A 72,089-nucleotide genomic window follows, 5' to 3' on the forward strand; every position below is an offset into this window, starting at 1 on the left:
TAATGGTATGTGGGTGCCATGTGGACCAAAGCAGCAAGGTGCTGTCCAAATTACCATTCAGGAGCTGGAGGCACAAGGACTGGCTTCACAGGTACTGCAGCTAGTTTTGATATGCTTAATTGTTATTATTACCCTTTTTCTTGCTGTCTGTTAATATTTGGTCTCCTATTTATCTGTTGGATCTGTAGGATACCGATAAAAAAGTTGGATCTGTAGGATGACAATCACATTATAGATTATTTTTCAAACTCCTAATGGGTCAATCTAAAACTAATAAAAGATAGGAAAATAATATAGATTGAGCTGACTTCAAATTCTACTCAATTCATTGTGATGAAATGTTTTAATCCAAACTCATTTTTCAACACATTAATGAAATGACTCAAATTGGTTTTGCACTTCAATTTGTTTTTGTTTCATGTGGACTTGCAGGTTTGTTTGTTTCAATGTAAACAATTTTTTTACAGAATATTTTTGATCAATTTATTTTACAGGAGAATAAACAGTTTTCTGGTATTTGGTTATGGCTTGAAATTTTTTTTCTAAAAGTACTTTCTGTTGTTTGGTGAACCTAATATTTTAGGTAAACATAATTTTTTTATAATAAAAATGGTACACTGTATCACATTAAACTTTATTCTTATTAAATACCATACACTATTTTTCATAATTACCAATGAAATATATAAAAAATTTGGAATGTCATCTATCTTTTCGTTCCCCTGAAAAATTTTCCTTTCCCCACATCTACAGTGACAAAAAATGTATTTGTGCAAATTCAATATAACATGAGTTCAATAAGCATAGATGATATAGTAATAAATTGCCTCAACGTAATCTAAAAAATCAAATTTAACATAACATAATCATCTCAACCATAGTGAAAATACGTTTCATGATTTCAGCAAAACCTGACTCTAATTTCTAAGTTCAAAATGAAAGTAAAACATAAAAATCGTGATAATAAAAGTAGAGTAATGATATAGACCGCACTTCCATTCCATTTTCACCCCACTATGTAAAATGTGGCAGTTTTATCACCCTTGGATGATCCTTTAATTCTTTTTAAAGAAGAAATTCAAAGGTTAATGGGCAACGCCACCTCATCATAGTGGGATGAAAGTGAGAGGGTGTGAGTGTCCACCTCATTATAGAATTTTATAGAATTCCTTTACCTTTTAACATGTGAGTGTCCAATATATACTTACAAAAAAAATGTGAATGTCCAATGTAAGATGACTCTTATATATATAGTTTTTGAGTAATTTATGACTGGCCATGCATGGTTCCAGCTGAATAGCCATGCACTAAATTAACAGTGTGCACGAATAAGGATGATTGGATAGCTTAAGTATAATTATGAACACATGTACTTATAAAAAAATAATAATAATTATGAACACGTGTGAGAATGAGTAGTGTTAACAAAAGAACAAAAAAGGGGTAATGAAACCTCTCCCTTCTGCTAAATAATTGCAATTGAAACGTGCTTATAAATGGGGAGTAGCAGTTGTTTGATCAAACTCTTTAACAATCAATTTACGATTGTAAACTCTAAACAAAAATTCCAAATCTTGTAAGGAATCCAAATTTGAAGAATTTGACTATCATAGGGCATACAAGTTAGGTTGAGGTGCATGATTTTGTCGGATTCGTTGATAAGCTCCCTTATTTGAGTATTATAGGATGCTCTCCTCCTTCGAAGTTTTCTAAGAAGCCTCAAGTTGAGATCTCTATGCTGTCTTAGGGATCGTTTGGACACTTAGGGCAGGTTTGGGGGGTGAGATGAGAATTTTGTATTTTGTTTGAGAGTTTAAAATATTGTGTTTTAATATTATTATTGTATTGGGATTTGAAAAAGGTGAATTGAGATTTGAAAAAGTTGAATTGTTTATTATATTTTGTATGGGGATTTGAAAAAAGTGTAATGATGAGATGAGATGAGAATTTTGTCTCTCATCCCATCCCATCCCCCAAACTTGCCCTTAGAATATATCATAATTCTGTGAGTAGTAATGAAATGATTTGTGAATAGTAGTGAAATTGTTTGAGTTAAGACATTTTATTGGGTTTGGGGAAAGTAGAGAGAAAAAAGTTGAATAAAAATATTATAAAGTTAAAAAATTATTTGAATATTTTTTTTAATATTATTTTTGTTTTGAAATTTGAAAAGCTTGTATTGTTTTTTGTGTTTTGTTTAGAAGTTTGGGAAAGTTTTATTGGTGTTTTTCGATAATGATTAGGTAATGATTAGATGAAAAAGTTGAAGACTTGAAATTGAAAAGTGTTTTGTGTTTGAGTGATGTTTGGGAAGGAAATAATGAAAAGTTTTGAGAATATATGAGAATCCCTCGTTACCCAAACGAGCCCTTAGACTTGGTGGTTGCACAAGCCTTTATAATTTTTTTTTTTTTGATAAGTAAACGGTAGTATAAATAAGAATAGGCCAAGCCTAGATGTACAAGGTGGAATACAAGAGATAGGACCTATCTGGTTGCTAAAAAAGAAAGAAGAAAATCATGTACAGTTAGGCCATTAAAATCTACAGCACTAGCCCACAGAAGTAAGGTGCGGTAAAAGAAAATTCTAAGACCCTCTAATGTCAGCTCCTTATCCTCAAATGTCCGCTCATTACGCTCCCGCCATATGCACCACATAATACAAATAGGAACCATCTTCCACACAGCTTTGATTTGTGGAGCACCATCCGGCATTACCCAACAAGCTAATAACTCTACCACTATAGCAGGCATGACCCAAATCAACCCTATACGTATGAACACATCGCTCCACAATGCTCTAGCTATCTCACAATGTAGCATAAGATGATCCACTGTCTCGCCAGCTTTCTTGCACATACAACACCATTCTAGAATAATAACCTGGCGCTTCCGCAGATTATCAGTGGTCAAAATCTTACCCAGAGCCACTGTCCAAGTGAAAAGTAGTGCTTTTGGAGGTGCCTTATTCCTCCACACACCTTTCCAAGGAAAATGCGTGTTTGGAAGCTTAGTAAGGGACTTATAGAAGGAGCGAACCGAAAAGATACCCTTACCTGCCGGATTCCACCACAGCTTATCTTCTCTCAAACCAGACATCCTCGTAGAATACACTCGACTGAAAAAGGCCTCAACACTGTTAAGTTCCCAATCATGTATTGCTTTACTAAAGATGACATTCCAATGGAGTTGATCCCCTGAACGAATCATGAGATCCGCCACAGAAGCCTCTTGATCACATGCCACATGAAAAACAGAAGGGAATGCAACTGCTAGAGCCTCCTCGCCACACCAAATGTCTCTCCAAAATTTTATACGAGTTCCTTCACCCACCAAAAATTTAGTATGACGAGAAAACACCCCCCAACCACGTCGTATATGCTTCCAAACCCCCACCCCATAGGACCCATTCCCCTCTCTAGTACACCACTCCCCTCCCATCTTACCATGTTTGCAATCAACCACTAATTTCCATAGAGCTTCTGGTTCCACATTGTATCTCCAAAGCCATTTCCTAAGCAATGCCCGATTAAAAGTTCTCAAATTCTTTATCCCCAATCCACCTGAAGGAATTGGTCTGCATACCTTATCCCAACTGACTAGATGAAACTTGAATTCATCTCCCATCCCACTCCATAAGAAATCCTGATAAAGTTTTTCGATTCGCGCCGCCACACTAGCTGGAATTGGAAATAAAGATAGAAAGTAAGTTGGTAGGTTAGAGAGAGTACTCTTGATAAGCATCACCCGGCCTCCTTTCGATAAATACAGTCTCTTCCACCCAGCCAATCTTCGTTCTATTTTCTCAATAACTGTGTTCCAAATAGACAAAGCCCATGAAGCGGCCCCCAATGGTAACCCCAAATACGTCATAGGAAGAGAAGCGACCTTGCACCCAAGAGTGTTAGCCAACTGTCGAGAAATGTTGACGTTTCCAACAGGCACTAATTCTGATTTATCGAAGTTAACTCTTAAACTTGACGCTGCTTCGAAACAAAAAAGAAGCGCCTTCAGTGCCCTAAGTTGATCTTGCTCTGCATCATAGAAAATTAAAGTGTCATCTGCGAATAATAAATGGGAGACCGAGATAAGGCCCCTTTGTGGATCACCCACAGAAAAACCAGCTATAAAACCATGACTAACCACAGCCGATAACATCCTACTCAAAGCCTCAGTGACGATAACGAAAAGTAGAGGGGACAAGGGATCACCTTGTCTTAAGCCTCGAGAGCTATAGAAAAAACCCTCTAAGTTACCATTGATCAAGACTGAAAATCTTGCCGTAGAAATGCACCATCTGATCCACATACACCACCTCTCCCCAAAGCCACATCTCTTTAGTAAGTACAAGAGGAATTCCCAGTTAACATGATCATATGCTTTTTCTATATCTAGTTTACAAATAATGCCTGGAGTGCTGGACTTTAATCTACTATTCAGACATTCATTTGCAATTAAGGCCGAGTCCAGAATCTAACGACCCCTTACAAAAGCATTTTGTGGTTTTGAGATTACTTTATCAATTGCCACCCCTAACCTGTAGCAAGCACCTTTGTAATGATTTTGTATATCCCATTAATGAGGCTAATGGGCCTAAAATCCTTCAACTCCACCGCTCCAGATTTCTTCAGAATCAAAGCAATAAAAGTAGCATTCAGACTTTTCTTGAATTTCCCTGCCGAGAAAAGCTCATGAAACACACTCATAATGTCATCTTTCACGACCTCCCAACATGTTTGAAAAAACCCCATTGTAAAACCATTGGGACCTGGTACTTTATCCTTTACCATCTTATGAACCACGTCCAAAAACTCCACCTCCTCAAAAGATCTTTCCAACCAGGATGCTGTCTATGGTTCTATGGACTCAAAACCAAGTCCATCTAGTTTGGGCCTCCAACCCTCATTTTCTGTAAATAGACGATCATAGAAATTCACCACATGTTCTCGGATCGTAGGGGCCTCTGTGCAATCACTACTGTTGATTTTCAGCATCTCAATAGAGTTAGTTCTCCGATGAGAGTTAGCCACTTTATGGAAAAATTTAGTGCTTCGATCCCCTTCCTTTAACCAAAGAGCTCTTGACTTCTGTCGCCAAGAGATCTCTTCTAAAGTTAAAACCCTTTCCAACTCTGATGCCAGCCCTGTCTTGCTTGAAGTTTCCTTTGGGGTAAGAGCCCTATCCTCAATAGTCCTTTCAAGATTCTGTAACTCCTCCATTAAAGTTTTCTTTTGCTCCCCTATATTTCCAAACGATTGGGAATTCCAAAGTTTTAAATCTTCCTTTAATGCTTTCAGTTTGCCTGCAAGAATATAAGAGGGGGGTACCATAAAACTGATAAGAAGACCACCAAAGCCTTACCATCTCCACGAAGCCATCGCTTTTAAGCCACATGTTTTCGAACTTGAAATAACGACGACCTCCTTGAATACCACCTCCATCTAATAGTATTGGAAAATGATCCGAGCATAGACACGGCAGTCGCTTCTGACATACCTCCGGATAATGGCTTTCCCAGTCCGGCGATATTAAAAATCTATCCAGCCGGGACCAAGTTTGACTGTTAGACCATGTGAAGAGACCGCCAACTAGAGGGAGTTCAACCAAATTCAGGTAAAAAATGCACTCTGAAAATTCAGCCATGGCTGGATGTAATTGGGTGCTTCCAGATCTTTCACTAGGGAACCTTAGTACATTAAAATCTCCTCCAATGCAACAAGGAAGTCCCCACCCACTATAGATAGCAACCATTTCATCCCACAAACGGCTTCTAATATTGTCAATGTTCGGTCCATAAACACCTGCAAAAGCCTACAAGAAATTATCCTCTACCATCTTAAAAGAGCAAGCCACTGTAAATTCCGCTACAAACTCCTTCATATTCTCCACAACCCTTTTATCCCACATCACAAAAACACCGCCCGATGCCCCCTCAGAAGCTAGATAGGCCCAATCTGCATACGGGCAACCCCATACATTTCTCACGAGCTTTCTGTTTACCAATTTCAATTTGGTTTCTTGTAAACATACGATATCCGCCTTCCAATCCTGAAGTAGATTTCTTATGCGTAGCCGTTTATTAGCCTCGTTCAACCTGCGAACGTTCCAAGACACAATTTTTGGCTTCATAAAGACACAGTCAACCCCTTCCCTTTGGACCTAACGCGGCTTGAGCTACCCTCATTCAACGACCAATTAAGCCTATTAAGCTCCCTTTTCTTCTTAGAATCAGCTTTTGTGGACTGAATATGACTCGCCTCAATGGACGTGAGGAGGGCCATAAACTGTTCTTCATATCCCACACATTTCATACCCACAACCTGTTGTATGTCCTTTACCGTTTGGAATACCTACTCAGAGAATTCAAAGTCATTCGGTAATGAACAATATAATGGAAAAGGCTCCCTTACTACTTCGTCTCCCTCCCCCCCGAACAGATTATTTCCTTTCCATTCTACTACAGTGCTCACTTTGTCCACTGCAAGAGAATTCGAGAAGTCCATATTAACCTCCAAGCGTCCCTGCGATAACCCCCCAGCTTTATCTTCCAAGAAAACCCCCCTCCTTATTTCTCCTTCTTCCGATAGTACCTCCAGATGTTCGTCGTAGGTAGAACAAAGACCCAACTGAAGAGATGAGGGCTCTACGGTATGGATTGGCATTTTCTGGGTGTCAAGTTCTTGAAAACTACTGAACGGAGATGGAATCTGCGATTTCTCCTCCTCGCGCGACGGTAGAACTTGGTCCACCACCCTCGCCGGCGTAACCTGAGTCGAGGCCGAGTCGTCGACCACCGTCGGACAAGTCTGTGAATGTCCCGCAGCCAAAGGAGGAGGAGATCCCTCGATTTGGCTTTGAACCAGACCCTCATGCTCTGGAAAAGGACCCTTCGACGGCGTAGATGCCTTCACCGATGGAGCGATGGCTTGCGGCGAGACCATCGGCGCGGTCACCTGCGGCGAGCCCACCTGAAGCCTCATCGTCGATGTTGATATGGGCCCATGGACCAATGGGTCAGCAGCGGCCTTTGGAGTCCCGACAGACTCTGCTGGGTCGAGAGTAACCTTGGGCTGAGTCCCATCTACTGCTCCCAAAGCCTGTCCCTTTCCTAAGCCCCCGTAAGGTTCCAACTCCTGCCCCAAAACGTTGCGTTTCAGCTAACCAACTATATCATTTAGTTCTCCCAAGCGTGTTTCGATGACAGCTAAGGCCTCTACCAATGTTTCCTTATTCGGACCAACATCCCCCCTGCCATTAACGTCGCTGGACTGACCCCTCTCCAAAGCTGGAACACCACCAAGCTTGAGCAATCCTGACGTCTCTGACCCCTTTGCAACCCAAGGCCCCTCCTGTCGACCAACTAATGCCTCCTTGAATGACGACGGAAGAGCTCCATGCAAGGGTTTCACAGGTGCAACACCATCTTTAATAGCATCTTGCAACACCACCATGAGGTTCCTCCAGCCCACACCACTTCTGCCTTCAAGGATAAAGATGAAGCTCCTTCTTCCACCACCTTCATACTCTGCCAGAACCATATACGTACCTCTAGCATTGGAAGAACTTTGAGCAATATAGCCACTGTCCCCATCCCTATGAGCAGAGTAGAAACCCCTAGCTCTACAAAACCACCTAGCAGTCCCCACCCCTACTCTCATGTTTTTCACCCCTTTCCTTCCTTTCTCACTCAAAAATACGTAACGCCCATCCCTGCTCACCTCAAAAAGCTTAGCCTCAATCACAACACGTTTCATGACTGGCACTATCCAATGTAATAGAACACTAACCAACACCCACAACCACCAACACCTATGCCATTAACAGAAAACTAATGAAGAGAAAACTAACTGTGTGAATATTTCGCATGTGTACGGAGAGAATTCCAAAAGGAGACCTATGCTCTCAGAAAATCATTTTTCCAAGGACTCCTTTATAATTTTCCTGAAATCAAGTGTAAAATGGAACATTCTAGACAATTATATGTAGCGGACACTGAAATAATCAATTTAGCAAACTCTGTTTTTTTTATTGCGTATAAAAAATAATTCACTGTCTCACCAATTCCACCGCGAGACAACCTTTTTTGCCCTCCCACCTCAAAACCCAACAAACCAAACATTACAAATAAAACATATTATAGCTGAGATGATTGTAAGAGGAAACATTCAGGTCAAACCAAATATAGATATCATATCAAATTATACAAAATAAGTAAATAGAGTCAATCACAGAGAAACAAATATAAAATCAAGATACCGAAGTCTCATTGCCAATTATAGATATCTTGATATAGAAGTCTCAAGATAAATATAAATCTAACCCTGGATCCCTCCCCAATGGCAGTCTCATTATATAGGGTTCCGGGGTTAGATTTATGCATGATGTTTGCCAATTATAGATATCTTGATATATAAGTCTCATTGCCAATTGTAGATATCAAGATATAGAAGTCTCAGTAAATTAACTTCTTAAACTCACATGTTCTCGGTGTTTTAAGAAGTTAATTTACTGATGCTTGTTAATTTAAACAGAGAACTTATCCGAAAAAGTTACTGTGGTAGGCACCTTACTCCTCCAAATGCACTTCCAGTGAAAAGAAATCTGGCTCTGACAATCCAAAACCTTGTATGATGATTGAACAGTGAACTTATTATTCACTGTGTGGATTCATAACATCCTATCCACCTCAACACGTTGAATTGGTATTGTGTTTTTTATTTATAATTACTTATAAAAAAAGAAAAACAATACCAACTCGAAGTGTATAACAAGTTGAAAAGGGTGGAGATATCTCCTATTTCCCAATCCTTGGCTGCTCTAATAAAGTGAACATTCCATTGCAAGGAGCCATTAGAGCTGTCCAATAGATCCAACACTGAGGCCTCCTGATTAAGAGCAATGCAGAATAGGAAAGGGAACAGGATCTTGAGGGTGGAATTGCCACACCAAACATCATGCATAAATCTAACCCTGTATCCCTCCCCAATGGCAAATCTAGTTTGACTAGCAAAGATATCCCACCCATTCTTAATAGTTTTGCACTAACCCACTCCATCCACAACCATCACTTTATTAGACACCAACCCCCCAAGCACTCACATACTTGGAATCAATTATGGCCTTTCACAAAGAGTCCCCTTCTTGCTGATCCCGCCATAACCATTTTCCAAGACAAGCCTTATTGAAGATCCTCAAATTACCAACCCCCAACCCTCCACTAGAAATCGGAGAGCAAACCTTGTCCCAACTAACCAGGGGGGACTTGGCCTCCAAGCAAATTGTTCTGTGAGGAGTCTCTCATAGTAGTGGACATTGTGATCCTTGATCTTGAAATGGTCATGAAGGACACGACCATCAATGTGGAGCTTCTCTATGGTATTTTTCCTCCAATGAGAGCTGGCCACCCAATGAAAGAACTTTGTGCATTTGTCTCAGCCGCAGACCCCAAGATTTTTGCCTCAACAAGATCTCCTCCAACAAGAGCATCTTTTTAATTTCAGTAGCCCCAATACTTTTCCTCGCCAAGTCCTCATTCAAAAGAGCCCCAATCTCCTCTTGACCCTCTAGGCCTTGCAACTCCTCAAGAAGGGTCTTCTTCACACTTCTACATTTCGAAAAACTTCCACGTTCCACTTCTTCAAGTCATTCTTCAAGGTTTTGAGTTTACCAGCCAATATAAAGCTTGGAGTGCCACTAAACTCATAAGATGACCACCATTGCCTCTCCTTATCCACAAATCCATAAGCTTTTAACCACATATTTGAAACTTAATAATCCTGCGCCCCCCCATGTATACCCTTGCAATCCATCATGATGGGGGAAGTGGTCCGAACATAGCTGAGGCAATCACTTCTGACACAACTCTGGAAATTTGCCTCCCAAGGAGATACGAGAAATCTATTCAATCTTGACCAAACCTGATTGTTATACCACATAAAGGTACCCCCAACAAGAGGCAAATCAAGGAGATCCTAATAAAAAATAAGGTCTGAGAACTCTTCCATGGCCGGACATAGCCAAGACTCTCACTCGCTCTCACTTGGAAACTGAGTGACGTTGAAATCCCCTCCAATACACCAAGGACATCCCACCAACTACATAAATCAGCAATCTCATACCACAACAATTTCCTATTTCTATCAAAATTTGGCCCATAGATACCCACAAAAAAACCCACTCAAAACCATCATCCACATTCTTGAAGAAGCAAGCCACCGAGTAGTCCCCAATATACTCCTCAACTAGTCCTCTATCCTTTTATCCCACATCACGAGTAGAATGTTCATCTGGGCTGGGTTTTTTCCTGGCCAGTCCGGAACCTGGGCTACTAAACCCGGGTACACCCGGTCCGGGTACCGGGTTACGCATTTTTTTTTTCATCCAAAGAACTCTTCTGGTTGACTCTGAGAGAATTTCTGCACAGACCTATTGATGACCCCAACTCAAAACAGTCAAACAAATTGAACAATTCGAAAAAGAAAAATTAAAAATGAAACATCTACGAAAAATTGAAAAGCAGGAGTGGAAGATATGTCTGAAACGGGCTTAGCGTAGCACCTAATGTTTTCTGGTTAGATAGAGAGGGCGCTTTGAGTTTGTATATAAAGGGTTTAGGTAATGTAAGAAAATTAGACGCCATGGATAAAATACTCAGAGAGAAACAGAATGGAGGCAGGTGGCCGGCTGACAGCTTTGAGCCCCTGAAGCGAGTGTGCCCTTTAAGGTGATCATAAGAAAAATTAAGAGACTTGAGTTGTAAATTCGGGTTCCAGCCGGGGTCTGACCTGGGCTAACTTGGCCTAGGTTCCGGCCAGGGTTCTTGGGCCGGAACCTGGATGAACAATCCTAATCTCGAGGATACTACCCAAAGCCCCCATGGAAGCAAGAAAATGCATCTGACATAAGAACGACCCCACAAGCTTCTAATAATGCTTCTATCAATAAATTTAAGATTTGTTTCCTGCAAGCAAATGACATTCACCTTCCATTGACGTAATGAATTCCTAACACAAATCCGCTTGTTAAGATCATTCAGCCTCCTAATGTTCCAAGAGAGAATATTAGGCTACATAAAAGAATGTTTGACGCCCACCCCCTTATCCTCCCTCGACTTGCATTCCCGTCTTTCACATCATAGTTTATTGTACTAATGAGTCTCTTCAATTGATCTTCATAACCCTCACATGAAATCCCCACACAGTCTTAAATCTCTTTTACCTTCTGAAGCACCCATTTCGAAGAGAATTCAGGCATATTTATACTCAGGGCAAGGTATGTAAGGGAACAGGTTCAACTTCAGCCTCGTCCCTCCCAAATACCAAAATCAGCACCCTCCAATTCCTTAGTAACGAACTACATATCCACATTCATCTGATCATCCCCCAATTGCCTCTGTTTTTTCCTCAAACTGAAAACATGTAGATACAAGAGCACTCAGCTCCAGAACGCTTCCCTCAGAAGACAATGGCAACGAAACATCATACCCAATATCACAAAGTGGAGATTGAACGAGAGGTAGTCAGAATCTTCTGAGCATCTTCGGCAACAGTGGGCCGAGGCACGACATTGACAACAACACTAGTATGAACTTCCTGAGGCAAAATGACATTCTTCTCCTATGCTGGTGAAACCACCGACGATGGGACATTGTTCAGAGGCTTGGTAACAATCCTAAAGCAAAACTGACCCATAATTTACACCCAAAATAATTTAAAAATGAAACAAAATTATACTAAAATTGGTGATGATGAAAGCATACCTGCTAACAAAGCACAAAATTAACAAAAACAAGAATAAAAAAACATGGTTTTTGAATAACACCCATTTACGAGTGATTGTTTGGCTTTTGAATAACAAAGCAAAAATATGAAACGCAAACCATAAATTGGATATCCAGATGACATAAACATGAATGGCGAGAATGGTTCGGGATTGTTTGGCACCAAATGAGATGGTGAAGGATAGGTGACATGAGAGAGGGTTAAGATGGAGAGAGTGGTAGTACAAGCTAGAGAGAGACAGAAGAGACTGTAGATTTGTAGTGTTTTATAAATATTTGAGCCACCGGTAATCTGTCTGAAACCATCGGGATTGTTTTAAAAGTTGGTTTCAAAAATTTTTGAGCGCAAGTCATTTTCTTGAAAATAAGAACTAAGTTTTCCCTTGGCTGAAATCATTTTCCGTTGACCATATTTTTCAAACCTTCCCTACACTCAAAAATGTGGAAAACTATTTACAGAAACTATTTTACTGGGAAACAAATAGAGCCTAAATTGAATTAGAACTACAGATATTGTTTGTGAATAAAATCTGGATATTTTTTTTGGGATTATGTTGGAAGGCTCCTAAATGATTTTTCATTTGAATTTGAAATCGAAGAAAATTTGATTAGTTTTGGTCCTTTGTCTGCCAACTCATAGAATTATAATCCAAATACATGAATTTGGAATCAGTTCATTTTTGTTCCAGATCATTAATTGGATTTCAAATCACTTGGGTCATTGCGAAGGTTATCAAACTTTAGAAATGAATTCTAAAATAGGTTGGTGAACTAAGAGAAATGTTAATGTTCTCAGACAACTCATTAAAACAGACTTGAATATGTTCCTTAGAAACTTTAATCCAATGGTTGTTGCTAATGAACTCCCTTGCAGATCCTTCCACCCCCAATCTCGAGAACAGATTTTGACAAGGTGCTTGCAAGGCAGAAGCCTACAGTGAGTAAAACTGACCTTGAGGTCCATGAGAAATTCACGAGGGAATTTGGAGAGGAAGGTTGAGGAATTTGATAAAATTTCGTGACATGGATCCACGCTAGTGAGTAGGGTCTGATTTGTATTATATTTATCAGTGCTGGATCCAGTGAATTATTTCCTTTCTATTTAGCTTCTTTACATGGGGGAAGTTGACCTTATCTCCCCTTTTCTGTATTCGGATGGAAATACTGAGGTTTGATACTTATAAAATTGCTTGTCCCAAATTGTAAAGAACAGTTTTAGAATGATGGCCCTAGAAGGTTGAACATGAATCACATGCCATACTTGTTGCCTATATATGTTGGTTGGTCCTCTGATATTTGCAAACTGATTTTCCAATTTACAAGTTGATCAATTTTCAGGTATTATTGTTATGGTTGGTTTGAAGTTTGATCAGTAGGATGGATGAAGGGGGCCATATAGGCGGTCTACAACTCTTAATTTATTTATTACTTTTTTTAATCAATTTATATACACCATTCGTATAAAGGAAGTTTAGGGCCTGTACTGAGAATTCCCTCATTACTATTCGTTATTTTATTATAAATTTTCACCTACTTTTTATTACTATTCAATATTCTATCATTATTTTTTTATTACTTTTTCACTATTATTCACAGAATACTTGAGAATACCTCACTACCCAAACATAACAGGTACTCGGACTTTACTTGTGTTTATAGCTCACTAACGAAGTCCAAAGTTCTGTTGGGGATGCCGTGTTCTTAGTCTGGCAAATTCAAGTCAATGTGAAGTATCACAATGAAAATTGAATACTCGATGGAAAATCGAGTCAAGATATGGAATTGGTAGAAGGCTGCTTGAATTCAGTGTTGGTGCGTTATTATACAATACAGATTCATTCTCTTATAAGTACGTTACTAATTAGTACCCTGTCATGAGTCTTCCATCATCATTGAATTTACTTGGTGTGTAGATATAACTGGAGAAAGTATTTTCGGAGTCTTTTAGAATGGTTCTAGAGTTGTTTAATCACCCTATGAATTTCTTGGTATGCAGAGTATGCAAGCCTAATGAGCTGAAGTCAGTATGTAATTACTTATCATAGCGTTCTTTAGCTCTGCAGTAGCAACTCAATGAATTATTTCTTTCAAAAACCTATCTTAACAAAAATTACCTTGCAAACTTTCATTATCATTTTTTTTTTTTAAATGTCGGGGAACCACTCCAAGGCAAGGCCTTTTGAACCCACACCTCCATAGTAAACTCCGGTTCCGTCCACAACATCCTCAGAAGTTTTCCTACACGGAACTAGTTACATCGCTGGCTTTTCATCATTGGGTGTGGCTCCAAAGGATTGTTTGCACTCATGAAGTGTTGAATCTTGGACCTTGAAGGGAGTGATACTCCAAGACAAAGGCATTCAACGCTTGGGCCAACCCCTTGGGATTCTTGCAAACTTTCATTATCAATGGTATCGAAGCTTATATTGATAATATTATCTAGGTGTTTTTAGTATAATTAAAGAATAATTTAGCAGAAGATGACATCTTTTACAGGAGAGTTTGTGTGTTTTGTTCTGTATCACTCCAATTTTTGGAGGAGGAAATGATGAATTTTGGAAAGTTCAAATGAAAGCCTTGCTTTTGTTAGAGGAGCCATGGAATGTCATGGACAAAGGTTTTCATGAACACGCTGATTTGAACACACAAATGCCGGGAGAAAAAGGAAGAAACTAGAAGCAAATAGGTGAATGATGCCAAACCTCTCCAAACTGCAAAATGAAGTCTCTTTAACTATTCTCCCACTTCTCTGCAGATATGGAGGCTTTTTTTAATCATATGAGAATTTAGGGTAATGCTATATATAGTCTTGGAGTGCAGTTTTGGCGTATTCCATTTGAAAAAAAGTGAGCCATTATTAAATAAATAATTTTTTCATGTGGGTTTCAGATTTATCCATTTTTTTCAAAAGGAGTATGCAGGGTCTACACACTCCAAGACTGCAAATATCATTTCAGATAAAAAATTTATTCAACAAACTTAATAAGTTTTCGAAGAAAAATATGATTGCATAGTTACTGTAACAAATGAATCCAAAGATATTTCTATTCTCTTTGGAATCTCAGGATTTGAAACAAGATAATCCAACTTATGATGTGCCATAAATTTTACGTTTGCATCATCAATTCTGTTATTAACTTGGTTGATCTTGTTTCTCGTACGGGGTTAACAACTTTTCGAGGCTCCCATGTCTTATTTGATAAGAGGGTAGGTTTAAGTTGCGAGATTATGAGCCTGTAACAGGGTCAGATTATCAATCAATTATTGTTCAATTAATGTATAATTTTGCTAATGAATTTTGTAGTTTGCTTTTGTTGGTCAATCAATCTTACAAATTTTCTGGGTGTTATCGATCGTGACCAAATTGGTTCGTGCAGTAGAGCTCGCCATCTATGTCTCACATTTAAATTGGTCTAAGGGTCTCTCATACTCTCAATACAGATTCGCCAACTGCATGGGCTGCAAATGAATTGGCTTATAATTATAAAGAATTATTGATCTTTGGAAGATCTATCTTTGCTACTACGTGCATGATTTTACGTATTACTCATTTGCAGTCGGAAACAGTACTACTTCCTGTCCGACTTGCATGTGCTAAAGCATCCCTGTCATGCCTTTATAGTACCCCTCCTTTGGCTCGCAAGCATGAAGATATTTCATCTTGTTCTAACCTTTAATTTCATGATGGGTTCCTTGAATTTGTGACAAGGAGTTAAAAGTTTGACATATAGTAAAAATAAGAATTTATTTCTTTATTTATTTTGGATTTACAAGCATATTTAAAGAGTAGGATCTCACGCTCGAATCAAAGTTGAATAAATAAGACCAATTAATTATGAAAGAGATGGAAGAGTTATATATGGTTTCACCTCTCAATCATTTGATCCCCAATTACTCAGGTGAAGTTGTGATGTGGCCCAAATGATCACAACTTAATTCGTGCAAAAATGAAATATAGTGGAAATTAATGTGAATTACATGAGCTATATATATATATATGATGGTAAACTGGTGACGATTATCGTGTCTTTGAAAGAGAAAAAGATCAAAGGCATGCACAAAATTAAGTTGCATTATTTGTAGGAGCATCTTAGCTAGCTAGCAAGCAGGGTTGGTACGTATGAGAATGTGGCCAGGGGGACTTGATTAATTAGCAGGGTTGGTAACGTATGAGAATGGGGCCGGCCATATATCTCAGCTACCTCCTTGTTCAGCAAATTTACCTATTTACATCCTTTTTAACAGGTTTAGAGTAATTAAAGATAAATAATTTAGAGTTTCTATCCGAATTTAAAGGTTTAGGCTAATTGAAGATAAATAATTAAGTATATAAAATACTGAATTTTACTGCATTTTTTACTATCTGAATATATATAGGATTTTTACTAAATTGGATGTAGGATTTTGCTGTGTTTATTTTTTGACCAGACTAGGATTTGTAAGTTTCAAGACTTTGTTGAAAGGCTTGAGCATTTTGAGCTGTGGCTATGCCAAAGAGGATTAGGTCATCTGCAAAGAGTAGATGGGAAATATAAGGTCCATTCCTACTGATCCGGATCCCTCGAATGTTTCCATTTTGTTCTTGTCTAGTTATTATTTTATAAAGAAATTCACTTCCTAGTATGAAAAGAAGTGGGGAGAGGGGGTGATCTCCTTGCTTGATTCCTCTATTTGGGTGTTAAAACCCATATAGCTTTCCATTAAAAACAACTGAGTAAGATGTTGTTGTGATACATTCCTTGATCTAGTTTATCGAAGTTTGATGAAAACCAAGGCAGTTAAAGATGGTTAGAGAAAATTTCACTCCATAAAGTCAAATGACTTTTCCATCATGTCAATCTTGACAGTCATAAGACATTTTCTATCTTTTTTGTTTTTTAGAACATGAAACACTTCTTGAGCAAAAATGGTGTTATCTTATATTTCCATTTCTGAAAGGAAAGCATTTTAAAAATGAGAGATGATTTTCTCCTTTAAATTGGTTACCGTGTAAGTTACTGATCTACATTTTTACTTGTCATTTAAATTGGGTTGGGATCGATCTCTTAGGATTTTTCACCGAACTCTAGAGTTTGGAGTAAGAGAAATAGACAACACATGAAGTAAATTTTACAACATTTATAATTGTCTGAACGAACTGTGTTCGGCAGTATTAAATACTCAATAAATAGACACATTTCATAATCAAGGGATCTCTATCCATTTATCTCTCTCCCATTTGGTCTATGTACGTAGGTGACGGCCACCAGGCCAAAGTATAAAAAGGAAAGGGGGATAGGCAATGGAACAAGGGTTACAGATTTAAAAACAGGTGGAGTGGGTTGTTTTCTTTCTATAAAAAGGTAATTGAAGTAACCTGGTTCTCCATCTATATCAAGGAAAACAATCCACGCATTACATTTAACTGCACCACCTAAAAGCTCCCATTTCTATATAAAATGGCATGATCAGCCTTGACCCATAGTACCATCTTTACGGTTTCTTCTGCCTAATTCTTCTTCTTCTTCTTCTTCTCTCAGCTCTCTCTCTCTCTCTCTCTCTCTGATATTTCTTCACCATGGAGTTGGGAAGTATAGTACAGCTCCTTGAGGACAAGGCCATTTTAGTCACTGGTGCCACTGGTTTTCTGGCAAAAAGTATATATGCTCTGATCCTTTCTCATGTACTGTCTCTATGAGTTTGCGTACGTGCGTGTGGCCGTAACAATTATGATTTTAGTTCTAACTTTGATTGTATGGATGCAGTTTTTGTGGAGAAAATACTGAGAGTTCAACCAAACGTGAAGAAACTCTATCTTCTTCTAAGAGCTGCAGATGACAAGTCAGCCACACAACGTCTGCATGATGAGGTATACACACACACACACACACACACACACACACACACACACATAGATTAGTTAATCATGCTGCATGTTGCTGAATGAATTGGAAATGACAGGAAAAATAAATTAGAAGCAAGTCATGTTTATGATGGTTGCATTATTCTAATGAATCAAAATCCTATGAAAATCAGACTATTAATTATTTTGGTCATACTACTACTCATATTTCAATATAATGGTAATAATTCTGTGGCTACTTCTATTTGTAGATGATAGGGAAGGACTTGTTCAGAGTGTTGAGGGAAAAATGGGGTACAAATATGGATTCCCTCATCTCTGAAAAAGTAGTTGTGGTTCCTGGTGACCTCTCTCTCGAGGACTTGGGCTTGAACAACTCCTTTCTGAGGGACCAAATATGCAACCAAATCGATTTTATTGTCAATTTAGCTGCAACTACTAAGTTTGATGAAAGGTAATCAATATGTAATGATGCATGGGGTTTTAATATTTTTATTTATTATTTTTATAAAAAATGAAAATAATATCATGTACTAATTTCTTCTATGCCATGCAGATATGATGTTGCACTAGGTATCAATACATTGGGAGCTAAGCATGCTTTAAGCTTTGCAAAAAAATGTGTTAGACTAAAGGTTCTTGTCCACGTGTCCACGGGTTAGTAAATATTTACAATATTTTCATGTTTGGTTTCTTAGAGTTATTTATTTTTTAGATAATTAATATTAATCAGATAAATTAAGTGTCTTTTTCAGCATATGTATGTGGGGAGAAAGGAGGACTGATTCTAGAAACCCCCTATCACTTTGGTGAAACACTGAATGGGACTCCAGGATTAGACATCTACGCTGAGAAAAAACTGGTGGAGGAAAAGTTGAATGGCTTTCGAGCTGAGGGAGCTACAGAAGAAGAAATTACATTGGCCATGAAGGATTTGGGTATTGAAAGGTACTACGTACATAATTCATGTATATATATATGATCATCATCATCATCTTATAACTATATTATATATATATATATATATATATATATATATATGGGAAAAGCTAAAGCCACCGGTACTAATGGATCCCGATTATGAGTCCTGATTATTATTATTATTTTTTTTACTTTTTAATGATTAAGAAAATATTTTTTAATAATATTGTACTGATTTTTTTTTAAATGTTTACAGAGATTAAAAAAAAAAAAAACAAAAACAAAAGGATTGCACGTGTCGGTGAGGATTCGAGACACGTAGCACTCCCTTAGCCTATATATATTATCTCAATTCCAAAACTTTAAATACACAAAATCTTGCTTTTCTTATAAATCATGCATCGATCCAAATAATTATATGGGCATTGAAATCTAAAAGGTACAAGTTTCTTCAAATTATAATTGTCAGGGCAAAGAGATATGGATGGCCAAACACATATGTATTTACGAAGGCAATGGGAGAGATGCTCATCGGGCACCTAAAAGAAAATCTATCAGTGGTAATCATTCGCCCCACTATCGTAACCAGTACTTTAAAAGAACCTTTCCCTGGTTGGATTGAAGGTGTCAGGTAATTTTCTTATATTTTATGTATAAAATGAACAGCACCATTATCTTGTTGTTTGGTTTGTCGAGAAAATGAAGAAAAGTTTATTTGTTTACAGGACCATTGACAGTCTAGTTGTTGGTTATGGTAAAGGAAAACTACCATTCTTCCTTGGAGATCTTAAGACAATTCTTGACTTGGTAAATTGATTAAATTTATATTGCTTTATTTTATGTAAGGAAATGAGCAGCATGCAGCATGGAACTTGTCACAATTTTTCATCAAAGATCGAAACTCGTATTACACATGATATACAATCTATCTGGCTAGCATTATCGTATTCATTAATTAATGATATAATTCTCTAAGCATTCAAGAGAATAAGATCCGAAGACACTTACCATGCATTGTTCATTTAAAGAAAGCAAACAAATCTTGAAGGAAGACAGTTTTCAATCAGAAGTAGAAGAAAATCATGTAATATATATATATACATATATATATATATATAAGAAAGAAATTGAATGTCAAATATGAAAGTGAAATGCAGATGCCGGCTGACTTGGTGGTCAATGCTATGATCGTGGCCATGGTGGCTCATGCAAATCAACCAGCTTATGATGATCATCATATGATTTATCAAGTGGGGTCTTCAATGATGAGCACTCCTTTGAGAATCGAAAAGCTCCAAGATGTTGCCTTTCGTTACTTCTCTAAAAAAACATGGATTAATAGGGAAGGTAAAGCCGTCAAGGTTGGCAAGCTTTTGATGTTGAGCGACATGGATAGTTTCCACAGATATCTGGCCATACGTTATTTGCTGCCTTTGAAGGTTTGTTCAGAACCAGCTTTATGCATGCTACTTGAATTAACTAAAGTTATATAATTATTAATCATGATTCGTACGTTACAAATTTCAATATTGTTTTGTTACAAATTTATTCATGACGTTGCACCTAAAAGTAACCAACTTATAGCACCACTGAATAAAAGGTATAGTAACAATTCTCGCTTGTTCATGTCTCTCGATCGATTATGCCTCTGATCTTGTTTGTAGACAATCTGTAAATCATATCCCACTAGCCGAAGCAACCACCTCTGGTGAGCCATGTCGAGATCAATGGTTTGGTCACATGATGAGTGGTTCTGTAGATTTTGATGATTGGTGAGATCAATGGAATTTTGCCTCAACAAATTATAAAGTCCCCTCTTTCTTGGTTTCTTGGTCTCTCCGTCTCACAAATATCTCTTTTCCTCAAAACTCTAGCAGTCCCTCACTCCTACCTTTGTCATCCATTATCTGTCATGGCTTGACTCTTGTTAGTATCTCTCTCCCTCCTACAAATACGGTTATTAATGTCTGATTTGAATTAAGTTGCTCCAAGCGTGATGGCACTCGATTGCTGAAAAGCCTATGATCATGGCATCTTCAAAATTCCTTCCACATTAGCTTCAAATCAATTATCTTGTTTCATAGAATTTTGTAGCCTTATAACTCCACTTTCTTAGCAATAACAATCATTTATGCCATCTTAGGCTTAAGACTCTTGAAACTTCTTCGAGATTCACGTAGTTTTCAATGATGCATCTATACACTTGTTGATGTCACAACAAATCTCAAGGACATGATCTTCTTTCTTCATCTCCTATCTAGCCCTCTTCATGCCATGGAAAATAACCTTCAATAAAGAACAACCTTTTATACTGGTGGCTAGACATTTTTTTTTTCCTTTTGTGACAATTGGAAAACAGGGCAATGCACCCTTTGATCATTGAAGTCTATTGCGCTCATACGTCTCACTGAGTCTTGATTAGATTGTGGGCTTATTGGAAACATTGTAGGTGTAGAGAATTCGAGTTTCTAAAGGAGCAACTCTCATCTCTGCAGCAAGCCCTGATACATATAAACACGCACGCAAGACCACTAATGGTGATATTGCTATGTGGGCAACTTGTACATGATCTATATGGATCGTGTGTTTGAGGCCACTAATGAAACAGTCTATATATCTGGTGCAACTCAAACAGCTAGCCTTCCCATTTATGTTAGTAGCCAAGTCAATAGAAAATGGTACTTGCTAGCTAGTTCATGTTCCTTCTTGTTTCAATCCTGTTTAGTCACCAAAGAGACTTCTAAACTCTGCTCGACCATATTGTGAGTGTCGCCCAATGTTCAAGGTTTTTCATGTCACTATCCCTTCTTCCTCAATCCTAGAATAGCTCTACCATAGTTTTACTTCCTTCCGAAATAGACAACAAAAACTAGCTTTTCCCCTTCTTCAATATATTAAAATTCGTACCAAAGTTCAACTTTGCAAATCTAATTGACAGGGTCTTCATTTCCAATATTGTAACTTGGGAAGTCATCCTTGGATGGTGATGTATGTTTGCGACATGCTGCATATATATTACTTCTTGTGGTCTTCACATGCCTTGTGCTTGAAGTCTCCACCTTTGCATCTAGATGCTATTCCAACTGCCTTTCGGATATGCCTAGCTCTAAATACCAGTTGTTATGCGCCAATGCACGAGAGAACATGTTTGTGGTTGATGGATAGGAAGCATTTGGGGTTCCTTCCTTTTATTGCTTAACTTTCAATTAGGGACTTGCACTAGGATAAAATAACAGTTATTCAAAGTGATGTTTAGCCTAAGCTTTTATTGAAAATTCCTGCTTAAATAAAACTACATGCATATCGTGAGCCTTCTTCCTCTTGTATATCTTGTCATGCCACTACTTGGCCTCAAGTATAGCCACGTGCGCATGTCTCTCTCTTGTCTTGCCTCTATTCCCCGAAACAAATTTGGTTTCAGTTCTTACTCTTATTTTTTAAGTGACTTTTTTTTCCATACAGGGACTTGAATTGGTGAATGCAGCACTTTGCCAATATTTCAAGATCATGCATCTTGATCTTAGAAGAAAGATTAACTTTGTGATGCGATTGGTGGAACTATACAAGCCTTACTTGTTCTTCAAGGGCGTGTATGTGTGTGTGTATATATATATATGTATATGCTTTATAAGTTGTTTCTTACTATTAATGTCGGCAACAAGCATTTGATATTAACATGATCCTACTTTTTCATGTAGATTTGATGACATGACTACAGAGAAGCTGCGCCTAATGGTAAGAGATCAGAGTGGTGCAGAGGCAGATATGTTTTATTTTGATCCCAAGTGCATCGATTGGGATGATTACTTTTTGAATGTCCATCTTCCTGGTATCGTGAAATACATTTTCAATTGATACACACAAGTGATTTATAGTGTTCGGTTTCCAAAGTTTGCATTTAGATTCTAGTTTGTGACTAGAGCAATGTCGTTCGTTCATGTTGTGTATTATTTGAGTAATATGGTCTTATTGTTATTGAAGTTAAATTTCAAGAACTTTAAGTGTGTCAGACGATGGATGATATGTTATGTATTTTCTAAAGGAATGTGATGTGTTTCTACGAGCAATATGATATGATATTAAAGGAAAGATAAAAGATATTTACAACCGTAAATTGTGCAATCGCTGCGTAATTATTTTTTAAAAAGTAAATAAAACATGAGACTCACATAAAAAAAAATTAATTTTTTAATAGTAGACTCCACTCTTTTTCAAAACGATTACGCAACGTTTCTACACTTATACGTAGAATTACTGAAAGTCAAAACCAAATTCATTCCTTGTATGAGTACCAAAAGAAAGAACATCGATCAAGCACTAGTCATTATCAAGCACTAGGTAATGACTAGTGCTTCGCTCACCAAAATGTTTCCTCCCTGATGTTACAATAGATCAGACGACCAAAATCGATTAGTGGACGTAATGGACAAGTCAAATATAGTCGGAGAGCTACCAGAATTTGTCGGTTGGAGAACTCTCCGCAGACAAAAAATCATATATTCTTCCCTTCTACTTTGATATTTTTTTCGATTATTGTACGTACAGTACGATATTGGCATTACAAATCAATTTATGAACTGCATGCAGCAGAATATGGGGGGTAAAGGCAAAATCCTTGACAGTAAAAGTGATTGGTTGGAGACCACCCACTGCAAAGTGTTTAGAAACATTAACTTACAACAGGTTGATACTGCTGTTGCTTTATTCCTCGATCTTCCTTCATCATCGAGGACTTCTAGAAACGATAGACAACACCACATGACACGAGGTAAGGCTTCATTATAAAGCATCATTAGGTGTATGATGAGGACGGGAAGGAGGAGATGGAGACCTCTCTTTCCTTTTGCCTATCAAGGAAGCAGCTTTATTATCAGAAAACTGGAAGGACTCCGGGCTGTTATGTAAGCCATGGCCACTTCTAAAACTCTCTTGCTTGCAAGGATTTAGTGAAGGAAGGGTGTAGGTGGCGTGTCCATTTTCTGAACTTCCAATATTGATTGGATCTTCATCAAAAGCATCACAAGAACTTGGCCTGGTAATGCATAGCCAAGTTGTGAGAGACTCCTTGCACTGCCGGTTGTCCCCCGCAACAGGCACATGCCATGATCCTTTTTCAGATTCCTGGCAACGGAGATTGGGGTGTCAACATTCTATACATGAAATGCATCGAAATATAGGTTTAAACCATAATAACAAAGTAGATGGTATAGTCAATTTATTGTACACAATTTGTCAGGAACACATGGACCAACAGATTAGTCATGCACAGCCCAACTGCTTTTTTAACGGCATTACCTAAGAAAGCTGCTGGAAGAAAAGCATTTTCCATTCACGGGATGTGGAACATGTTGAAAATTTTCGACAACAAAGAAAAGTAACTAAAATTTTTGATTGTGGAGTGTATTTTAATAAAATATTTTAGGTAAAAATGTTACCAAGCAAAAGAAAGGAAGAGAAATGATCCCAAAAGAAGAGAAGGAAGAGAAAAGGATTGCAGTTATTCACTCCATCATAAGCAATAATACTAGGGCAAAGGAAAAGATAAAACTGTACAACATTGCTTTTACTTTATTCACTGATAAATTGCAAACATCACTCGCATGTAGTCATGCAAAAATTTAAGGTATTTAATTAAAACCTTGTATATTTTTGGACCATTATAAATGTAATGTGTTAATGCATTCAATACAAGAAAGATTAATAAGTTCCATCCAATAGATAATTGAACTCATTTTAATGCAGAAGAAGATTGAAAACAATGATATACCATGTTGAAGTGAACTCTTATGAAGCATACATGCATATGCAATTAAAGCACATTACAGAGAACATCTCAATTTCAGTTTTAAGATCTGATTTCTTAATCTTTTCAATCAATGGCCTGAGCTATCCCTCTCTTGTAATGTGAGAACTCCGTCCCCTTTCCATTAAACTAATAACAGAAAATTACAATTATATACCTAATAAAAAGCAGAAAGGAACAAAATTAGCCTTTGCCATGTTTGGAGGGCCTGCCACCCGGCATGGCTGCGTAGACCTAGTTTTTTCTCTTATTTTTTAATCTAACAGCAATACCCAGCCACGGTTTAGGACCAAGCTTTAGTTCTTTTTTTCCTTTCTTTCTTTCTTTTTCTTTTTCTTTTTCTTTTCTTTTTTTTTTTTTTTTTTTTTTTTGTTTTTTTTTTTTTTTTGCACTTTTTTTTTTTTTTTTTTTTTGCATTTTTTTCCATCTAAGGACACAGTCATAATTTAATGGATTTCAGTTGTTAATTTGATAAAAAAAAAAAAAAAGGTATTGGAGGTTTCACATCACGAAATAGTGATAGTGCTAATCAGTGAATACTAAAAAAGAAAACCAATGTATCAAAATTGCAATGCAACAAGAGATAAGAGGTGTTCACATTGAATGAAACACTCCCAAGAATCTGAAACCACAAAAAAGTCAGACAGAACATCAAAGCATAATTTTTCTTTCATTTAAAAGAACATAATTGAATTTAAATGCTGTTCTCTATTCTAAAAAGGAAATGACTAAAAGTAACTGTACTACTACAAAATAGCAAGAACATGGCTCAAAGTTATCCAAATTGTCGAAGTTATGCGGACTTCCAGCCTTAAGATTCATAGGCAGGAATCTAGCAAATAAGGAGCTTACCAAGGTTTGACCAAAAGTTTATATCGAGCTCATAGGAAAAAATAAAAGTTAAGCTATTATTTACGATCACATTGCACAATGATATAGATCTAAACTCCTCAAGGACCTTTGTTTAAATTCTCCAAGCTTAAGTAGAATATTGAAAATCTATTTAATACTTATGAGATACAATGTTTTACAACTTTATCAAGTAACTAAGAATTTATTATACTACAAACAAGCCACTAAACAAAAAATTTTCATCGTAGTCCTAAATGATTGCCCAACATAATTCCTCCAACATATTCCGCTCAAGACAAACACATCTCCCCATTAATGTCTCCCAAATCTTTTTTCTGTCTAATTTCTCTACTTGCCATATTTTCCCTCTCCTTTCATGTTCGATAATAAGTGTTGACAATAAAAAATTATCATTTTCAGCATCAGCCGTCACAGACTGTGACAGTATAAAAACAAATACATGTGCACCAGCTTGCTTGCATGCACACACAAAATAGTCATGCACGGAAAATTAATGCTGACATGCTGACCAGAGCTAAATAGTGGTTAAGAAGCCTAGAGAACAACTCATTGACAACAGATGAATATACTATTAGACGAGATAACCAGTTACACAATGGCATACCTGGATAACAGATGAATATGGAGGAGGCATCTGAAGCTTCAAATTACCTTTCACAAAAGTATACCGAACCTGGAGAATAGGATGCAAGAAAGGTTTATCACACAAGATGGATAACATGTAATGGAATCATATATGTCCAGTTGCAAAATCCTCGGTGCATGAACATCAACTGAATAAAATTTTATTGATCAATTTCCATGAACGAAACTTATTAGATGATGCATGGCAATGTTGTAAGCACAGTCCATTGATGTTCAAATAAAATTTTATTTTACCTATCAGAAGAAAAAAATTTGTTCATAGAAATTAGTATGCACCAACAATTTTGTATAATGATAACAATCACCTTCTCGCCAGAATATCTTTATAAATAAAACCATAGGCATAGCCCAAGTACAACTAGAATATCTTTTAATCAAAAGGAACATTCTGTATTTTCTTTTTTTTTTTTTGAGCGGGGGGCACTCAGCAGCTAAGGTGAATTCCATGCTTGTAAAAACTTTGCAATACATTTCGAACACAATCAGTAACAAGCAACTAAAAAGGAATCTGAAAATACATATCTACTCTTATCATGGCACCAAAGTCTTCACTAACTTAAATTCAAGCTTTTAGAATGTAAACGTAGAAAGCAACATTGATAATTGTACATGTGAACAAGTTTTTGCTATTCTAAATTATTAACTTAATCCAATTTAAACCCTGTGCCTCTAAAGGTCACTCAGATTGAACAGACAAACCAGACAAAAGTTTGCATGCATGTGTGACACAAAAAGTTGTATATGCTAGTTTTTTTATACGTAAAGAGGAGATTAGAAAGTTGTATGCTAGTTTTTCACCACAAACACGACAGATTTGGAAAATCATAAGAAGAGTACAGATTGAAATATGAACAATTCAATAATATACAACATATAACCAGAAGCACCCACCAATGTAAGTAAAGGAATAAATATGGAATAAAAACAACTATGAAAAGGATAAGCTCTTCAGACAGTACATACTCGATGTTTTTCTTTCCACTTGAGGAAAAAGCTATTTCCTAGGAGTTCAAAAATGTGATCTCTCATTTCATCATTTGTCACAAGTAAGCACTTAACTTTTACGGCAGCATATAGCCAGTACCTGATTTATACAAGGCACCATGAGTAAATCTGGAAGAAAATAGTAATAATAATACAAGTGCAATAGATGCACTTCATAAATGTATAACGAAAACAGCATCAAATCGGTTTAAGATTCTAGTAGCTTCTTTCTACTTTCTCCTCTCGAGTAAGTATTCAATTCACTTAAACGAAAGAGATATATCTGCGCCCAGCATTAAGAGAAGTATTATATCCTTTTTTTTTTTTTTTCATTGGCAATGGGTACCCACGAACAAAGTCACGAACAAAGTCCTAACTAATCTCAGGAGTGCACAGGCACTCAGCAAAGAGTTTCTCGAAAGTGTATGTACCTCGCATAATTCAAAAGGAAATTCCCCCAGCCTGATTGCCCCAAGAGTGTGATAAAAGGGGAAGTATTAGATCTTTAAATAGATTCAATTGAACAAACTTATAAAAAATATATGGATTCAATTGAACGAAGAAAATTTTTGCCAAAGAAAAGTTATGTATTTAAGCATATATTATTTTGAGCAAAAAGCGACAGCTTAAAATGCATCACAGACCCAGAGACTAGCACTGGTTTAAAGGTATATACCAATCATCATTGGAACCAGTTGGTGTCATATAAAGAACACCTTTATCCATCCACTCCTCTACCAGCTTTCTGTGGGAAGGATTCTCCAGAAGTGCCCTAAGACGTTTGTTATGCAAGACAACCAGAGGCCATTTGTTTCCACTCCGATTGTACAATTCTTTCACGACAGCATCGAGCTGCTCTATTGCAAGTTTCAAACATAATCAATGATGAAAGATAAAAATGAGTGGTAAGACAAAAAAGAGTGAAGAAGGTGAAAAGGACAGGAGAAAGACAACTCAACATAAGATATACAACCTGAGAAATACTGAATCCACCATCTGCAAAATTTTGTTGGTAGAGACCAACATTTGCCCCATCCACTATAAATTCAAAATCACCACGTTTTTCCAGCCACTCCTTCAATAAAAGGCATGATAAGTAACGAAACAGTATATCAACAATTTACAAGAGATTCAGGACAGTAAAGCATAGTCCAAGTTTTGTTTGAGTGGAGAAAATAAAAAATGAAATCTTTTTCTCAGCATATTTCTTTTTTTATAAGAAGATATTTTGTTGATATAGAAATAGGCATAGCCTAAGTACACAGCAGGTATACATGTGATTACACCTATTTAGGAGCTAGAAACGGTTACAAGGAAATCATGGAAGCTGAGACCATTTAAATCTATAGCAATGGCCGACATAAATAAAGTCTTCCAGAAAAAACTCTTACACGCTTCCAAGGAGCGCTCACGATCCTCAAAATTTCCATAAATTCTTTCACTCTAGATGCACCAAAATAGACAAATGGGAGCCATCTTCCACACAGCTGCAATTTGTGGTGTCCCTGTGATCCCTCTCCGACTAGCTAGTAGTTCAACCACCCTCACCGGCATAACCCATGCTAATCCCACTATGCTGAAAAAGTAATTCCATATGGCCATTGCAAACTCACAATGTAGTAATAAAGGATCAACTGTTTCACCACTATGATATAGCACCAATCAATGATGATAAGCCTACGTTTTCTTAGATTATCAATGGCCATAATCTTCCCTAAGGCTGCTATCCAAACAAAAAAAAACAGCCTTAAGAGGTGCTTTACTCCACCAAATGTACTTCCCAAGGAAAATGATTACTAGCTTGAGCAGTAAAAGTCTCATAGAAAGAGCGTATAGAAAATTTTCCTCTGCTGGAATGCCACCACTCCAACTTATCCACTCCTATAACAGCAGGACCAATGGTGTATAGCAAGTTAAAAAACTCCACCAGGACACCTACTTCCCAATCATGTGCCTCCCAAATAAAGCTAACATTCCATTGATACGAACCATTAATCATTTCCCGCAAGTCAGCCACCAAAGCATCTTGTTCCTGTGCAATTCTGAAAAAAGAGGGATAGACATCCTTAAGAGCCATATCTCCAACCCAAACATCATGCCAACAACTGTCTATTGACATCCCCCATACACAGCCTAGTGTTGCTAGAGAAAGACCACCAACCTTTCCGGATATGCTTCCATAACCCCACTCCATATGCCCCTCTAACTTCATTAGAGCACCAACCCCCCCCCCCCCCCCCCTTCCCTTATACTCACATACTTAGTATCAATCACCACATTCTATAATGCTTCCCTCTCATAGTTATATCTCCACAACCATTTCCCAAGAAGAGCCTTATTGAAGGCTCTTACATTGTGAACCCCCAATCCACCACCCCTCAAGGGAGAGCACGCTTTATCCCACCCAACTAAATGAAGCTTAAACTCATCGCCAAGTCCACTCCACTGAAAATCTTGTTGAAACTTCTCAATCTGAGAGGCAACACTACTGGAAGAGGAAATAATGACAAGATATATGTGGGAGATTTGAGAAGGTACTCTTTATTAGTGTTATTCGACCCCCTCTAAACAAATACAATATTTTCCACCCAGTCAGCCTACGCTCTATTTTCTCTAGCACCTCATCCCAAATAGTCCTGACTTTGAATGATGATCCCAACGGAAGGCCAAGGTACTTCATAGGCAGTGAAGAGACCACACAGCCCAATATGTTAGCTAGCCCCCTAACATTGCGTACATTACCCACAACAACCATCTCCGTTTTAGAGATATTAATCTTTAACCCGAATACCGCTTCAAAACATAGCAAATTAGCCTTTAAAGATTGAACATGACCTGGATTTGCCTTGCAAAATAACAGTGTCATCTGCAAACAAAAGATGCGAAATAATGGTAAAACCATGGTTAGTATCCCCCACTGAATAACATGAGAAAAAGCCTCCCTCCACTAAAGCCGACAACATTCTGCTTAGGGCCTCCATGACAATAACAAATAAGAGGAGTGATAGTGGATCGCTTTGTCACAACCCCAACGAATTGTTAAAAAACCCACAAGATCACCATTTACCAAGACCGAGAAGCGAACCGTTGACACACAATGCCTCATCCACACCCTCCATCTCTCCCCAAAGCCACATCTCCTCAACAAAGAAAAAAGGAATTCCCAATTAACGTGATCATAGGCCTTCTCCATGTTTAATTTGCATAAAATACCCAGGACTCTTGACTTGATCCTGTTGTCTAAACATTCGCTAGCGATAAGGACCGAGTCCAATATTTGTCTACTCCTAACAAATGCATTTTGAGACTTAGAGATGATTTTATCCATAACTGTGTTCATCCTATTAGCAAGGACTTTTGAGATTATCTTGTACATACTGCCCACAAGACTAATAGTCCGAAAATCTTGCACCTCTATTGCATCAGCCTTTTTAGGGATAAGTATAATAAATGTAGCATTGAAACTCTTCTTAAATTTCCCAAAAGCGAAAAATTCATGAAAAACCTACATGACATCCTCTTTCACCACCTCCCAACAAGTCAGAAAAATGCCATAGTAAAACCATCAACGTCCAGAGCTTTGTCTTTATTCATTTTCCTAACTACATGTTATACCTCTTCCTCTTCAAAGGGTCTCTCCAGCCAAACCATACTAGTCTAATCAATGGCCTCAAAAGATAGACCATCTAATCTAGGCTTCCATTCAAAAGGTTCTGAAAGCAACTCTTCAAAATGTCCAACAATGTGATCCTTTATCGCTAATTGGTCTGAGGAAATACAGCCTTCTATGGTCATTGTCTCGATGTCATTATTCCTCCTATGCGAGTTTGCGACCCCATGAAAAAATTTTGTGCAATTTTCCCCCTCCCTACGCCGCAATGACTTTGATTTTTGACTCCAAGAAATCTCCTCCATTAGGATCACTCTTTCTAATTCTGAAATGACTTGGCCTTTGCAATTGTTCTCTACTTCTACACCCTCCAATCTTTGTAACTCTTGTAGTAATGACTTCTTTTGTAATTCTACATTACCAAATACTTGTTCGTTCCATGTCTTCAAATCCTTCTTCAAAGCTTTCAACGTACTAGCCAATATGACACTCGGAGTGCCCTGTAACTGGTATGAGCTCCACCATTGTCTAATCAATAGTTTTTACACATATTTTCGAATTCAAAGGGGCCTTTTCCCCCCTTGAATGCCTTCACAATCCAACAGTATAGGAAAGCAATCTGAACATATCCGTGGTAGTCTTTTCTAGCATACATCTGGGAATTGCATCTACCATGATGGGGATAAGAGAAATCTGTCAAGTCTAGACCAGGCATGATTGTTAGACCATGTACATGTATCCCCAATAAGAGAGATGTCCATAAGCTCCAACTCGAATATGAAATCAGACAATTCAACCATTGCACAGTTGTCTTCCTTCCCCCAATCTCTCACTCGGAAACCTTATCACATTGAAATTCCCACCAATACACCACAGGACATCCCACCAAGTACAGAATCCTGCAAGCTTTTCCCATAGAAACCACCTCTCGCCATCCAAATTAGGATCATAAACCCCAGCAAAGGACCACAAAAAACCATCTGCAAAATTCTTAAACAAACACTCCACCAAAGTATTCGCCTACAAACTCGTCAAGATTCTCCATCACCTTTTTATCCCACATTATCCAGACTCCACCCGATGCCCCATTCGAGGGTAGATTGACCAGCCTACGTACTGACAGCCCCAAATACTCCAGATAATACTTTTTGTGATAAACTTCAATTTAGTCTCCATCAAACAAATGATGTCCACCTTCCATTTCTTATCAAATTTCTTATTCAGAGGCGCTTATCTATCTCGTTCAACCTGCCAACATTCCAAATAAGAATTTTGGGCTTCATTTATCAACTACTACAGCCCTCCCTTTGTTCCTTCCTCGGCTTGCACTCCCCTCCTTTCCTTTGTAATTAATAGACCAAGATAGCCAACTCAACTCTCTGTTTCTTTTCGACCCCATACCATGGTGATAGTGTCCTGCCTCAATTGCTATTAGAAATGCCTTGAATTGATCTTCAAAGCCCTCACAGGAGATCCATACACACCTCTGAATTTCCTCCACTTTTTGCAAGACCCAATCTGAAGATAGACAGGGAGGAATGGTACAGATAGGGATAGGATCATCGCCAATTTCCTTGGGCCCTATTTGATGAATTTTCCCTATGATGAGTGTCGAATCATGCTGGAATCTACCTTCCTCATTTTGTTGTAGCTCCTCGCCCATGTTGGACCCAAATAGGACCAATGTTCCTTCCCTTTCTACCTCCCTCTTCTCATACACGTTATCACTCGTTGATGCCTCTCTCTCCAAGACAACAGAACATGTTGTCGCCGTTGCTAAATTTTTTTTGGCGCCAGAGTAGACCTTCGTGACCCTTTCTCCTACTCTGCCCTCTCCAGCAACCCTTTTTGTTATGTCTCCCTTTATTTCTGATCTCTTGACGACATTGCAACCCCCACATCCTCCAAACACTAAGGAGTAATCTCTATTTCCATCGAGTGTGTCCCTCTCGCTGCCATGGTGCTAGAATGTAGCCCAAAGGTCACCAGCATGATCTGCGACATCCAACAAAGCATCGGCCCTCCCAATGAATCGTCGTGCCTTACCGTGTCTCCCAGTGCCCTTCCACATTCGTCATTCTCGGCTCTAGGTCTCCAACATAGACGTTGCAGCAAACTCCCCCAGACCTCACCGACAAGGTGGTCAACGACATCTCTATTCGCAGTGCCGGCGGCGTCGTGGGCCCAAAAGTGGATGAAGATCCCACTTCAAATTGGGAAGCCCTTTGGGCCTGATTGGGCATAAGCCCAATCCATTTCAGGCACCATCCCGTTTTGGGTGAGCAAGATAGGCCTGTACAACCCAAGCCCAAGCCAAGTTTGGCTTTCCTGTATCAGTCCTTAACCCAAACCCATCTTTGTTTTTAGCACCTTGGCCTAAGCCTAGGCCCAAATCAGAATTCAAGCCCTTGTCCGCTCTACTTATCAAATCTTCTACAGCCTTCTTTAGTAAACGTATCTCCCCTTTCACAACCGTGATTTTCTCCTTCCAAATAGTACCCTCTGCTCCTCACTTTCGACTAGGCAGACATCAGACAAGCCTCCACCGCCTCTTTCATGTATAGCACAACGACAATATCTCTCTGGTTGTACACTCCCCGTCTACCATTTCTTTTTTTCCTTTTCTCCTTGTTGTAGCGCCAAGCTTTGACTTGTACCATGTACCGCCACCCTTCTTCCTTCACCACCGCCCATAGCCACCTTTGCGTACGTTTTGGTCTATCTTCCCATCTCCTTTCCCTTGCCATCTCCCCGAGTCACCACAGGGACCTTATATGCTAATGAAATGGACAAAGCATGTTTTATCTCCTTAGAAATGCTTTTCCAACCCTTGCCTTCCATCCCTTCCGGTATCACTATTAGTCCTCGACGTCCTCTATCACCATAATCAGTGATTTCCAAGTAGTGTCCAACAGCATTGGCCCGTCGATGAGCAACCAATGTCGTAGTCCCAATGCGATATGCCTTGAAAAAATCTTTCCTTCCCTCCGATAGTGCGCACTTTTCCACTGTGTTTGCTATCCAACATGCGCTGGCTTGGCTGAAAACCATCTCCTTATTGGCCTTCCCGCTTCTCTCGATAATACAAAAGTAACTTCCCCCCTCCAAGGCTAATACGAACACCTTTGTTTCGATTAATAAGGGTTTTGAATACCCCATCCTGATTGAGTAACCTCTAAGAACTCAGAAAATGACTAACAGAAAATAATTCCGACACAGATCACCGGAATCTTACATCCATCTTTCTCCTTTTTGCCAAAGCCTTTGCATAAATTAACCTTTTTCCACTCAGCACTTTTTTCTTCAACATTTCAAAGATTTAAGTAGCCCACGAATTTCGCAAAGCAAAAAAGAACGTGACAACCAAGCAGACATATATTAAGTGGTCCATGAGTTAAAATAAATCTACTACAAACAAACCACAACATTCTAAGTAACTCATTATCTAAAATTGTTATAAAACATGCAACATAACTCGACAAAGACTCGTATAATAGCTGAAGCCTGACCTGAAACTCGCCAAACGTCACCTTGACCTCCCTTTCCATGGCCAACGCAGCCACTGACTCAGCGAACCTCTCCGTCTCCACATCATCTATATCCACACACCCCAGTTGCTCCCCACAGCCTCTACACCGCCCAGTCGAATCCACATTCACTCTCTTCACAAGCCAATCTCCTTTTCCAATCCAGCCCAAACCATGCCACCCTCCCCCACTTCTCGAAACCGCCTCTTCCACTCGCCCCACCTCCCAATTCACGTCTCCCACATCCCTAGCCTTCCCACTGCAAAACCAGTCCTCAATAACCTTCGCCGTAGAGTCACTAACACTCCTCACTAAATTTCTCAATTTATGCAAATACCTATAAACCTTCTCTTCCCTCCCCGTACTCGCGCTCACCTTCAACAATGCGGCGAGCTCCGGTTCCTCTAAACTCACTCCCATTATATCCATATGCTCCTCAACCTCATACGCCTTCTCTGCCTCTAGATTCTCACAGAAACATAACAATGCCGGGTCGTACGTGCGCAACCTCGGCGCAAGCCTGTATTTCCCCATGCTCTTGATCAGTCCGAATGCGTACTCGCCGTCTCCTTTTGCAGCGGCGAGGCGAGCGACGGCAGTGATCGAGGCCTCATTGGGGTTGATATTGATCGACAGCATGTGATCAAAGATACGGAAACCGTAGTCCAAAGCTAGTGCTTTTAGCGATGGATCCGCGACTGAGTTGGAGCAGAGGTAGAGAAGCGCATTAAAGTGGTACTGGTTTAGTCGCGTGCCCTGTGAACTCGCGATCTCGTATAGCGAGATAGCGGCGCGCAGGTCCTTGTTCTTGGAGCATAGAGTGAGTTCCGAGTGGAATTCAGTTTCTGGGGTTTGATTCTTCTTCTTCTTTTTGGAGACGTACGGATGGTTGGGGGTAGCCATGGATGGACAGTCTGAGCTAAAACCCTAGATTCAAAAACCCTAGAATTTTATATCTGTATCGGTTAATACTAATGTTGGGGCTTAATTGGAATTCAGCGGTCTGGGCTCGGTATATGTAAACGTTTTGAATGTGGCGGAAAAACATTGGGCGCATTTGAATTGAAGTTAGAAATTGGGCCGTGGTGGGCTTTGATGGAACAATATTTCATGTGAATAAGTTAGTCGATAGATGCTAAATTTCATCTTATTTTATAATAAAAATAATTTTATAATCTAACCATTCACATCAAATATATCAATTTGTGAGATTATTTTTATGTAATTCATTTATGATTTGAACTCCTAAAAGTTGGCTCAAGTGATAAAGGCCTTTTGCTTGAGGATATGCTTCCTTCATGTCTAAGATTCAAATCTCATTAGGTGCAAACAATCTTTAGGAACTATCGAACTGAGAGATTTTTCCTTGAATTATACGATGTGCACTTGCAGGAAACTCTTTACCTAGGGTCTGCGCACCCCCAAGATTAGTCGGGATGTTGTTTCTGGACACCCAGTGCCAATAAAAAAAAGTAATCCCTTTTTTGTTAGAGTATTTTTCAATAAAATAAACCCAATTAAGATATGAGTAATCTTACGCAAAGTGTCTATTTGTTTAGATTGTAAAAATTATTTTTTAAAAAACAATGAGTTTAAAAACTAAATAAGTTTTTTTTTTCTAAGGATATATTTACCCACACGCTTATCACTAAGGTTCCATTTGGATTCTAAGAATATATCAAATTATTTGTGAATAGTAAAAAAATAATTTATAAATAATAAAAAAATAATAATGAGCTGTTTATAAATAATATTAAAATAATTTGAAAACAGTTGTATTCCCAAAAATGTGTATAGACACGATATGAAAAAAACACGAATGACGAATCTCAACCAAAACAAATTATAGGGAGTTAGTGGTTAAATTTTCCTAATATATGCTAGACTACATCTTCCCCTTAAAGCATGGATCGAACCACCCTATGTGGTTAAGGGTTAGTGTTACGTGCATGGGCCTCATGGTTGTATACAGGCCATAAACTCAACGGATATGGCAACTTAGAAGAGTCTCGGCACACGTGTACACAAAATTGGAGCCTTTCTACCAAAGATGCGACTTAATGGAAGGGGAGATAACGAATCTTAGCAAGATGTACACCTCAAGTGGGTGCAATCACAGCACGGATTGAATCCTAAGATCCTACATTCAAAAAGCGATAGTGAAAAGTCAAATCAAGACAAGAGCCATATCATGTTGAGACAATTAGTTTATTACCTAGGGGCACTACCCACTCACTCCAAACGAGAACCACCCTGGCCTCGCCCCTACATAGGCGTGGGTGTAAGTTGGGCCCCCAAGCCCTGATCCAGCTCTCCGTGGGCGATTGCTCCCAAGGTTGTTCCCCCACTGCCCATAGGCCACGATGACCGCTATTGTGCTACTATGAGAGAGAGAGACACAGAGAGAGAGAGAGAGAGATACCTAAGCCAAGTTAGGGCACACCGAGAAGGAGACAGTCCGAGAGACCGGCGACGAAAACAAAGACAAAGAGGAAAAAGAGTGGGACCGGCGCGGGAGAGAGCTTTTAAAACAAAATCTAATATTAAACGATGTCATTTTATTAAAAGAATTATATATATATTATATATATGACAAGTTGGGCTAGGCAAATGAGGGAAACCCCGAGAAGGCTTGGGCCTAGCCTGGGCCTTGTCCCTCGGTACCCAACGTTGTGACGGGGTCCACCTGCAACCCGACTGGCCTAGGAGGCGAGCACCTGTTGCCCACCCTTACAAATACCCAATGTGGTACGCACCAATGATCTCTCAATCTACATTAGAATACCATACTTCAACCTACCAATTATCACTGACATGGCATCGAAGGTATCTCTCGCCTAAACCCCGAGCCAGTCTTCTTTATGATTATAGGTTGCTAGGACTAATTACAGATGCATGAAACACATCCTCAACAATATATATAATTTGTTTGGCTTATTTATTGATGTCCAAACTCTAAGATTATTTTTATTACTATTCATTAAATTAGTCCATTCATCACCTCTTTCACTGATAAATCAAATTTGTTAGATATCCTAATCCTGTTATGTGTTAGAGCCTTCTACCCTTTCTCATTATTTTCATGTTTGATTCATAAGTAATGAAAAAGATCACCAACTCTATTGTGGCCAGAATTCAACCAATACCATGTTATATTCTTAACCATGATGAAAGTATGTCGACTTGAGGTATTTCTTGATTTTATAAGATAGATAGATGTTAAAAACGTGTTTCACACCCTGTCAACTGACGCAATCAACGTGTGACAAGAAAGGTAGTGGCCCGGTGTACCTCTGATGCCTAAGTCAGAAATATGAGAATATTGTACTATAATGAGAAATCAGAGGAAAAGGTTACCTTCAATCACTAGCACTAGCTCTTTATATAGGCGATAATTTCATCTGATAAAGATCAAATAATGACTTGATCTTCTCCTTTGATTTTAGGGCCCTAATTATCAGGTCCTGGGATTTGAGTTTACAAGGGAGGAGTTACCATACTTTGGCGAATATCTCGTTCTTTTTCTTTTGTGGAGAAATCTTCAATTACTCATGACAATTACTACAATAATCCTACTGAGAGGCGTGATTTTCTGGCAACAGGTCCAAAATATGCCCTTTATCTTCTGAATTACTAGGCTTTAGGTGTGGGCCCTAACTGAATTCATCAGGCCTATCTAATAGGGATAGAAAAGTCCTTCCAGTTACCCCACAAATTCTCGTCACGCTAGCATGGCGGGAATTTAGTCATTATGAACGGTTTTGCCTACTGCATCATCAATTTTGACTGGCAGTTCGTACTCCCTTACCTTGGAGAATAGGTAATGGCTCTATGTCTACATCTGGTCACATCACCAGATCTTGGGATCTGCACACGATGATTCTGTTGTCAGTCCACTTGCTTTTCGCTTGGAGTATTCAATTGTCACTTATTCTCTTATATAAGTAACTCTTCCTCTTCTCGCAGCCTCTTCTCACTTCCTCTGTTTTCTTACCTTCCTCTTTGATGGTGTTCTCTGTCAAAACCCTAGCTCTCATCCTTCACTTCATCTGTTCATATCAATGGCCCCCAAGAATACTTCCCAACTTCCTTCAAGCCAATCTCACTCTCCCCATCTGTCAGGGTCTTCAAAGGCACCACAATCCTCTTCTTAATGCGAAGTGCCTTATCACGAAGGCTTCAATTGGTCCTCTGTTCTTACTGTGGTTGACCTTAGAAAATTGAGTGAGTCATATGGAATCCCTAAATCGATGGTCCTTAAGGTCCCTTATTGTGGGGCTGTCGACTATGAGGGCTTTGCTGAGAAGGTGACCCTCACCACCTGTGCCCTGACCCACGGGTTGAGGCTCGCTTTTTGCTAGTTGGTCCATAACATCCTCGACTTCTTGAAACTGGGTCCTGCCTAGTTACACTCCAACACCTGGAGGATTCTGATGTGCTGTTGTGTTTGTGTGGAGAATGGTTTTGAAGCCTGCCCAAGAGGAGTATCCCAATTTGACTACTCGAGAGTTTGTCGCCACCCATGCAGTTAGGGCGTTAGAAGGTAACATCTGTAGATTTCATTCTCGCTCTAAGTACCAACACTTGCTCAATTTAAGGTTAGAATTTCAATGCCTAGTAGTGGCAGAAGAAATTAAATTTTGTTTCTAGCCAGATGGGAATTCCCTGGTAGCGAGGTCATTGGCGTCGAGTTTCCAGTCCGAGTGGTCCTTGATGATAGGGCGATTTTCGTTGCCTTTTCTGAGCAAGAGCAAGCTCGCATTAATAAGGTTTACTCCAAGGTCGAGCAACACCAGGAGGCAGTTTGGACAGAAGCCCTTTTGATAAGGGGAAACGTTGATAGATTTTTGGTGATGCTCAAACGGTCCCATGTGACCAGTCGTCACTTTTTTAGGGAACCAATCGTTCCCTATAGCAAGAAAAGACCCTCCACCACCCCGCTAGAGAAGGAGGGGAAGTGGCCTTGCCAGGAGGTCAAGACAGCATCTGGGCCTTGTGCGGCCCAGGCTCGCCCTCGAGCAGAGCCAAAACATTTCGCCCATCAAATGATCATTCCAAATCAGTTCATGTTCCACCAAGTAGGCAACCCCTTGCTTGAGAGGGTTCCCTTGACTCGGATGACCTCGACGATCTATTAGGGCAAGCTTTTACGAATTGGGCCATAGCCTTCGACTTCGAGTTTCCTTCCTAGGAGCTCGATTCCACCCAGTCGCTAAGCTTTATTCTCTCGTCGATCCCACCAGTAGATCGGGGTTGGTCGACGAAGGTAAGGACGCGGACATTACTTTTTCCCATGGCCTCTTGGATTCTTCTTCTAGTGCTCCTCAAGATATTGCTTCAACAGGGTGAGCTAAAACTTTAGAGCAAGTTGGCGAACTGTGGGTCAAGACTGCTTCTCAAGAAAAGGCATATGAAAGGGAGTGTACCCCAAGTTCCATCCCCTCGATCATTTTAGGCAACGAGACTCCTGTACTCCCTATCAACCTAGGCTTGAACAAGGGTCGAAATTGATTCCCTCTTCACCATCTAGCACCTCTTTGGGAGGCAAGGAAAAGTCATCTTCACCCATTACCGCCAAGGGGAAGAACTAGCTTCCATCCTTGTGAGATCCCTAATTTTCTTGTGTTTTATTTTTTCCTAGTATTTATTTATTTTTGATTATGTAATTGTATTATTTGCTTATTTATTTTATTTGTGATATTTTATTTATGTTATTTTAATTTTATTGATGTATTTTCGGATTGGGCCTTTGGCTTTTGTTGTATTTTATTTAGCGGGCTGTGTGTGTGAGTTCTGTTTTAACCCAACCCAGCACGTTTAAACCCAGCCCAGCAAACCCAACCCGTGCACCATGCAAAGCCCAGCCCGTAGTCTCTCAACCCAGCCCCTCATTTAGCTAAACGGCGCCGTTTTGGTCAAAGGAAACTAGGGCTTCATCTCTTCCCTTCTTGCGCCACACAGCTTCTCCTTCATTCTCCTTCTTTCTTCTTCTTCTTCCACCAACTTCTTCCTCCACGCAGCAGCTGCCGACGCCAAACGAACCTTAGTCACGTATTTCTCCTGCAAGCTTCCACCTCCTCCTTCCTTCTTTCTTCTCCGTGTCGTTCGGTGGAAGCTCCGAAGCTTGCTGTCGAGCTGCCGTTCCCCACGGCCACCACCTCATTCTTCCGTAAGCATCTCGGTGGTGTTAGGCATGGGCTCCGAATGTGTTGTCTTTGCCGCCGCACCACACCTCCACGCGAAGACATCTCACTCCTCCACGACTTGTTGCCGTTATTTTTCATCTTCTCTACCCGTGCGACACACAGCTCCTCAAACCGCCATAGTTGGTCTATTTATAGTCCACGGGTTCCTCAAATTAATTCTTCAGAGATCCTTATCCTCTTTCTCTCTTTCAAGCCATTTTCATCTCTTGGTATTTTGAGTGTTGATCTGTAAATTTTTGTGTTGAATCCGTGAGCTTGAGGTTTTGCCGTACTCTGTTTTGATCTAAAATTGTGAAATTTCAATCAGTTTTGAGTGAATTGTTTGTTATTGCCGTGTGTTGAGTTTCTCAAGTTTTATTTCGTAGATCGATTTCTTTTGAGAGAGAACCCACTAGAAAAGCCACTATTTGATTTTTGAAAATTCACTGTTGCTGCCGTTGAGCCGTCACCTTGAGCAACACTTCCTTTCGCTTGATCTTTCAGAATTTCCTAACTTCGTGTGTATGTAATATTCCATCGTGAATCAAGTGATTTAAATTGGCATTATAACTGTTGTTCATTTGTAAATTGTTGATCTGTTGGTTTTGTTGGAAATTGGGCCTTGAGCCGTTAAAGTGTTGGATTTGTTAATTGGAGTTGTTGGATTTGGGCCTTGGGCCGGATTGGAGGACAGGATTACGCATGTAGTTGGTTGTAAGCTGTATATTTGTAATTATTGTGAATTTATAAATGAGATATTTGAATTTATTCTAATAAATTGTTGTAATGCATATTTATCGTTTTTAATAAATTATGCTATGATGTCACGTTATCTGTTTGGAATTGTGACTAAATATGTGGGTGCGTGTGTATCACGACCCCAAGCCTAGATGGGGTATTATCTCGGTGGAGCTCCTCTGGTCACTCGGGAGCATAACAGACTGACGTGACATCCCCTGAGTTGTCGCAGGGCGACGACGGGAACGGACGAGTCGGTAATGCTCTCGTACCGATTTCGTGACCTTTTGGCGGGCGAGGTTAGAGGATGCTTGGCCATGTACGCGCTGGGCGCGGAACTGGGCATCGCTCGTTACGAAGTCTCATGCACGGAAGTTACCAATGATGTGACGAAGAGAGCCAGGGTGTGCGGACGGTCCATAGGGGAGACCGTGGTGCATGCGTAATTTTGTAATAATTATGATCGAGACCAAAAATGGGATTTTTTTGGTGTGAGTATAAAAAGGGTATTTTTGAGAAAAAGAATGTGATTTCATTTTCTGCAATATTTATCTGTATGGGGACGGGTGAATATATAAATGTGTTTTAAATCTCTTGGATGTTGTTTTGGTTAATTACTTGCTGAGATGTCATAATCTTATTATGGTGTTTTACCCTACGGTTCCGTTTTATGATGCCGTAGAGTTTGACGCAGAGCTCAAGTATGAACCTGAAGGACCGGCTCCACCAGAAGCTTAAGTTGCTGATATGTTGTTCAGGGTTTTGGATTTGTTTCCCTTATATTATTTGTTTTCTTTAAATTATCTGTTGGAAGACTGTAAAATTCTTGTAAAGTTATTTTACTGTTTTTTGAACAATTCTGGTACTTAAAAAAGAAATACCTTTTATTTTCTCTGCAGCGAATATTATTTTGTACATTTATTGCATGTTGTATACACTTTGAGCACTGGTCGTTGGTGTGCGTGATCCGTGTGGTGATCATTCCGTGTCACGAACTCCACAAAAATAATATGTGGGGGTCGAGGGCGCCACAATCCTCATCGAGGAGATATGCGTGGGGTAGCCTTCATCAATCAACCCCACTGTCGCTGGTACTCCCCACCCACAGTCGAGGAAAGGGTTTACATCTTCATGGGTGACTCCTTGCCTACGTTCGCGTCTGTTGCTACCCTTACCCTCTCGCATCACTTTGTGGCTCAACATTTTCTTCCCAGGGCGACGATCAATAGGACAAGTCCCGACCCTCAAACGTGCAGAATGCTCCAAGAGGGAACCAAGTGAGGAATCACTTTGTTCGTGGGATGGCAAACAAACTAAGAGACTTTTTTTTCTCTAGTAAGCCATTTGACTACTCTGTTTTTGTCTCTCTTTCTCATAGTGAATTTTCATCTTGTCTTGTGTTGCTTGGAAGGGGGTGGACCATCTGGCGGACTGGATTGTTGATGACCGGGCCGAATTGGAAGAAGAGGTATGTTCTAGGCGAATGTTCACCTTGCGGGCATGAAGGGAGGTCGCGACTACATACATTCTTTGGAGGTGATCCTCGGCCAGGCTAACGACTACATACATTCTCTGGAGGAAGGATATTGCTGGTCTCCAAGAAGAAGCATCCGATCTCAGGGGTGGAGGGAATCTACTCGTGATCATTTCAAGCTTAAGGTGCTGCATGAAGAAATGGCCTTGAGAAAAGAACGCTTGTCTCACCTTGAGAAAGAGTTGGAGGAAACCAAGAAATGCTGCCATGATTTTATTATGAGCACAGCCAAAGCCAAGGAGGCCCATCAAGTTCAGAGACTAGAACTCGATGAGGTGAGGGGGAGTTGGAACAACTCATTGAACGACATTCAACGATGAAGAAAGATCGCAAATGGAAGTACCAAAGGTGGAATGAACTGAGTGACTCTCTGTTATGCCTCAATAGGAGGATTAGAGCTTGAGATTAGCAAATCAAAGATCTAGAATCTTTCACCTCTCTCCTCAACTCATGTCAGCCAAGTTTGTCCATAACAGGGCCTTTGGCTATGGTTACAACGCCGGTCTAGAAAGGTTGAAAGCTTTCTTGCTGGCAAATCTCCAGACCAACTTGAGGATGCTAAACCTTGAGTCCTTTAAACCTAACCATGCCACTAGTTAATTTGTCGACACTTTGGGAAAGGACTCAATGCCCGACGTGTTCCTACCCCTGACTTCTCTAGCTCCTCCAACTTGAATATTTTCTGTTTTGTTGCGTTGTATTCTTTCTTGTATAGATTGTATCCCGATCAATCAATCTTTTTTGCATTTTTGGGTGGCATTCATTGTTTTGAAGGAAAGGTATTTTAAATATCCTTATAAGTTTCATTGGTTAATCTCTCATGTGGATTGCTTGCATGTGGTCTCCTTTACGTTTACTACTTGAGTGTCGTGGTTGAAGGGACAGATTCCCCTTAGCTTTGTTGGGTGAGTCCAAGGACCTGACTTTGATAAGGTGAGGGTCTACACCTTAGTGGGCAAGGGTCACACAATTTAGAGACTTGCGTGCTCGTGTTTCACCAAATCGATCCCCCACTGCGCAAATGGCCAAGGAGACGTTATGAAGGTCAGCTCTTCTAGCAAATAGTTTGGTTTTGGGGTGAACAGCTAGCACTTCGTGCACTTCTCGACAAACTCTTATATGTCCCTGAGGGCACAAGACCAATAATAACCTGCCCTTATGGCCTTCCTCGCCAAGGCTTTCCCGCTGGAGCTATTCTCGCACACTCTTTCATATATCTCTGCCAAGATGTATTGCACTTCCTGTAGGGAGATGCACCTTAATAAGGGGGTCAAGAAGCCCTACGTATAAAGGATTTCATTCACCCTTGTGAAATGATCGGCCCTTCTTTTGATCCTTGTTGCATTTTCCTTCTTTGTAGGGAGCTCTCCGACATCCAGTTATCTTATCACCTCTTGAGCCCACTCCAATTCTCCCGACCTTACTTCCACAATCTTGGCCCTAATGGCGGGGATTTCTATAACTCTACTTACCACTTTCCATGGCAGGGTGGATTCCTCCATTCCTGGGACTATTCTTACTAGCATGTCCACTACACAGTTATCTTTCCTTGGTATTTGCTTAATATTAAAATAATCAAACCAATCATGATTCTCCCACACCAACTGCACGTATTTCTTCAGATTCTCGCCTTTAGCTATGTATTCCCCTGATACTCGGTTGACTACCACTTGAGACTCTACCTTCACCTCTACCTCAGTGGCCCCTAGCGACTTAGCTATCGAGAGCCTCACCCCCAATGCTTTGTACTCGGCTTCGTTATTGGTGGTTTTAAAGGCAAGCTTTGCCATATAATGGTGTTCTTGTCCCGAGCTACTCACTATGTGGACTCCTACTGACTCAATCTCAATTGTGCTTACAAGTATAGAAGTGTTAAGTTGTATAAAGGATAAGTCCAGGATCGTATTCCACAAGAATAAAGGATTATCAAAGCATTTGTGAAACTTTGTTTAAAAAAATGTATTGATTATGAGAGATGAAAAATAAAATGAAATGCAATGTGAGGAATTTTGAAGATGAATTAAGAAAAAAAAATAGAAAGTATGAACTTAATTGCTGCAAAAATTAAGTCAGAGCTGGAATTAAAGTTTCTATTCAAAAAGGCAAATTAACAAACACTTGAGTTGGGTATGAGACTCTTTTTGTTTCGGTTCCTAGATAATTTTCTCAATTAATAATCAAATCAAGGCATTAATAAACGAAAGATAAAAAAAAGTTATGCTCAAGTTTTGCAATATTTATCAAAGGGATTCACTACTTTACTAGCCAAACACACATTAACAACCAACTGAGAGAAGCCTTGATAATTTTCAAACTTTTGTTATGCCTTACGCCAACAAAAAATCAAGAGCAAGAATTGCAATATATTTTCAATTCGAATCTAACTAGCAACAAGTGAAATCAACATTTATCAACAAAATATTGCATTAAACTAGAAACCAAAACGAATCAAGTCGTATTCCACAACCCAAGCTTCAGAACTTAGCTACATATGGTATTTCTAGCAGAAAAATTAAGGGCTTGTTTGTTTTCAGAAATGAGATGAATGAGTTGAGATTAAAGTTAAAAAGTTGAATAAAATATTGTTAAAATATATTTTTTAATATTATTTTTGTTTTAAGATTTAAAAAAGTTGAATTGTTTATTTTATTTTATGTAAGAATTTGGAAAAGTTGTAATGATGAGGTGAGATGAGATGAGATAAGATGTTTCATGAATATAAAAGAGGTCTAAATCTAAGTAAAACCATATTAAAATCTGAGAAAGTATCCTAAATGAGATAAATCTTAAAGTGCAGAACAAGTGATCTTTGGAAATACCCAGCAATTCAAACAGCGACAACCCCAGAAACGATAAAACCTCCAACCGAGCATAAAAGCAAGAGAAATAAAATCGAAGGAAAGAAAAAGGAATGAAGAAAAAATGATGTCCGAATATCTGAACAGTCGCCCGCACCAAATGAAAAAAAAGAACAAAAATAAAAAATAAAATAAAAAAGCTAGAGAGAAAAAAAAAACGAACGGTCAAAATTGAGTCTAACAAAAAAAACAAAACAAAAGATAAAAGAAAAAAAAAAAAAAAAAAAAAAAAAAAAAAAAAAAAAAAAAAAAGCTGAAGCGGCCAGCTCAAGGAAAAAGTAAAACCAAAAAAAAAAAAAATAGTCCAACCGCCTGATTTTTTATCTTTCCCTTTTATCTTTCTCTCCCCGTCCGTTCCGTACGCGTCGCTCCCTCTTCACGCCATTTCTCCTTCCAGCCACGAACGTGCGTAGCAGCCTCTCCATTGTAACGACTTCTCTTCGTGGTCCCCAAGTTCATGCATCCTCTCCCAGCTGCAGTCCGTAGACTTGAGGCGTGCCCTTGATTTCCTTCGGCAGGTGGTCCTGTAATTAAGTCTTTGGTTGCAGGTGGGCTTCAGTCTGTACGTGGGCCTCCTGGTGATAGTTTATCATAAGCTAAATGAGTCCATCTGAATTTAATTAAGGACCATCTGAATTTCATTAAGGACAAGAAAATCATTTCACATGCCAAATAAAGTTAAATCACATTATCTAATTAATATTCTTATTTTAACACATAAAGCTCTTTTAATCCAAGATATTTAAGAGTATTAATGTCGCATAATTGACCATTTAACACATAAAGCTCTTGAAAAAAGGGCAATCACTTATTTGTAAATCTGGATACAAATCTATTTAGTGCTACAATTCTACCGGTCAATTTCTGCATCTTGCCACTGTTCCAAGGAGGCTTCATCTCCATGATTGCCTTAATTTTCTCTATATTAGACTCTATTTCTCTCTCGGACACTATGAAGTCCAAGAACTTTCTCGAGTTAATGCCAAAGGTGCATTTGGCTGGGTTTAACTTCATTTTGTACTACCACAACACGACAAATGCTTCTCTCAAATCCTCTAGGTGCTGGGATGGCTTTTTACTCTTAACTAGCAGGTTGTCGACGTAAACTTCCATTCTTCGCCTGATCTTTTTCTTGAACATTTGATTCATAAGTCTCTGATATGTCACTCTGATATTCTTCAACCCAAAGGGCATGACTTGGTATCAATACAGCCCCCAATCTGTTATGAATGAGGTATTCTCCTCATCTTCCCGGTTCATCCAGATCTGATTGCACTTCGAGTAGGCATCTATAAAACTCAACATGCAGTGCCCCGCCATAGAGTCAACGATCAAGTCAATGTGTGGCAGTGGGAAGCTGTCCTTTTTGTTTAGGTCGGTGAAACGCACACACATCCTCCATTTCTTTTTTCACCAGTTCTACATTGGACAGCCCCTCGGGATAGTGAGCCTCTCTAATGAACCATGTAGCAAGTAGTCGATCGACCTTCTCAGCTTTGGCCAGATACTTATTCATGCTGAACAATCTCCTCTTCTATTGGACCTTCATACTCCTGGGGTCGACATAATTGTAGTGCTCAATGATTGCGTTGTCTATTTCGGGCATTCCTCATGGCTCCATGCAAACACGTCTCTGTGCGTCTTGAGTCTTAGGCTGCAGCCTGGTTCTAGTTCGTGCTGTGGCCATTTTGGATGCAAGATTACCAGCTCTGGCAGCTCATTTGCCTCCATCTATTGTAGGTTTTCCTCGTCTTGTGCTTCCACATCTCAATCGAGGAGAACTGGTGGTGGGTTTGGGACCTCAACCTGATTTTGATTCTCCAATGGTCGGACTTCCATTCCCCCTGTTTTGAGCTCTTGCACATAGAATTCTTGTGCTAGTGCTTGCTCCCCCCGTACTTCCCCAACTCCTGCGTCCATCAGGGACATCATCTTCAAAAGATGGGTAAAGGTGACAACTCTAAGGCTGTTCAAGGTTGGATGTCCTAATATGGGGTTGTAGGATGATGGAGCTTTGACCACTAGGAAGTCGGTCATGGTGGTGGTAGTGCACGCCCCTTTTCCGATTGCGACTGGTAAGGTTATGGCTCCCAGGAGTTGTACTGCATCTTTAGAAAAACCTTTCAGCGGCATAGCTGATTGTCGCAGTCTACTGGGATATACCCATCTTGGTAAAGGCGTCCTAGAAGAGGATATCGGCTGAGCTTCCATTCTTGATCAAGATCCTCTTAGTAGTGTAGTTGGTGACCAATAATGTCACTACAAGTGCATCATAATGTGGGTACTACAGGAACCCCTCACAATCTTCTTCTCCAAAATAGATGTTTAACGACTTCTTATGCCTCAGCTATTGAAGACGTGTTTCACAACATGTCAACTAATGCAATCAACCTGTGACGAGAAAGGTGGTGGCTCGATGTGCCTGGTGCACCTCCAATACTTAAGTCAGAAATATGAGCGTGTTGCACTATAATGAGAAATCTAGGGAAAAAGTTACCTTGAATCACTAGCACTAGCTCTTTATATCGGTGAGGATTTCATCTGATAAAGATCGAATAGCGGCTATCAGGTCTCGAGATTTTAATTTACAAGGGGGGTTTACCATACTTGGGAGAATGTCTCGTTCTTTTCCTTTTGTGGAGAAGTCTAAAGTTACTTGTGACAGTTACTACATTAATCTTATTGAGAGGCGTGATTTTCTAGCTACAGGTGCACAGTATGCCCTTAGTCTTCCTAGTTAGTGGGCTTTTCGTGTGGGCCCTAACTGAATAGGGACAGAAAAGCCCTTCCAATAGATAATAACACTAAATTAAAAGGCAGTAAAAATGATAGGGAGGGGACCCAACAAATATCCATAACCATGTGAATATTGAGCAAGAAAGGTGATTAACTAAATAAATAAATAAAGGAAAATGGCTATGAAAAGCCAGTTCTATATTCCCCGAGTAGTGCACTGTGCATGGCAATCTTTTATGGTCGCCAGGTGCAGATCTTAGCTCTAAAAAAAAAAAAAAAGATCCAAAAGCAAAGCATGAGATTGTTAAAAAGAGAAACATAAGCGAAAGTGGTAAGGGAAGATGGCTATGAAACAAAAATGATTCAGATATAGTCGAGGATGATGGCACATGAGTCTCACATGTTGTCGAGATTGGACCGTTTTCGGCTAATCTCAATAGATCGGGTGGAGAGGCTTTTAGTAGTGGTGGCGGTGTGGTTTTGTGAGGTGAGCCGTTGGCAGTGCCGATACATCTAAAAAGTCTTCACCAAAAAAATGAAGGATGACCAAGAAGCATGTACCCCTTGTAGATGTCATACTATTCATTAAACTTTACAATGAACAATAACAAATCAGTGAGGGGCCCGTGGTTTTGTTCGTTTACTTATATTTTAATATATCAAATATGGAAAATAATAAACTTACGACTCGTTTACAACTATTTTACAACTCTATTTAAATTAAAGGCATTTATGTAAAATTGAATTTATTTTTTTAATGAAGTGACACAATAACATTAATTGATTTGAAGCGAGTGGTAAAATAATTGTATAAAAATTGTTGGTGTATCATTTTCCATCAAACATTATGAAAGTGAGCCGTCCAGGAATGTTTTGCTTTGTGTAATCTACTATTTGTTGATATCTCTATATTTAAAATGTGGAGAACACGTTTAGGGCCTTTGTTTTCTAGGTTTACCTAGTAAAATGATAAATTTCCAACAATTTGTAACTACTCTTACGATAAAATAGAGAGTAATTTTGTAAAAGCGAGATTTATTTTTAATAAGCCTCTAAAATAATTATAAGATAATTGTAGGCATGTCATTGCTAGAGAGTAACCTATAAAAAATAATCAATATAAATGGATAAAATTGAAAGCAGCTGCTGCTCTATCTCTCCCTGTGAAAACATCAATTGATTGATGCTCATGTTAATTATTTACCATTGCTGATTGCAATCTCAATAGAAAAGAACAGCTGAGATGAGATCAATGATTGTGCCTTTCAAAGGTGCTATCTATTTTATCCGGAATTAAAGAAAGGCAGCTCTAGAGTGTAACATACCAGTGGACATGCATGGTTAAGTTGTTTAATATATAGTTATCTTTCATATATCATTTTCAATTTTCAATTTCTTATTTGAATTTGAAGATGTTAAATAGAGAAAAACAGACATATGAAGTTTGGTCTTCTTTTAGTAATTATTATATATAGATATATATCTATCGAAAACATGTATACAATTTGAAAAAAAATATATATACCAAATTTGATACATTTAGGCCCCATTTGGATACTATAACAAATATCGCTTTTTTTTTTTTTTCGTGAGGGACAGTAGTCGCAAAAAGTGCAGGTTCAGTCGAAAAAAAAATTTTTCCACCAATTTGTGCATGTGGTAGGACACTCATGGCATATAACTTGTGAAAAAAATAATTTACCCACCAAGGGAAAAGACAGCTTTTTGCCACGACGTTGATGGCAGATAAAACGTCTTAATTTCGTGGCAATTAAGGTCACGAACCCGACGTTATGGTGAGAAATAATACCTTTATCTAGGGAAAAGTTAGTGGCAAAATTTCTCTATCCATTAATCTATTCGTGGCAAAGGTCGTGTCTTAATGTCTTTACTCACCAATTAAGTCACAATATGTTTTTTTTATAATGATTCATTCTGGTGGAAATTAGTCTTTTCGAGATAGACATTAGTCGGAAAAGATAATTTCTTGCGACCTTATATGATTGGAAATAATTTCTTGCGAGATAAAACACATGTTGCAGTAATGTGTTCTCCAGACAATCATATTCTAGAATATGTCAATGCCTCTTGCTCCACAAAGCATGGTGTCCTAAATGTTACCTGAAAATATTATGAGAACTATGTCAAACTCAAAAGACCTAATTAGTGGAGGAAGTGACATGGGCTGCGAAGCTTATATAGAAATTGTTGTAACATGTTGTACATATGTTTAATTAATTAAGTCTACTAATCATATACGGATTTATGGGGACAAAAAAATAACCTAGGTGATTCATGGAAAATGCCAAATGTCAAGAGTTGAATTTGCATGGAATTAATATATATATATATATATATATATATCTACCAACTTTTATGCTATAGCAAGTACTGCAGTGGCATATTCTAAGAAAAAGTCTACTATAGCATATACCATACTATAGCAAAATACCGCTATAGACATCCCAAAAAAAATCAGCTAGCTTTATATTCAAGTAACATTTGCATCAAATCCTAGCATGATATATACTAAGACGATGCAATTATAGATAGAGAACTATTAGAGTATAAACTGTGTAATTCAACAGCAACCAATACTATAGCATTATATATTGCTAATTACTGTGACAAATTATAGGACAACTAGTTTGCAGTAGTTTTCTAGGGTTAGATCTACTTGATCTACATGATCCTGCCGTTCACATTATATTTCTTGTCATTTAGTTATGGTTCTCATGGTCGACCAGTCATGAAACATGGACCAAATTATTCTAGCAAATCATCATGCATGCTATATATAATATTAACAGTACTACTGAGCAAGCAACATGAGTTGTATTCTGATTTTTGCATATCCAACTTATTAGAAGTGGGTCTAAACTACTTGTGAACTATAGTGTTATATAAGGTTATCAAACACTAACCAAACTGAAAAAGCATATTAACACCTTCAGATATGTGCAAACCAATGATGTAGTATGATATTTCATCCACTGTGTATTTGCATAAATAACTTGAAAAACAGTAGCGGCAAGTTTTATGCTTACTGCTATCCAAGGAATACAGTGCGAGATAATGCCTATTAGCTGAAAGGCTCTTCATCTCCACCAACTACTGTTCTACATTCCATGAAATTTGGCTGATTATGGATTTGCTGAAACCTACATAGTTTGAAAAATGTTGATATTAGCCTACTTGGTCTGGTTTAATATATACACAATCTACAAACTATTAATTAAAACTGAAAAAGTATAGACAAATTATCCTTTCATGATAACCATAGCTCTCCCTGAAAAGCTAGTCAATCAAAAGTGATACTTATAATAGAACAACTCAAACTCGCTACCAAAAAAACAAGCATGGACCCATCTTAATTTTCCTGCACTGGTTTATACATACCCAACCTAACACGTCCTCCTATGCAATTAGAAAAATATTTCAAGCATGTACAATTGTCGATGGCCATTGGATTTTTACATATTTGTGAAGGAGTAAAAACAAATAAAGCTGAAGGCCCAGCCACCTTCCACTTCAAGAGAAAAGACAAAAGATGTGTGGGGGCAAGATGGGAGGAGGGATCGGGGGGGACAAGGTGCCATGGGGTCATGGGGTGTCAAAGGGGACAGGGCACCAGGAGGTAACGTGGGTGCAAGGACTGGCAGAGGGGACGCAGTCAAACATGCAAAACGAGCTTGACCGCAGCATGCGGGAAAATGGATTCAGATAAATAGAGGATGGGGGCTTCTCCGTCTTTAGTTCTTCTTCCTCTTTGACCTCTCCTCTAACCAGAGAACATAGAGTTCCTTCTAGCGAATGTCTCTCATTCAGTAAATTTATACATAGCATCATTATTGTACAATGAGATATGAGAGACCATGAGAGACTGTAAACAAGAATATTATAGTGGATTTCTCCTCTCCAAATGCCCGTGGATGTAGACATTAAGCCGAACCAAGTAAATCCATGTGTTCATCTCTTTTATTTCTCTGCATTTATGTTTTCCATTCACAGTTATGGACGCACGCACCACCGCCATATAGATGCACCGTAATACTACCGCGGGCTCCAAACAACACCGAACGAGGCCCAAGTCGCCCAGTGGGCTGGGAATGACTCTTTCTCCCCTTCCAGCCTGTTGAACGATTTTTACCTCATTAGCAATATCCACAAAACAATCCACAAAAAAACTCCACATAAAAAGTCCACAAAAAATCCAGCAAGCGAGGCATCTCGCTAAGTCTCTCTATAAGACTCACTACCTCCCTCCAACTCAAACACCAGATCATTCATGACTTTCTCATACTCAGAAAAAATCTTCCTCAAAGCTTCAATATCACTCATCATCTGGTCTAGTTTGCACTTGTACATTTCCGCATCACTCTTGTTCCGTTCATTCTCCTCCGCTAGACGAATAAACACTCTGTTCTTCTTCATTGAAGGAGAGGGGTCGAGAATGACCATGTGCCCCATCCCTACTGTGTACCCAAATCTAAACCCCAACACGTCTTTGAAAATACTTTCAGCCACTTCATCAAGTTCCTCTTCAGGATCTTTTTCATTCAACCTCTCAACAATTAGATTCTAAAAAAAAATATGAAGGAAAATCAGTTATGCTGTTAAATTTAATGCAATATATATAGTCTAACTTAAATTAAATTAAACACAATTTTACGTAATTGTTTAGTTGTGGCATTGATGAATTTTCCCTTTTGTGCTGACTAGTGTGTTTCTTTATAGAAAGCAACCATATTTGGTGTCATCTCCCGATGCCACACATAATTAACAATTAAGTTAAAATTCAACACAGTTTTAGTACTTATATTATACATCATAAAAGTCGCAAACCTTCTCCTCCAAAATCCTTACAAAGGATTTCCTCCCACCGGTATGTTTCACCTTTAGTTTTTGTCTATTCGTAGTGTTTCTTTGCGACTTCTCCTACATTTCTTTTCAAGAAATCAAGTCCCATTTACAAATTTAGGGTTGCTCGAATTTGAAAAGGAAGCAAAAAAAAAATATACATATATATAGATATATATATATATATATATCACACCTAACACAAACACAAAAAAAGGGGGGTATTTCACTCCATACTTATCTAAAATTTAATTACAATATACCTTGAATGTTCCACTTGCCCACCTTTCACAAAGCAACTGCCAAACAGGCTTTTTCACCATGGACGTCCCACCACATAGGGCCTCTTCATGCGATGCATATTTTTAGTAGACTTTGTTTAGTGCATAGTGATATGCATTATACTTATCGGACAAATGCGTTACAACCATCTCACGATAGTTGTCTTTTGTCCAATCCAATATGAAATCTACCTACAATTTAAAAAATGCTTGTTGTTATGTATTGTCATCAAACGCACATTAAGCCAAATGAGTAAACAACTAACTTTTTTATTTGGTTAGTATAAAATAAAGTCCTACCCTAACACGGTCAATGAGCTCTTGCTTCTCCTCTTTAGGTACATAACTCCAACTTGCATGCCTCATGTCAGCATATACTTTAACGATCCATGTCACTCGACCAGTGAATATAGAGGCATTCTCGCATGATGGACCTCGATGACCATCTTTTATAACCAAAGGTATCTTACCCACCTTCTAGAGGCATTCAAATAGTGTGCCCCACACAGGCCATCAACCCCATTTCTTCATAGGTGGATCTATATCTCAAACATCAATTACATTAAACCCAAGAATTAAATACCATCCATGAACCATAAAAAATGATCCAATTTTTGTTCTATATGAATTGATCACAAAAGAGATAGCTAATTGTGTTCTAAATGGATGATGACATACCAATATTAATATTCCCCACTCCACCCTATGCTACATCCATGGACTCTTGTACGTCCGCACCTCTTACCTCTTGAGTCGATTCATTTGAGTCCGGCTCGTCTAGTAGAATAATTCTCAGAGGCACTGTTTCTGCATCTGGGTTGCTACATATGATAGGTCTTGAGTGTCGGGAACGCCCCTCCTTCCTCTCTTTACAGATTTCCATATCCTTGCCTTTGCTGGAATTCAAACCCAAAATTTAACATGCAACCAACAAAACATGTAAAATCGTAAATATATACTATTTCATGTACTAAACCCAACTAAAAGATCATTCATCCTCTGTATAATGAGTATATGGTTATAAATAACTACTAGAGAGCATACTAAACCCAGCTAAATAGATCAAACCAATATGAATAAAATATACTTCTGCTTTTTTGCCTTGTTGTCTTTCTTCCTCTGTTTTTTGGTGAACATGGAACAAAGGGAACTATGCCACCATATAAGTTTTTTGCTTTTTGTAAGAGAGTCTAGTATGCTATATATATCACTTGGACGTTACTAAAGACCAGTTAAAGTAATCTGCAGCTTGGAATATGCTTATTAACGAGTGATACTAACTGTGAACTAAAAATGGATATTAGCTTGATAATATTAACTGATATATCGAGTCTACTGACTAACCACAATACTGAATTTAATTTAAAGCCAGCAATGAAAGAAGTAAAAAACTGGTAAATAAATATGACTTAACTAGTATTGAAGTATTTGAGATTATGAAGCTTGGTATTACAAACTTTTCTATCAAGTAGTGATGTATGTGTAAGTGTAGTGGAGAGTGAGTTGACCATTTAGTGATTCATCTTCCGGTTGTATGAAAATTATCATCTTTCAGTATTGGATGGTTCCAATGAAGGTAGTAAAAGTATAATATAGTTGGAAAGGATCCTTTCGACGATATCATGATAGTATAATTAGAATGCTTCTTCTCTTCGCCTAATTTGGCCTAGTTTGAAGACGAGGAGCAATTAGCAAATCTATTTCTATGGCCTTGTTTAATGCTCAGTGATTTTAAATTTTCAAATCTGCCTAATCTTTTCCCTCTATGAACTTAGCATACTTGTGGTTTTTCTGTCCATTTAGTATATATAATAGGTTTTAACTTAACTACTAGCTTGTTATAAAGTGTATTACTGTTAAGTGTATGAAATCTTCAAACCGAAAACTTGAATAATTTTGGTTTTGTTTAACAATCATTGGGTATCTTACCTTTATGTATCAAATAGCTTTAGAAACACTTTACAACCTCTACTGAAATCGCATAATATAGGGAAACATCTAGGAAAACAACCAATAACCTCTACTAGCTTTTACAGTATGTATTTGATACCTAATAAGCTATTTTGCAAATGCCAAATAATAGCTTTTATGTGTTGTATACATTCTTTGACATGCAAAATAGAAAACTGAAATAAGTAAAAATCAGTTGGCAGACTTCAAAATAACTTCCAATATTCTAAATAATCACAACCTCAGATAACAAAAAATAGTTGAAAATGAAATGTATGTAGTTAGACTCTGTAAAACACAGCAAAAAACTGTGTCCAAAATTAAAAACCATGAAGACAGAGGAGAAGGAATGTTGTGAAAGCAAAAAACAATCTTGTACCTGGTTTTGGGTTTGGGTTATGCGGTAGAGGTGAAGGAGAGAAGCAGAAGACCAACTAGTTTATTGTGAGAAGATGCTTTTCAAGAAGCTTACGTGGAAGAAGAGAAGCAACTCTAGTATAGGAAAGATTACACAACCACTGGAACCTCTTTGCCTCGCTGGACCAAGAACAGAAGCACCTTGGTTGATGTCTGGACTTCACAGTGGCATATTTGAACTCCTTCAAAATCCAGCAAAGTACAAATAAAAACTGTGTATACACTCAATTGAGCGCCAGGTATCCATAGGAACAGCTAAAAGGGCTTGTTTGTTTTCAGAGATGAAATGAGATTAAAGTTAAAAATTGAATAAAATATTGCTAGAATATATTTTTTAATATTATTTTTGTTTTGGCATTTGAAAAAGTTGAATTGTTTATTTTATTTTGTATTGAAAGTTGAGAAAGTTGTAATGATTAGATGAGATAAAATAAGATGAGATAAGATGTTTTCTGAAAGCAAACGAGGCCAAAAAGCCATCTGTTGTATAGAGGTGGATTTGACCCCTGGCGCCATTTCCCATCAAAAAGGAAATGACTATCCCACCCTTTAGTCTCATCTCCTGCCCCTGTTTATGTACTTTGAAAACGCTTGTGATCCATGCATGAATTAGGCTGCTTTTGGATGTTGAGTTAAACTCAGCTGAGTTGAGTTCTTTATGAATAGTACTGAGTTGAATAGTGGAGGAAGTTATGTATGGCCCATCTAAATTGAGTTTAAAGTGTGTTTGGATGTTACGATGAGTTTAATACTTTTTATGAGAAATTGAACAAGGTTGTGAGTCCCACGTATAAAGATGTTTTAAGTTGAAAAAGGTTGTGGGTCTTACGTGTAAGAAGGTTTTGGTTTAGGATGAGTTTAGTAATTTGAAAGTTGAGTGTTTAGATGTTAAACTTAGCTTAAAATTCGACTGAACTCAGCTGAGTTTGGGAACCAAACGCAGCCTTAATGGGCTTATACGTAGCTCTCATTTTAGCAAAGTAAAGTATAGCTCTCATTTTAGCAAAGTAAAGCACTGTTATATATTAACATATAAAATTGTAATTTTCAGCTTCCACATTCTGAAATCGCGTATATCATTTTTTTTTCTTAGATTCAAATTTGTACAACACATTTGTCTGAAAATACCATCAACAAATAAAATGGTTATGTGCATGAATATTAAATTTATTTCATTTTAAAATACTCAAAAGATTTGTGTGCTTATGGGGTTTTGTTTAATTAGTTCTCATCCAACCAGCAAAACATCATATTTAATATCTTTTCTTGTCATATTAACTTATGTTAAAAATTAACCCCGCCTAATAAATGCAACGTTGCTTCCGTTTCTGCCAATGTGAGTGGAAAGCATTTCCTGATTTGCTGGATATGGCCCAATTTTCATGTTCAAGTATTGCATTTTCCGAATGGACATTACTCCCACATGAGTATGTAGTCACAACCTATGTTGTCCATTTGGAGTGCAATCCATCAAATAGTTCATGATCCATATGCAATTTGAATAATATTCAGTTACACATTTACACATCCTCCCCATTTGTCTACCATATACCTCCATTTCAAAAATAATACAAACAAACATTCAATCTACACCCCTTAGCTAGCTACTCAAAGAAGATGCTCATCATCCCACTACAACAACTTTTGAGCCTCGTGACTTTGATGTAGCTTAGTGGGCTTTGTACAATGTTAGCTTTAAAGTAACCACTGAAATCTGCACACAATTTCAAATGAGTAACCCTTTACTAGCTAACAACCTATTATGATTCCTAAGTATAAAATGACAAGCAAAATTTACTTCCTTAAATGTAAAACACCACTTTTGTATAGCTTGTTAAGCAATTTAAAAAGGTGCAACGACCTGGATGCAACACTCATCTAAACTCAACTATATATGCTAAATATGAGTCATTGTATATGATATCCAACCAAGCCTTATATAATCATAATAAACCAATGCCACTAGTTTCCTTCTTATATATGGCTATTGGTATACAAATCTAGAATTCGGCCTCAACTGACTTCCACTTAAGATAATCACATAGATGGGGTACATGCAATACACTTTAAAAGTCAATGCACTTAGCTACCACTATTTTCCAACAACATTTCATCCATAGTTCTCAATTTAATAACATCTATTGAACCTATGAGTAAACCAGTGGCCTCATAAAAATAGGTGTTTAACCTTATAGCTTGGCATATAGTCCCTATACAACACAAAATCTATTGACTAAGACTTTTCCCCATCGTCCCCCCCCCCCAACCAGTCTCCTTGCCCATGCTTTATGTAATATCTACCTCCAAGGATGAACCTACAAAGTCCAAACAATTGAAGTCAATGTGCTTTTAGGAAATAATACCCGATGCATTGTCATGCCATTGTTACAACTTGGTTCTTACAATTACATCTCACCCACCTTCATCGACATCGACAATTGAAGTCTTGTGTTGTCTGCGATAACCACGTACACAATGCAATATATTAGAATAGGTTATCAATACATTTCGTAGCTGATTTCAACAACTTATTCTTATCATGGGTTGTGAAATGGAAACCATTAAAATAATTCATGAAACCACAATGGGTGCTCAGGGATTAGTTTGTGTAAAAATGACGGCAATGAATGGATAAGCTACCCCAACTTGTCATCTAGCATATGGCGTATGTTATCAAAGGCTCTATATTCAATTAAACTATATATCATGCAAAATATTACTACAAAATGAAATTCATTGTCAATTAACATCCACAATACAAACCTGAATTACTGTTACCATCATCTATCTCCTCATTCATATGATGCTTGGACTCGCTGCCAAAGTTATCATCAACACTTATGTCCTCCATTCCCAATTCATCATCAAGTGGGTCATCATTAATAAAGACATCATCGTTTGATGGTTGGGACAAGTATTGACACGATATGATTGGATCAATGGGCAAATGCTCTTCATCGAGTCAATTCAATGGATCGGGCATGGCTAATTCACTCTCGAGAATAAGGAATAGTTGTTCACATTATTATGACCATCATCTTCTGAGTCACCCCTGATGATTCGTCATCATCAAGCTCCTCCTCAACAGTAGTCATTGCGCGAATGTTGTAAACATTCCTATTTGTAATTTTATGGACGACCTACCAACTTCCCCCGAATATCGAATCAGTGAGATAAAAGACTTGAGTTGCTTGGCACACAAGGGCGAAAGACTCATCTTTACACCATTGCCTAGCAGTATTCACTAACGTTAAGTGGTCCCTGACACGTATCCCCCTTCTCGGGTTGCCAATGTCATACCAAGCGCATTGAAAGAGATATACCTTACGCCAATCCGTGTAGCATAATTCTATAATATCATGTAACACACCGTAGAAGTCAATAGGGGATCCCTGATGCTTGCCATGAACCACTACTCCACTGTTTTGAGTGTGACAATATCTTTCACGCTCTTTCGTATGAAAGTGAACACCATTCATTATGCATCTAGCATAAGATGCGACCCACAAATCTAGACCATATGCTAATGCATATATCTCATCGGTTACCGCAGTTAGCCTAACTGAACACAACTCTTGAATTTACCACAGAGAAGGACAGGAAAAAAAGAAAAGGAGTTACTTTATCAATAATTTGAGAAGAATGTAACTACGTGTACGGAAGGTTTCATATCTTACACGTGATCTGAACCACGATGGGAATTGACCCTGGTGCCTACGGTCGATGTTATGAGGGTCCTCTTCTTTCATCTTGCTCCCTGTTAATATATGTGAGCAAATGTTACTAGGAGACTAATAACATTATATAACCATCATAAAGTATCGAAATCAAGAATGATGGACTTAATGCATTGCTCAACCTCCGTGCAATTATTAAGTACATACCATAAGGCCTTCACCATTAGTGTGTCGGCTAATTTGTGCGAGCTTGATGTCCCCAATGGTCTAAGCTTTTGTGAGAAAACAAAAAAACTTGGCTCATTTCCCTACTTAGTCGAACCAATACAAACATCACTGTTGCGTTTCTCTCGATTATATCTAGTTTCCATATCATGAAGGGTACATAGAGCAAAATGTAAGGCATTCAAGATTCACATATGCTTCAGCAATTGAGCCTTTTGGACGGGCTCTATTTTGGACATACCACTTGAACTTCCCTAGATACCTTTCAAAAGGGTACATCCATCTATATTGCATAGGTCCTGCCAGTAGGGCCTCATCAGGCAAGTGAACAGTAAAGTGCACCATGATATCAAAAAAAGCGGGAGGGAATATCATTTCTAGTTTGCAGCGAATGATGGAAATATTAGTTTGAAGATAATGCAGCACTGATAAGTTCAAAGTTCAGGAACATAATTCTTTAAAAAAAAACTTAATTCTATTAAGCTTAACTCACATTGGCCCGTAAGAACCCACCAATCACAACCGACAGCAATGCTTGCATAAAGACATGACATTCATGGCTCTTCATTCCACTTATCTGTGTGCCACTAGCATTGACACACCGGGCAATGTTCGATGCAAATCCATCAGAAAATTTCACTTTTGACAACTATGCACAAAAAGCCTTTCGTTCATTTAAATTTAACATGTAGCAACCAAGACTCATAGTAATACGATCGCCACCATGTTGTAAATGCAATTCTTTCCTTATGCCAAGGTTTGCTCAATCCCTATGCACATTGGCGGAGTCCTTAGTATTTCCTTCAACATTCAGGAATGTTCCCAGCATGTTATCGCATATGTTTCTCTCAATATGCATGACGTCCAGCTTATGTCTCAAACCCAAGTCTAACTAGTAGGGAAGCTAAAAAAAAAAGAGATATTTTTTGTCCAAGTTAGTTGATTGGGCATTCGTTTCCTCTTAAAAGAAGATTTACCAAAATGAACATTTGACACCGCATGTAATTGTTCTAACAAATCCTCTCCCTCGACCTTTGATGGAAGGAGTCGATGCTCTTCATACCCATTAAAAGCATTTTTTTCCGTCTCCAACTGTGATCTGGTGCCAACCATCATCGATGACCCATATAGCAATGTTTGCGCCCATATATCAACCATTGTGAATTTGTGTCAGTTGTACATAAAGGGCACACCATCTTGCCCTTTTTGCTCCACCCGAAAAGATTGGTGTATGCGGGAAAGTCATTGATAGTCCAAAGTAGCATTGCATGCAACCTAAACATTTGCCTATTGTACGCATCATAGGTACGGATACCCCATTCCCATAACTCCTTCAACTCATCGACAAGAGGACGCAAGAACACATCAATATAATTCCCTGGTGACTTAGGGCCATGGATTAGCAACGACAACATGGTGTATGGATCTTTCATGCATGACCAGGGGGCAAGTTGTAAGGCACAGTTAGTACCGGCCAAATGTTGTACGGTCTACTCATGTTATCGAATGGGTTAAACCCATCACTCACCAAACCAAGCCTAACATTGCGAGGATCTTGGGAAAACCTCTCACGTTTATTATCAAAGGCTTTTCATACCCTAGAATCTACTGGATGTCACATGCATGTTGGATCATCAACACGGCTTCTACATGCCATCTCATGGCTTGGGTTGTCTTCTTTGACATAAATAGCCTCTGCAAGTGCGACTTTAGGAGGAAATATTGAAGAACTTTTTGTGGTATCCTTTGTTGCTTACTTGTGCTTACGGTCCACCTAGATGCTTTACATTTAAGGCATTCATTGTACGATGCATTTTCCTTCCAAAACAAGAATCATATGGACACACATGTATCTTTTTGTAACTAAAGCCCAAGCCACACTCCAAGTGACGAGCATCATTATATGAGTTAGGGAATAGAGCATCGGGAAATGCAGCTTGCAAAAGCTTTATGACCATGTCAAAGGACTTCACGCTCCAACCACCTATGCTCTTGATGTGAAGCAGCTTGATGATGAATGATAGCTTTGAGAACTTAGCACATGAAGGATAAAGTGGATGTCGTGCGTCGACCACCAACTCCTCGAAATTAAAGTTTGTTAGAGTATTAGAGGTGGAAGGTTGATCGTTTGCGTTTGCATTTCCTTCATTTCTACCTGAATTATCCATAAAAGACCCACGACGAATGTCATCTAACATCTCGTCGACATCATCAATGTAGTTATTGTAAGCCGATGCATCATCTTCTTCTTCGTCATAAAATGTAGCATCTAGGAAATGATCATCTTCTCCATGGAATATCCATTCCGTATAAGTTGGATCAATCCTTCTAAAGAAAAAATGATATTTGACTATACGAATAGAGTGGAAAGCTCTATTCCAGTATCTCCAACATGGACACCTAATCTAATTAGATCTAGGTGTGTGGGCTTGCGCCATAGCCAGGAATTTTCTAACACCTTCACCATACTCATTGGAATGCAATCTATCTTCAATATGCATCCAAGCCTTATCCATGTTATGCAGCTAACCAGCTAGTAGAAAAGAGTTTGTTAGGATATTTGAAATTGGTTGTGCAATGACTAGGCAAGAGATCAAAAATCATAAATATTAGTCTTCTGTCTCTTCTGTCATCTGGAGACGAGCTTTGACTCTCAAAAAGACTGAACTAAATATATTAGTTTCATTAGCAATATCATCCTATAGTTTTCAGTATAAGGGCATAATCAATGAACTGAATATTAACTAAGGATTTCTTATAGTGGAGTTATTTACTGGGATATCTGAAAAAATTTGCAGATAATGCAAATTACGAAATAGTCAAGTCTGAAATATGTTTAATTTGCATTGTTGTTTGTGGGTAGATAAAGGTGAAAAACTATGTTTAATTGGTATGTTTTAGACTCGATGTCGAACTTATGTTATAAATTGTGAGTAACCAACTACCGATTAGCTGTACAAGTTCTCTGTAGACTAGTTAAAACTATGTAGGGTGATAATAAAGGGAAATCCATATACAAGTGACTATTGTAGTTTGGATTCAATAGAGAACTTATAAACTGGGATAGACATTATACTTATTTGATACCTATTTTCTAATTGTTAGAATTACTATCAAGGAGATTACCTTTAGTAATCTACTAGGATGCATATGGAATAGTTGTACTGTGTTCCGTACATTCTTATCATGATTTCATTTTCAAGAGTATGACCAAGAAGCAAAGAAACACTTAATTATACTGGCCAGAATTAAGTGTTTCATCTACCTTTAGATATCTTAGTGCCTGTACAGTCATTAAAGGCCCCATTTGATCATGACTATTATGAAGTAATTAAAACTAAATGTAGTATAGTATTAATAAATATTCTAGAAGCAATGTTATAAACTCCTAATAATAAACAATGAAGCATTAATTATCATAAATTTCTTAATGGTGATGAAGGTCATAGTGCATGGTTTGCGAGCACTTGGTGGTGGCTAGTTAGTAGAAGAAAGGCCGCGCCAGGGGAGTGTAGAGAGAAACTTGTGATCTATAATATTCCTTAAACGTAAATACTTGTTTGCACATATTCTATACAATCTTATTAAATAAACATGTGTTATATATATTGTTATAAAGACTTAAATTTTTAGTTTGTTCCTACTGAAGTACCATATATATGATCATAAGATTATCAGGTGTTCTTTCGATTGATCAAATGATGCCAATCATGTCAAGAACTTTCCAAAATGTGGGTATAGTACTTACATGATAAGCACATGCAGAGAAATGATCCGAAGAAATTATGACTTGTTTCTCACGTTTCAATTATTATTGTTAATAAAGATATATAGTTTTGAATAGAGATATGAGATCCTCTCTAATTTTTGAGCAAGTTGATGGGTTTCATTTTAAATACAAATAAACACATCATATGGTATCGTCCTTTAATATTGTGCCTATAGGATCTTCTGATAAACTCCTAATAAATATTTAATGTTGTAAATACAAGAAATCAGGACTTTTTCAGCGCTCAAAATCGCTGCAAAAACTCCCCAAAAATCGACACAAAAAATTGATAAATACATGTATTCCTTTATACTCTCTCATTGCAACATCCAAAAGAAAAAAAGTACTTACAAATTAATTATAACAATTCTCCGTTAATTTTATTTGTCTATATATGATTGTGAATTACATGATCTTTTTATGCAAATTGAGTGTCCATGTTGAGTAGAGGTGCTAGTTGGATGAGAAAACTGTATGGCCCACGTAAGTCATATATAGGAATTTCTTAATTTTAGTTTTTCCCCTCACCATGCTCTTAGCTTGCGAGTAGGGGTTTTCTCTCCTATCTTTGTCTAGGTGTTTTAGCAAACTCTGTTTTGCTATTCTCGTTTTGCTATGGAGGATGCTTTGGAGCGAATGTATGGAAATCTGTCGTTGACGGAGACAGAGCAAGAAGTTATTCATGTTGAGGCTGAGGTACTACAAGATAGCATTGTTAAAGGAGAAAAATGTTTGATAGTTCAGTTGCTGACCAACCAGCACTATAACAGGGAGGCTTTTAAACAAACTTTGAAGAAAATTTGGCAACCGGTGAAATTTGTGAAGCTCCAAGACTTGGATTCGAAATTTACTATTGCTGAATTTGAAGATGTTCGAGATAAAGCGATGGTCATTCCTGAAGGTCCATGGTCGTTCGATAAACAATTGGTGTTGGTTAAAAATTTTGATGGCTCTTAGGAAGTTCATCAGATACAGTTGACAAAGGCCTCTTTCTGGGTAAGGATTCACGATTTACCATTGATGGCTCAAATTGAGTATATTGGTAAACTAGTTGGTAGTGCTATTGGATGAGTTGAGAAAGTTGATTTTCTTAAAGGGGAGATGGCATGGGGGGAATTGATGAGAGTTCGTGTTTACATGGATATCACCAAACCTTTGTTGAGGGGGAAGAAGCTGCGTATTGGATCCAGTGTACCATACTGAGTTCGATTCTCATATGAGAGACTGCCAGATTTTTGCTATGGATGTGGCACACTAGGGCATGGTCTTTGGGAATGTGTTTTTTCTCTGAAAGCTACTGAGCTGGATGAGAATTTCCCATATGGTCAGTAGCTGCGTGGTGAGGGTCAGGGACGAAATTTTGGGGATAGCAAGAGTAGCTCTACCGAGAAGACTCGTCGAAAATAGTCACCGGCGAGGGATGTACAAAAACCAACTGGTGGTACGTCGATTACAACAGAACATCAGGAGAATATTCAGGCTAAGTCACACAAAGCAAAAACCATTACACCAAACGTGCCTAGTGGAGGGCATCCAAGGAGTGGATGTGAGCATGGACATAATGCAGGGAACGTTATACTAGATGTGCCTAGTGGAGGGGATCTAGGGAACGGATGTCAGCATGGACGTAATGCAGGAATGGAAGATTTGTTGTGGGAATCACAAGGTTTACGGTTAGAGAATGAATCTCTCAACTTTGTTGGTGATGAGGAGATGGGCAACCGTAATAAGGTGATGGACCGAATGAATATGGGCTTGGTGGGCCAACATAGTAGTGAGGAGGATATGGACCAAATGAAGGTGGGTTTGGTAGAAAGGCCACTTACAGAAGCATGGCCTGTTGTTGGCCCATATAAATGTAAAAGGAAATTGACGAAAGACCGATCCATTTCGTCTAATAGAAAGGAGAGTGTTGGTACAGAGAGGAGGAGATTGGCGAATTTGGAGGTTGAAGAAGAGACATTGCCTAGTAAGAAACAAAAGAGAAGTTTAGTTGAGGGTAGCTATGACGAGGGTCTTGTTGAGGCGTAATTCAATTTATCGGCAGAGGCTGTTTCCCAACCCTACTGACAACCATGAAAATCCTATCTTGGAATTCCCGTGGGCTTAGGAACCCACAAGGAATTAGATCCCTTCAAGATTTTATCAAGAAGGAAGATCCTGACCTAGTGTTCCTACAGGAGACGAAGTTAAAGACGAGCCATGGAGAAATGTAAGTTTAGTATAGGTTTTGTTAATTGTCTTTCGGTTGATAGTGTTGGGTGAAGTGGCGGTTTAGCTTTACTTTTGAAAAAGGATATAAATCTCTCCATTGAGTCTTTCTCTAGGTTTCATATTGATGCAGTAATTAGAGAGAGTTGTTCAAATGAATGGTTTTTTTACGAGAATTTATGGGAACCTTGATACAGCTAGTACAACTCAGACTTGGAATTTAATTAGGTCTTTGAATTGGGGGGAAGGCTACCCTTGGTTGTTATGTGGGGATTTTAATGAGATAATGGACCTATCAGAAAATAAAGGTGGTAAACCAAGACTTGAAACACAAATGGTGGATTTTAGAGCAGTGCTACAAGAATGCTCATTGTGATATATGGGTTTTTTGTTTCCCTTTAAAGAGTCGAGGTCATATGTCAAAGAGTGACCTCTATCCAATTTTATTAAAAAAGACCCTCACTTGTAGTGGAGGAATACTGTGCAATTCCAAGATAACATACAAAAACTTCCCCAAAAAAACAATGCCCAGTTGACCAAAATTCTGAAAAAACAACCAAACCCAACAAAAGACCCACCAAAACCAGAAAACTCTCAACATTTAATATAAGGGATGCCAAATTTATCCAAGCAAATCAGACCCCAAAAAGGGCCTTGAATGAAATTAACATAACAGAAATTTGAATTAACACCTTGAGTTCCCTGCTTAGCCAAAAAGTTTGCCACCGTTTTAGCTTCTCTAAATATATGCCGAAAATGAACATTTAACTCACAAGCAATAACTTTAATTTCCTCCCAGAAATCCCTAAGAAACCAATATTTGCACACTTCCGATGCCAACCAACCCACTAAGATCAATGAGTCCGTCTCTACTAATACATCCCACAACCCCAATTCCTTGCACAACCAAAGTCCATCAAGAAGAGCTCTACATTCAACGATGTTGTTAGTAGCATGACCATATGAATGCATAAATCCCGCCATTACTCCACCCTAATGATTCCGAATAATACCACCCCCACCGGCTTCTCCCGGGTTACTGCAAAATCCACCATCTAATTCAATTTTACTCGCCCTCACTACAGAGGCTGCCACGCAATTAGTTTCACTCGTCTTACAGTAATAGGAACAACCAGACAAGCTAACAATTCCATAATCGCCCAATCAAGAACTCCCATCCCCCGAAAACCTTTGATTTTACTTAAAAGATCTCTAATTAAAATTTTAACAGAACGAAGAACATCATCCTGCTTAAATTTAATATCTTCCATTCTGGCCGTGCATTGCGTTCTCCATAACGCCCAAGAAATCATAATAGGGAAAACCCCTCGAAGCCACCCAACTTATGCTGACATTGAAGCTCTTTGCCACCAAAAACACATCATCCCCTCCCAATTTTGAATCTGTGACATTCTTATACGACATGCATCCACAAAATATTGCCAAACTTTTTGAGCTCCTTTGCCCCCACACAAAATATGATGAAAAGATTCCAGTTGTGGTTTGAACACAACACCCACACTTCGAAACAAGAGGAATGCCTAAGTGCCAAATAATGTCATCAACTGGGATTGCCCTCCTCTTAGCTCGCCAAACAAAGGATGATAGTTTCTTTGGAAGCCAATTCTTCCATAGCCATTTCTTCCAAGGGCATAATTCCCCATGTTGCCAAATTAAATCCCAAGCGGACTTGGTGGTTAACTCACCATCAATCGATGGCTGCCATACACACCTATCCACTCCCTGCCATAACCAAATTCTAGAGTCCCGAATTCTGCTGCACATGTCTTCTGGAACTAACGCCCTCAACATATGTAAATTCGGCCCTGTCTCTGTGAAAATGTCCGCCACCTGCAAATCCATATTACCAACCACAGGAATAAATGCAATCAACGGCCCCTCCCCTAACCAATTATCTAGCCAAAACTTAGCTAGGCTGTCCAAAATAATCCACCTCGAATTCTCTAGGACCTTCGACATTCGCTCCATGAGACCCTTCCGAAATCAAGACCCTTTTCTGAGTTGCATTGCAGAATATAGATGAGAGTTTCCCAAATATTTGGTTGAAAAATTCGACCACATCAACTTCTCTTTAATTAATTTCCATGCAAATTTAATAAGAAATGATTCTTGAACCTTATGAAGATCCCGAATACCCAGCCCACCTTCTTCAATCGGCAAACAAATCTTCGTCCATGATACCCACTTCCTTTTTTTAATCTCCATCAAAGATCCCTAGAGAAAATTCAACAAAAATTCTTAATCTCCAATAACACTCCTTTTGGCAAATTCAAGACACAGAGCATATGAATAGGCATATTGTTCAAAACATTTTTGATTAGCACAATATTACCTCCAAAAGAAAGAAGTTTACTTTTCCACCTAGCCAACTTGTTTTGTATTTTTGCCAAGAAAGCGTCAAACATTCGAATTGTCATACGGCCCACAATTAAAGGAACACTCAAATATGTGCACATCTAACAACTACCTTCCTCAAAACCCGTCATCAACTTTAATCTATTTTTGCGGTCAGCCGAAATAGAGGATGAAAAGAACATCGAAGACTTACTTGGATTAATCATTTGACCGGACATCAATTCATACCGATGCAATACTACCATAAGGTTCCAAATAGATGTCTTTCCTCTATTAGCAAAAATCAGAATATCATTCGCATAGAACAAATGAGAAATCAAATTTCCTCTGCCAGGATGAAAAGTCTTAATACGACCCAGCTGGAACTCTTTATGAAGCATCCGAGAAAGGATCTCCTCAAATAAAATAAATAAATAAGGAGAAAGGGGGTTACCTTGCCAAAGCCCGGGCGATGCCTTGAAAAACCCTTTAGTACACCCATTAAGCATCACTGAGTAAAAAGGGGATGAAACAGCATTAAAAACAATACTTCGCCACTTATCCGAAAAACCCAATCTACGTAGGATCTCTAGTAGAAAGTTCTAGTTAACCCAATAATAAGCTTTGGCCATATCAATTTTCAGCATTACATTTCCACCTCTCACTTTCCTATTGATGCCTTGAACCAGTTTCTGAGCTAACAAAATATTTTCAAAAATACCTCTACCTGGAATAAATGCTGCCTGCTTAGGAGATATAATTTTATCCAAGATTGGAGCCAAACGACAAACCATAATCTTCGACATAATTATATAAACAACTGAGCAAAGACTAATTGGGTGAAACTAGCCAAAACCCACATGTTCATCCACCTTTGGAATGAAAACCAAGTTTGTAGCCCCAAAGAAAGTAGAAATCGGTTACCCCTCAAAACAATCTTTAGCCATCTCCAAAAGATCATCTTTAACAATATCCCAAGCCATCGTGAAAAAACTAGCCGAGAATCCATCTGGGCTCGGGCTACTATCTGCAGGAATAGACCATAGAGACTTCTTGACCTCCTCCATAGATGGGGCAGCACATAAGCAGAACATAAGGCCTCGTTCTCTACCATGGAAACCACCGGATGGATCAGCTCCATCTCATCCAAATCTCTCTCAGTAGGCAACATTAATTTTCCATGCTGGAAAATTAATATTGCCCCCTCATGTACCACATCACCCGAATCCAATGTTTCACCGTTATCAAGCTGCATCTTCTCAAACTTTTTGCTCTTTCTCTTGACTCGCATGGAAGCATGGAAGAAGCTTGTATTAGAGTCCCCATCAGCAAGTCATTTAACTCTTGATTTTTGACATGCTAGGACTTCCTCTTGATGAACCCATTTAAGATGCTCTTGTTTGCAAGTCAGCAACTCATGTTCCATCTGAGTCAAGTAGTTACTAGATAGACATAACTCCAACCTGACAATATGATCCTCCAGCTTTTTGATTTCCACATCAACTCGACCAAAAACTACCTGGTTCCGTGTTCTTAGAGCACATTTGAGTAGCTTCAGCTTCCTGCTTATTCGAGTCATAGCACACCCTTCTACATTAGAATTCCAAACCGCCTACACTAGAGGAATAAACTCCTCATGAGAGCCCCACATATGAAAAAATCTGAATGGCCAGGCAACCAACATCCCATCTCTAAATAGCTGCACCAGTATCGGTGCATGATCCGAGGAGGTTCGCAGAAAATACGAGACCAAAACATCCCCATAGCAGTTCGAGCAAGTTCACGAGAATCATATCCAACCGAGCCCAAATTCTTCCACCTCCTAACCACCTATTACACCATGACAAACGATTACCTTCACAAGGAAGATCCACTAGAGCACACTCATGAATGCATTCATTGAACTCCTTTTTCGCACGAGAAGCCTGTAAAAGACCACCCACATTTTCACTATCATTCCGAATTATATTGAAACCCCCCCCCCCCCAATGAACAAAGGAAGTCCAAAAGAATTTTGTCCCTTAAAAAAATCCCAAAGCTCCACTCTTTTGGCTAAAAAATAACTAGCATAAACAAAGGTTGCAAGTATCTGACAATTCCCATGAACAAACCATTCACTCATAGCTTGATCTGACATTGAAAGCAACTCAAACTCTAGATCATCCGCCCAAAAAAGCCAATTTTTCCACCCTCATCAGCATTATTTAAATAATACGGCAACTTCATCCATCTTGCCCATCTACTACATTTATTCAAATTCAAAAACGGTTCTAAAATAGCCACCACAGAAGGTTGACTTTTATTCAAGATACGTCGAAGTCTACTCTTTGACGAAAGAATGCTCCTAATATTCTAGGTAAGGATATGCATAAAAAATTAAAGAAATTTTTTAGAGCGAGTACGACGCTCCAATACTACAATAGATTTTTCTTTTTTTACCCCTTTCACTTTTTTCAATGGAACATGCATGTTGGGATCAGAATCAAAAGACTTTGCTGCTAACTCATTTAAATCCTCCTCAGACTCAAATCCGACTCAGTCTTGCACACAATGTCCTCATTATTCAAATCCTCCACCACAAAAAGATCCCTATCTCCTAGCCCACCTAATTCAAATTCCAATGCTTCATCCACTAAAAGCAAATAACTCCGGGGTTCTGAATGTTCAAGCGATTCCTGGCCATCACCATCCGAATCTGCCTCTGTGAGCTCAAACCAACTATCTTGTTTTCTCGAAGGTGTTCCCTTCACAATATCGAGAATTTCCACCCCCCCTGATAACTTGATCGAAGGACCATCACCAGCCCGAACCACATTAGCCTCTGCGTGCAATGTCGTTGAAGACTCTACTCTGCAATCATCCATACACGCATCAAACAACTCCCCATCCAACAAAACAATCTAGACACAATTTGGAGCCCCATTGATCCCTGTCCGGCAATCCCGTATAGACTCCAGAATAATTTCTCGTTGAGACTTCGAAGATTCCCCCACAACCTTTGTCGTAACTGGAATGACATTCTCACTCTCACGGCGACCCACCACCTTCCACGTATTTGGAAAATTATTTTTCTTCCCTTCCCCCTGAACCAAAACCATCTTCTCTTTTTTCCCTATAACTATACACTTGCGCCTAGAACACCTAGCCTCCAGGTGACCCTGCTTCCTACAAAAAGCATAGAAAGATGGGGTTGAATCTAATATAACCTCTTGAAAATGGCTTGTCGCAAGACTCAGGGGCCCAACCAAAAAGATTTCCACAAAGGTTGGGAAACGTTACTTCAACACAGATGCGCGTAGCCTCAGGATGAGTCACACACGCCGTAGCATTATCTCACTTCAAGTAATGGCTAGAGCCATTCCCAATGCTACGTAACATCGATTCTTGAAAATAATTAGGGGGTAAACCCGGCAAAGTCAGCCAGACAGGAACCCATGGAGAATCCTCATCTTCCATATATTCCAGAGTCTAATAAAAAACCCAAAAGGTACTTCCATGAACTTCAGAGTTTTCTCGTGCCATCACACTGATAAGATCCTCCTCCTTGGCCATTCGAACCAGCAATTTACGTGGGTTGCGCAACTCCCCAATCACCGGAATCGACGCAACCCCCACCAATTTTTTTATAAAAGCACGAATATGATCAAGCGAAGGCTGATGATGAAGGAACTTCAGAACCACTGAGAACCTAAAAGGCTCTGCAGATTGTTGGATCTTCGCCTTTGAAAACAGGAAAAAAAACCATCTTGACATCCTAAAACCGAGGTTCACGTAGAGGTAAAACAACCTTTGGTAAAAGCTATAGTTTTGCAGCCACCACATCCACGAAATCGATTGCACCCTGTCCCACCAAAGGCATTTGTGTATCACGTCTACCCTGTTCCGTCATCCTCCCCTGTTCCGTGAGCCCTCCAGCACCCTGCCTTGCCATTAGAGGCAGTGAGCCGGCGGCTAGCACCATGCAGAAATCCTACTCGCCCCCCAAAGTTGACAGAACAAATGCCCCTTGCCAAGATATTGGGTTGTGTTAAAATCCCTGTGAGATATGGGCTATAGAGGCCCTAAGTTTACTTGCAGTAATGGGCAAGGTGATGGTGAGGAAATTAGTGAAAGGATGGACAGATTCTTAGGAAATTACCAACTGAATCTTTCCTTTCCACAAGCTGTGGTAACACATGGGTTGCAGCATATTCAGACCATCTTCCAATATGGTTTGAAACTGAGATGCAGGATGTTATGGTGATGTCATAACCGGGCCCAAGGCCCAGGCCTTTTAAAAATATTTGTGTGTGTTTCAGATGTGGAAGACC

General features: G+C 38.7%; 4 protein-coding genes across 4 annotated transcripts in view; 2 read left to right on the forward strand and 2 right to left on the reverse strand.

Moving 5' to 3' along the window:
- The window catches only part of LOC121239538 (protein SUPPRESSOR OF K(+) TRANSPORT GROWTH DEFECT 1-like), a 20,426-nt gene extending 7,375 nt beyond the window's left edge, over positions 1 to 13,051 (forward strand). Inside the window, exons 7-8 of the mRNA XM_041136798.1 lie at positions 1 to 91; positions 12,653 to 13,051. The exon at positions 1 to 91 is cut by the window's left edge and continues 65 nt beyond it. Of these exons, the coding sequence (XP_040992732.1) occupies positions 1 to 91; positions 12,653 to 12,778 (217 nt within the window). The 3' untranslated portion in view covers positions 12,779 to 13,051. The remainder of the gene's footprint in view (positions 92 to 12,652) is intronic.
- LOC121239540 lies at positions 2,416 to 4,127 on the reverse strand. Its single transcript, XM_041136806.1, has 2 exons — positions 3,603 to 4,127; positions 2,416 to 3,544 (listed from the first exon to the last, which is right to left on the reverse strand). The coding sequence occupies exon 2, from the start codon at positions 3,438 to 3,440 to the stop codon at positions 2,487 to 2,489; it is 954 nt and encodes a 317-aa protein (XP_040992740.1). The 5' UTR covers positions 3,441 to 3,544; positions 3,603 to 4,127; the 3' UTR covers positions 2,416 to 2,486.
- Positions 13,052 to 17,272: 4,221 nt separating the features above from the next.
- On the forward strand, positions 17,273 to 22,598 carry LOC121239536 (fatty acyl-CoA reductase 3-like). Its single transcript, XM_041136797.1, has 10 exons — positions 17,273 to 17,414; positions 17,523 to 17,626; positions 17,872 to 18,074; positions 18,177 to 18,277; positions 18,376 to 18,568; positions 19,011 to 19,172; positions 19,267 to 19,348; positions 19,699 to 19,980; positions 22,004 to 22,131; positions 22,240 to 22,598. Exons 1-10 carry the CDS (start codon positions 17,336 to 17,338, stop codon positions 22,394 to 22,396), a joined length of 1,491 nt encoding a protein of 496 aa, XP_040992731.1. The 5' UTR covers positions 17,273 to 17,335; the 3' UTR covers positions 22,397 to 22,598.
- A 423-nt stretch (positions 22,599 to 23,021) lies between these two features.
- On the reverse strand, positions 23,022 to 34,968 carry LOC121239352 (proteinaceous RNase P 2-like). Its single transcript, XM_041136590.1, has 6 exons — positions 33,966 to 34,968; positions 27,820 to 27,921; positions 27,523 to 27,698; positions 26,826 to 26,946; positions 25,822 to 25,890; positions 23,022 to 23,662 (listed from the first exon to the last, which is right to left on the reverse strand). The coding sequence occupies exons 1-6, from the start codon at positions 34,884 to 34,886 to the stop codon at positions 23,321 to 23,323; spliced, it is 1,731 nt and encodes a 576-aa protein (XP_040992524.1). The 5' UTR covers positions 34,887 to 34,968; the 3' UTR covers positions 23,022 to 23,320.
- Positions 34,969 to 72,089: the final 37,121 nt, after the last annotated feature.

Source organism: Juglans microcarpa x Juglans regia, chromosome 7D, assembly GCF_004785595.1.
Source record: "Juglans microcarpa x Juglans regia isolate MS1-56 chromosome 7D, Jm3101_v1.0, whole genome shotgun sequence".
Lineage (NCBI taxonomy): Eukaryota > Viridiplantae > Streptophyta > Magnoliopsida > Fagales > Juglandaceae > Juglans > Juglans microcarpa x Juglans regia.

What these genes read in the sequence shown, in the direction of transcription:
- LOC121239352 (XM_041136590.1), bottom strand. Translation starts at nt 34,886, where the DNA reads ATGGCTACCCCCAACCATCCGTACGTCTCCAAAAAGAAGAAGAAGAAT. An exon ending in GTGGATTCAGTATTTCTCAG is followed by an intron (nt 27,699 to 27,819) that starts GTTGTATATCTT and finishes GCAATAGAGCAG; the next exon opens with CTCGATGCTGTCGTGAAAGA. An exon ending in CATATTCATCTGTTATCCAG is followed by an intron (nt 23,663 to 25,821) that starts GTATGCCATTGT and finishes CTCCGTTGCCAG; the next exon opens with GAATCTGAAAAAGGATCATG.
- LOC121239536 (XM_041136797.1), top strand. Translation starts at nt 17,336, where the DNA reads ATGGAGTTGGGAAGTATAGTACAGCTCCTTGAGGACAAGGCCATTTTA. An exon ending in AAGGATTTGGGTATTGAAAG is followed by an intron (nt 18,569 to 19,010) that starts GTACTACGTACA and finishes TATAATTGTCAG; the next exon opens with GGCAAAGAGATATGGATGGC. An exon ending in TACTTGTTCTTCAAGGGCGT is followed by an intron (nt 22,132 to 22,239) that starts GTATGTGTGTGT and finishes TTTTTCATGTAG; the next exon opens with ATTTGATGACATGACTACAG.
- LOC121239540 (XM_041136806.1), bottom strand. Translation starts at nt 3,440, where the DNA reads ATGGGAGGGGAGTGGTGTACTAGAGAGGGGAATGGGTCCTATGGGGTG.